At 41.4% G+C, this 71,395-nt stretch overlaps 4 protein-coding genes and 1 long non-coding RNA gene across 7 annotated transcripts; 2 read left to right on the top strand and 3 right to left on the bottom strand.

Moving 5' to 3' along the window:
• Positions 1-13,168: 13,168 nt before the first annotated feature.
• On the bottom strand, positions 13,169-34,670 carry LOC143124194 (chitin synthase chs-2-like). Its single transcript, XM_076285554.1, has 19 exons — positions 34,545-34,670; positions 32,050-32,185; positions 24,531-24,713; positions 23,328-24,418; positions 23,125-23,214; positions 22,879-23,034; positions 22,581-22,755; positions 22,290-22,391; positions 21,945-22,086; positions 18,412-18,612; positions 17,706-17,990; positions 17,327-17,506; positions 16,747-17,170; positions 16,383-16,429; positions 14,833-14,897; positions 14,609-14,719; positions 14,255-14,472; positions 14,000-14,099; positions 13,169-13,850 (listed from the first exon to the last, which is right to left on the bottom strand). The coding sequence occupies exons 1-19, from the start codon at positions 34,631-34,633 to the stop codon at positions 13,830-13,832; spliced, it is 3,816 nt and encodes a 1,271-aa protein (XP_076141669.1). The 5' UTR covers positions 34,634-34,670; the 3' UTR covers positions 13,169-13,829.
• Positions 34,671-39,050: 4,380 nt separating this feature from the next.
• Positions 39,051-43,348, top strand: irf1a (interferon regulatory factor 1a). Of its 3 annotated transcripts, none has more exons than XM_076285552.1 (10): positions 39,056-39,103; positions 39,192-39,250; positions 39,491-39,627; positions 39,956-40,055; positions 41,287-41,466; positions 41,924-42,007; positions 42,260-42,412; positions 42,503-42,549; positions 42,640-42,733; positions 43,054-43,348. In XM_076285552.1, exons 3-10 carry the CDS (start codon positions 39,523-39,525, stop codon positions 43,131-43,133), a joined length of 843 nt encoding a protein of 280 aa, XP_076141667.1. In that variant the 5' UTR covers positions 39,056-39,103; positions 39,192-39,250; positions 39,491-39,522; the 3' UTR covers positions 43,134-43,348. The 3 variants fall into 3 exon arrangements, with proteins under 3 accessions (XP_076141666.1, XP_076141667.1, XP_076141668.1); XM_076285553.1 differs by having other exon boundaries at positions 39,076-39,093; XM_076285551.1 differs by having other exon boundaries at positions 39,051-39,250.
• Positions 43,349-43,429: 81 nt separating this feature from the next.
• On the bottom strand, positions 43,430-60,053 carry ddx21 (DEAD (Asp-Glu-Ala-Asp) box helicase 21). The gene is made up of 15 exons (XM_076285549.1): positions 59,901-60,053; positions 58,832-59,050; positions 58,563-58,715; positions 56,804-56,876; positions 55,069-55,247; positions 54,801-54,918; positions 54,447-54,632; positions 53,803-53,948; positions 52,132-52,281; positions 50,224-50,385; positions 49,385-49,578; positions 48,683-48,842; positions 45,254-45,388; positions 45,080-45,124; positions 43,430-43,920 (listed from the first exon to the last, which is right to left on the bottom strand). The coding sequence occupies exons 1-15, from the start codon at positions 59,979-59,981 to the stop codon at positions 43,657-43,659; spliced, it is 2,265 nt and encodes a 754-aa protein (XP_076141664.1). The 5' UTR covers positions 59,982-60,053; the 3' UTR covers positions 43,430-43,656.
• Positions 60,054-62,471: 2,418 nt separating this feature from the next.
• On the top strand, positions 62,472-65,563 carry LOC143123743 (uncharacterized). Its single transcript, XM_076285034.1, has 3 exons — positions 62,472-62,554; positions 63,112-63,499; positions 63,681-65,563. Exons 1-3 carry the CDS (start codon positions 62,495-62,497, stop codon positions 65,201-65,203), a joined length of 1,971 nt encoding a protein of 656 aa, XP_076141149.1. The 5' UTR covers positions 62,472-62,494; the 3' UTR covers positions 65,204-65,563.
• A 3,894-nt stretch (positions 65,564-69,457) lies between these two features.
• Positions 69,458-71,110, bottom strand: LOC143123741 (uncharacterized). Its single transcript, XR_012986879.1, has 4 exons — positions 70,782-71,110; positions 70,027-70,134; positions 69,833-69,887; positions 69,458-69,537 (listed from the first exon to the last, which is right to left on the bottom strand). It is a non-coding gene; the product is annotated as an uncharacterized LOC143123741 (long non-coding RNA).
• Between the last annotated feature and the right edge of the window lie 285 nt (positions 71,111-71,395).

Below are 71,395 nucleotides of genomic sequence, written 5' to 3'. Positions count from 1 at the left end.
TGGAATGCAATAAATATGCTGCCTGTATATCTTTTATTTTATTATTGGTTTACAAAAGTTAGGCTACATGAAGCAAGGACTTCTGGGAATTTCAAAACCGAATGCGTCTATACCTTCAGCACGGGGAATTGCCGATCTAGCATGCCTTGATCCTCGGAATTTTCCCCTTATAAAAGCTAATAAACTGCCCCCAAATGCACTTCGAAACATAAGAGAATGTCTGCTTAAATTTAGTGAAGGTGCTACCGTTGAAAATCTACAGTCGGAATTGACACATCCCGCCATGCACTGGGACAGCCTGAAAAAGTCTCCTCTAAACGAGTAGGCCTATACAGTCAAAGCGTCGGACTTTGATGATGCCGCGGAGATATAGGAAGATACAGAAATAAACCTGGTGAGCAAGAAATGTGCTACCTGCAAGAATTGTGCAATCTGTTGCTATTTCCTTCTCCAGCAGTTAAACCTCTTTACCTGTGCCTACAACTATATATGGTTAGCAAATGAATTCTAACACTGTCATGTAGCCTACTCAAGTGCCATGCAAACAGAGTTTTTCCACTCTTAAATTCATCAAGAATCGCCTAAGGACACGATTGTCACAGGATAATTTGGAGGCCTTTATGCTGATGGCGACAGAGAAAGAGGTCCTATAATGCATGACGTTAATTAAGACACGTTTGTGGAGCGGCTGCTCTGATGGGATCTGTTTCGACCTCACTCTGACCGTCACTACGGTCTAAAAAAGGAATGATCACCTTCGTTCTGCCTATCACCGAGACCATATGTCAACAAAGTCATGCCCATGACCTCCGGAAGCAGAACGACTCGAGCTTGTAAATAGCGGAGATTGCTCCCGGTTCAGTCTCTCACCTTGATCGCCTCATCTGAGACCTGTGATACGTGAGTACGTACTTTCACTGCTTTCTTGCTTGACTGTGTTTGTTAGTCTGCATGTGCAGTAACCTGTGTTTTTTTCAGGAAACTTCGTTTAACTTTGTTTAACTTTGTTTAACTTGTTGACGCCTTTCCTGAGTTCACCCCATACCGCACGGCGGAGGGGCTAGTGTGAACCTGCTGCCTGCGTTCGCGCACTGCTGCGGGCCGCCGTTTCAGTGTTAATTTCCTTGTGTGTGCCAGGTTTCCGGGTTGTTGTTTGTTAACTACTGTGTACCTTATCTGGCTGTTCGCGGCTAGTTGGGCTTGGTGTGAGCCTGCTGGGTGCGTTCGCGCACCGGCGTGGGCCACTGTTATTATTTCTGTTTACTGCTCTGGCAGCCGGAACCTGTGTGGGCCTGATCAGCGCGTATGTGCTCGGCCGTTTAGGCGCTAATGTTACTGTGTGCTTCTTGTTAGCTTTGTTGTTGTGTGCTAGGCTACTTGCAAAAGGTAAGTTTAGCTGTTTGTGTCTGCTAGGTGCAGTCTTGCACGAGGTGCGGGCTGCTGTGTGTCTTTTTTCCAGTTGTCCACTGGTGTACGTCGGCGCATGCGTTCGCGCACTGGTGGCCGCCTTCTTTGTATATCTGTTGTGTACCCCGTCGCTGCTGTCCGCAGCTAGCTGGGCCAGTGTGAGCCTGCTAAGCGTGTCCGCACGCTGCTTCAGGCCACCCGTGTACTGTATTACACCACTGCTGTATCTCTTTACGGGCTGCTGCTTGCAGACCCAGTGTGTTGTACAGCCGAGGTAAGTGCCTTATTGTATTGTATTGTATTGTGTTGTATTGAATTGTGTTTTTCTGTGGTAGGCTATGGCGGCACACTACTGCAGAGTCTGTAGGGCCACGATGGCCCCCAATGACGGGCACAGAGAGTGTCCCGCTTGCCTTGGGGCCGCCCACCTCCTGGAGGATGTCGACAGCCCCTGCAGCGCAGCCTGTGACCTTCCTAGGGAGGAACGGCTCCGCCGGGCTGACCAGGCATGTGGCCACGTGCGTGGACGGGACAGGCGGCGCTCACCCGACCGACCATCCCACTCTCATAGGCATGGCCGTAAGCATACGCACAAGCGTAAACGGCAACATGAGTCCCCTTCCGGGCATGATCAGGTGGAGGTCCCTGGACCTGCTAAGCGCCCGGCTCCTGCTGCCGTGACCGAGGGTGATGGCACGGAGTCGCTTCAGATCCTCTCAGCTCTCCAGGCTCTGGCTAGGAGGATGGACAGGCTGGAGGGTCTCCAGGGCACGTCATCCTCTTCTCTGCCCCCTGGCCAGGGAGGTCTCTCCCCATCCAGGCCTGAGAGCCATGGTGCGGATGTTGATCTGGGCGATGTGGATGTGCTGTCACTCCATGCCCCTCGTTCTACGATTGATGACGTAAGCGGGGACGGCTTCCTGGATGAGCTACATTCAGACATGGTGGAGCCAACCGATGAATCCACGGTGCCAGGGGAGGTCCCTGTCGGCTCCCTGATGTCACGGGTGTTGAGTGCCTCCAAGATCCTGGGTCTTCAGGCCCCTATGCCAGACATGGCTTCCCTTGGGGGCGTCTGGGAAGGCGTCTCGCATAGCAGCCCACCACCCTGTATACCCGTGGCAGAGGATTACACGAAGGTGCTGCGGACGGCATGGGGTAAGTCGCTACAGCGCCCCCAATTCAATCCAGGTTGCCGTCAGCTGGCGAAGGCTGCCTATCCGGCCGACTCAGGGCTGGGGGATATGCCACCGGTCGAGCAGTCCGTCGCCGCCTGGACTTCCCTGGGGCCTGCCAATGCATCTCCTAATCCACGCTGCCCGCGTAAGGAGTGTGCCAAGACGGACCGTCTCATCACTCACTGCTTTGACGCATCAGCACGGGCAGCCCGTATGGGCAACGCCCTGGCTATCACTCTGGTGGCTCTGCGAAAAACTATGAGCCCGGAGGACCATGATGCAAGGGCCCTGGTGGATGCCGCACTGTCAGCCCACTCCCAGCTGACGCGTGATGTGGGGAGTGCTATGGCCTCTGCCGTGCTGTGCCGTAGACAGGTGTGGCTTGCCCAAACCTCTCTCCCTGATGCCATCAGGACAGACCTGTTAGGTCTCCCCGTGGTGCCTGGGCATGTGTTCCATCCAGACTCCCAGGGGGTGCTGGACAGAGTGGAACAGGCTGGTGCTTCTAGAGAAACTGGTCAGCGTGTGTGCCACAGGCGGGCTCCGGTTCCCCAAAGGGCAGCATCAGGTAAGTATGGGCGGTGGCAGCCCGCCCGAACACCACAGGTAAGTATCAACTATGCTGCCCCACGGGACCGTTGCTTTCGTGCACCAGACCAGAGCTCAGCCCCAACTCCCTGGCCCAGAGGCCAGCGAAGACCTCGACGGGGCGCAGGCAGAGGTGCAGGCCGCGGTGGCGGTCCTGCCTAGGGATCCAAGGCTGCCCGTCGATTGCCCTTCCCAGCTGTCCAGGACCTCCTGGGAAGGGATTGTGCCAGACTCTTGGGTTGTGGCTACGGTGACTCACGGTTACCGCCTACAGTTTTGACGGCGGCCCCTACGTTTTCAGGGGTCAAGATGACGTCTGTGAAAGACCCCCTTTTAAATTCCGTGCTTGTCAAGGAGGTCCAGGAGTTGCTTCTGAAAAGGGCCATCTCAGAAGTACCGCCGCACGCACAGCACACTGGGTTTTATTCCAAATATTTTATTGTGCCCAAAAAAGACGGAGGTTACCGGCCGGTCCTCGACCTCAGGCCCTTGAACCAGTACCTCAAAGTGCTGCCATTCAAAATGGTTCACGTTGGAATGGTGATTCGTTCCATCCGGGAAGGGGAGTGGTTTACGTCTCTGGATCTAAAAGACGCGTACTTCCACGTCCCTATCTGCCCAGCACACAGGTCCTTCCTCCGCTTCGCCTTCCAAGGCAGGGTGTTCCAGTTTCAGGTCCTCCCATTTGGCCTTTCACTGGCCCCCAGAATTTTTACTCGCGTGGTGGCAGCCGCGCTAGCCCCCCTCCAGGTCCGGGGCCTAAAGATCCTACCGTACCTGGACGACTGGCTAATTTGTGCCCCATCTCAGGTGCAGGTGGTGCACGAAACCAACACAGTTCTGACCCATATCCAGGCCCTGGGTTTCACGGTCAACTGGAAAAAAAGCAACTTGCAGCCCCGCCAGCAGGCGGACTTCCTTGGTGTCCTCCTCGACTCAGTCATCATGACGGCGTCTCTCACTCCACGGAGGGCAGACAGCTTGACCGAGGCTCTGACAGGCTTTCGGCTGGGCAGACTGGTCACCGCCCACAAAGTCCAGAGGCTGTTGGGCTTAATGGCCGCGGCAGCTGCGGTACTGCCATTGGGCCTGCTGAAGGCACGCCCCCTGCAGTGTTGGTTCAATGCCTTTCAGCTCCACCCGAGGGACGACAGGCATGTGAAGTTGCGGGTGTCTCCTGCTTGCATCCGAGCCCTGCGGCCTTGGAGGGACAGGAGGTTCTTACTCCAGGGGGTTCCACTGGGGGGCCTTCCTCACAAGAGGCAAGTCGTCTCGACAGACGCTTCTCTGACAGGCTGGGGGGCTGTCTGGGAAGGGCTGTCAGCGAGGGGCGTGTGGCCGCCCTCCTGGACATCAGAGCACATCAACGTCCTCGAGCTGAAGGCTATCCATCTCGCCCTGCAGAGGTTCCTGCCAGGGTTGCGAAGCCAACATGTTCTGGTAAGGTCAGACAGCACCTCGGCGGTGTATCATGTCAATCACCAAAGCGGCACGAGGTCCCGGCGGTGCCTCCAGGTGGCGGAGGAGTTGCTGTCATGGGCATGGCCGCGTCTGGCTTCAGTGAGGGCAGTACACATTCCGAGCGTGGAGAACAGGGCGGCCAACATTCTCTCCAGGACCGGGCCACTCCCGGGGGAATGGAGATTGAACCCAGAGGTGGTCAGCCAGGTCTGGGCTCAGTATGGGACTGCACGAGTGGACCTGTTTGCGTCAGCGGAAACAACTCACTGCCCAGAGTGGTACTCTCTCGTGGGACAGGGAGGCAGTTTGGGCCTGGATGCTCTGTCACAAGACTGGCCGACAGGCTTGTTGTACGCTTTTCCTCCATCCCCTCTTGTACCTCAGGTCCTGCGGAGGATCAGGGAGGGCCGACACACAGTTCTGCTGGTTGCTCCACGGTGGCCGGCGAGGCCTTGGTTCCCCGACCTTCTCCGGCTCCTGCAGGGTCAGCCATGGCAGTTACCCTGCCGGGCAGATCTTCTGTCCCAAGCAGACGGGCAGATCTGGCATCCGAACCCAGGTGCCCTGCGCCTGTGGGTTTGGCCCCTGCAGAGTCCGTCATTGAACAGCTAGCTGAGTCTGTGCAGGAGACTCTGGACAACGCCAGGGCTCCTTCTACTAGAGCTTGCTATGCACTCAGGTGGAGGATCTTTTTGGATTGGTGTGCCAGCTTGGGTCTTGGGCCAGCGGTTTGCCCTGTGCCTCAAGTTTTGCACTTCTTGCAGTCCTATTTGGATCATGGCAAGGCGGTCAGTACTGTGAAGGTTTATGCCTCGGCCATTTCAGCCTTTCACCAGGTTGCAGATAACAGGCCCTTGGGTAGGCATCCACTGATTGGTCAGTTTTTAAAAGGGGCCCGCCGGTTGCGTCCAGTTCGCACTTTGCGGGCACCAAACTGGGATTTGCCCACTGTTTTAATGTCTCTTACTGAAGGCCCATATGAGCCCATTTTAGACGCAGATCTGCGATCGTTGTCTCTGAAAACTTGCTTTCTCCTGGCTCTTTGTTCGGCCAGGCGCGCCGGGGAGCTGTGCGCCCTCTCCATCAGCGAAGACTGCCTGAGGTGGCAGGCAGGGGGCACTGGCGTGTCACTTTGGCCTAATCCAGCCTTCCTGCCTAAGGTTCTAAATCAGCAGTCTATCAACCAGGTTCTGGAGCTGACCCAATTCCAGCCGTCTGCTGCCTCACAGGCAGAGCGCGACAAGTTGCTCACTCTGTGCCCAGTCAGGGCTTTGAGAGCTTATCTGGCCCGTACACAGTCGTTGAGGAGGGAACACACTACTACGTCTTGGGCTGTCCTTAAGGGGGTACCAGCAAGCGATATCTGTGCAGCGGCTTCATGGGCAACGCCTTTCACTTTTACCAGGTTTTATAGGGTGGACGTCACTCGCCCAGCTCCGGTTGGCGACGCTGCCCTCATGTCCGTGACCGAGCGAGGTTTTAATGGTTAGCTTAGAGCTCCTCACGACTTTTTTGGTATGTGTCATCCCTTTTTTAGACCGTAGTGACGGTCAGAGTGAGGTCGAAACAGATCGTAAGTTACGCATGTAACTATGGATCTGTGAGACCGAGGGATGACCGTCACTATCCTTGTCGCTCGGACCATCCTGAGGCGCTCAAGGTAGGAGACTGAACCGGGAGCAATCTCCGCTATTTACAAGCTCGAGTCGTTTTGCTTCCGGAGGTCATGGGCATGACTTTGTTGACATATGGTCTCGGTGATAGGCAGAACGAAGGTGATTTTCCTTTTTTAGACCGTAGTGACGGTCATCCCTCGGTCTCTCAGATCCATAGTTACATGCGTAACTTACGTTTCCCGTTTATCAACAAAACTACATTCGCGCGCAGCCATGGGGCAGAAGACGCTTGGTGCCACAACGTTATAAACTTGACTTAAATAGTCGGCTGCTGTAAGCTACAATCGTAATTATGACCGCCGCTAGCGAAGCGGTCATATAGGGATTGTCAAAGTTTTTTTTTTTTTTTTTTTTTTTTTCGTCATCTACTTCCCGAATTTTTGGTCAACGATACCCAGGACACCGAACCACCGGGGCACATGAAATTTGGTGGGTATGTAGCCCCACTAGACTTTTACGGAAAAATTTCGTTTCGTCCCCGGGGTCCACTCCCCCCCCCCCCCGTGCTGGGCCCCCCGAACCGCAAAAAAAGCAGTTTTTCCTAAATAACTACCTGAACCGTGGCACCGAGGATGAAGAATCTTTTATGGTATGTTGGTCTCAAGGGCCCACATCAATCTGGTCCATAATCACTCATTTGTGATTTGCACCCCCCGGTAAAAAATGAAAATGCAATATTATTCTGCTTTAATCGCCCCTATCTTCAGTTAAGATGTTCAGAACTGCACCAAATTTTATGTGTATGATTGACCTGGCATTCTCTGGGGGTTTCGTAGAATTTCATCCATGGGGGGGTCTTAAAAAAATTTGATTATGTGTACATTTAGTGACTGTACACTCATTGGCCTGTAGATGGCGGTGCACACATATACACATGCACACACACACAGGCACCCACATACTATCGGTATTAGAACGGCCGATACATAATTACAAATTCAGTAGGATTAAAAGAAAGCCAAAATAAATATTCATCATCATCATCATGGCTGCATTTCCAGTATTGGCGATAAGTAGTCGTTTGTCCACTAGATGGCGCATCGTTGCAGTGAGACGTAATTTTGTTGGAAGTTAAACGTGGGTTGGAATAACAATGGACGCTTCCTACAAGGACTATAGTTTACCGCAGAGAACGTCTAATAAGGATAGGATGATGTTCACATGAAATGTAATTCCCATTTCTTCTTGAAGCCGAAATAAATCTGAGGATGTTTATCGGACATGCTTGGTTATTACTGCAGGTACGTTAATCTTATAATATCAATAAGGACCTAGGTAATGTTTCCGTTAGCGTTGGTTGAGTGATGGACACAAATTTTATGTGTATGATTGACCTGGCATTCTCTGGGGGTTTCGTAGAATTTCATCCATGGGGGGGTCTTAAAAAAATTTGATTATGTGTACATTTAGTGACTGTACACTCATTGGCCTGTAGATGGCGGTGCACACATATACACATGCACACACACACAGGCACCCACATACTATCGGTATTAGAACGGCCGATACATAATTACAAATTCAGTAGGATTAAAAGAAAGCCAAAATAAATATTCATCATCATCATCATGGCTGCATTTCCAGTATTGGCGATAAGTAGTCGTTTGTCCACTAGATGGCGCATCGTTGCAGTGAGACGTAATTTTGTTGGAAGTTAAACGTGGGTTGGAATAACAATGGACGCTTCCTACAAGGACTATAGTTTACCGCAGAGAACGTCTAATAAGGATAGGATGATGTTCACATGAAATGTAATTCCCATTTCTTCTTGAAGCCGAAATAAATCTGAGGATGTTTATCGGACATGCTTGGTTATTACTGCAGGTACGTTAATCTTATAATATCAATAAGGACCTAGGTAATGTTTCCGTTAGCGTTGGTTGAGTGATGGACACACATTTTATGTGTATGATTGACCTGGCATTCTCTGGGGGTTTCGTAGAATTTCATCCATGGGGGGGTCTTAAAAAAATTTGATTATGTGTACATTTAGTGACTGTACACTCATTGGCCTGTAGATGGCGGTGCACACATATACACATGCACACACACACAGGCACCCACATACTATCGGTATTAGAACGGCCGATACATAATTACAAATTCAGTAGGATTAAAAGAAAGCCAAAATAAATATTCATCATCATCATCATCGTGGCTGCATTTCCAGTATTGGCGATAAGTAGTCGTTTGTCCACTAGATGGCGCATCGTTGCAGTGAGACGTAATTTTGTTGGAAGTTAAACGTGGGTTGGAATAACAATGGACGCTTCCTACAAGGACTATAGTTTACCGCAGAGAACGTCTAATAAGGATAGGATGATGTTCACATGAAATGTAATTCCCATTTCTTCTTGAAGCCGAAATAAATCTGAGGATGTTTATCGGACATGCTTGGTTATTACTGCAGGTACGTTAATCTTATAATATCAATAAGGACCTAGGTAATGTTTCCGTTAGCGTTGGTTGAGTGATGGAGCCCAATTTGATTGATTGCATTTGTAGAAAACTATAAATGCGGTTATACCAAGCAAATTGATAGCAGCACTGTAATTGTATCTTTCGACTGTCATTTGTTGCACGTGCTACAAAAATCATTCTGTGCAATGGAAGATTTACCAACGTTACACCGGTCTGATACAGTTTTGCCTATACATTCATGAGACTGAGACGCCTGTTTATTTTGTTTTAAGTGCGTGCAGGGTGTGAGAGGGGAATCGATGTGCTTTGATTCCAGCTTGGTAGTTGTAGTCTGAAATTAAAAAGCACGTGTATGTGAAGTATCCAAACAATGACACCTTCATTTCATTATGGCTGCTTTAGCAACACACCTTAAGCTACGGTGTAGTGGTTCCCATTTAGAAGTGGCTACTTCATTCGCGCTTTCCTTGACTCATGGAGCTGCGTGAATTTTATTACAACTTTTCGCCACGATATGGTAGTTTAAGTCCGCTTGATACTGTAAGGCGTAAGCCATTGGTTTCCAAAGGAGATTTTATTTGTGTCGCCAGCATAGCCTATATTGACAATTTATGTTGTAAATAGGCCTACCTTATAAGCCTACCTGTAGCTTAGGGAAGCTAACAGCTTTCTATTAGGATCTAGTTGGTTAGTTACAGTTTTGTCATAACTCCCTGATGCATTTTTGCATTTAGAATAGCCAGAGCGTGAACAATATCGGGTGCCTATGGACTAGGCTTGGTGAACCCAGCCTGATCTGCCCGCTATTTATTTTTTGATTTCTTAAAAGATTGAGCTTGGTCTGGTGAAAGCCAGACTAGCCATGGACCTCAGTTACACAATGCAAGGGAACATGAATCAGCCTATATTTGCACAAACAATAACGGACAACAGCTCTTCAACTTTGGCCCGTTAAAATGTGTATGAACAGTCTAGCGACGCATTTCATCAAGGCCCATTTGGACATGTCAGTTATTTGCACCACTAGATGTAAAACAGCATTTCGTTTCAGACTACTGTTACTTAATTTGTGCATTAACAATAACGTTTCAGACTACTGTTACTTAATTTGTGCATTGACAATAAAGTATTACATGAACTAAAGATGACTCAAATCTTATGTAGAAGAAGAAACATTCACAAAAAAATCCATCCATCCAAAAATGACCTTTGTTTTTGATAGCTGTTGAAAACGGCATGGAACTGACAGAGATGTTTTTGTTCATAAATAAATAAATAAATAAATAAATAAATAAATAACATTATGCTGATACATTTTGCTTTTCCCAAATACAATGTAGCCTACAGGTGTAAGTGACCTTTCATCAATCCAGTTGCAATGGATGAACTGTGATGCCCTACTTGTGATTGTTTAGAGATTTTAAAGGTTTTATAACAATGCTACATCTTCTTTGGCTATTCTACAATCTATTCACCTTTTCAGCACCAGTAGGCTACTTTCTGTGCAGCCGCACACACACACTCAGGCATGCCAAACAAGCATACACAAAAGTTTCAAGAGTGGGGGATGGAGTAAAATATGGAGACAAATTGAAGTGTGATTTATTTTCGCGGAACGGATGTACAGGACTGAGCGGCGGTCATATTTTGTACCGCTATGCGGTAAATCTAGTTTTTTATATACCCCTGGTCCTCTGTTGTCTCAATGAAAATAGCATCTCATTTCAGGCTATATTTCAGAGTTTGCCATTCATTTGCATTAACATCGTATTTTGTCATTTTTGGCGAAGACATGCATTCCTTTAGGGATATTGAACATATTGAACATTCTCTAACCATCGTGATTTCGAATTGGTGCAATTTTCAGCACAAAAACGTATTTTGTTCTTTTCATAGAGAGCACTGTTCTATGCTGCTTTCTGCCTCTTGCGCACGCATGTTTTCGTGACGTTACATAGAAATCCATGTATTCTAGGCTATTCTTTTTTCATTTTCATATTTCATATTGCATTCATTTTTTTTCGAGGTTTGCATTGATATATCCATGTTCTTGGTTCAGTCTTTTGCATATTAAAGTTAGAGTTCATCACCAATGGGGCTACAAACGTGTTATGTCCGTGCATGTGAAGTTATATCTGTGTGTTTCGAGCACATGCATGCGCATGCATGCGCGTCCTCGTGTGGGCCGCTGATTGGTGAAAATGCCAGGGCCGTGTTTTAATCCCAGTCCGTCACTGCATGACATTCAAACTATTGATAAGATGTGCACTATGGAAACTGGTCTGTAGGCTAACATTGGGCAAATACATGACATTAACTCGCCATATCCTGACTCAGAAAAAAAAAAAAATCTTGTTTATGCCGCAAACTCAGCAGTGAAATCATAGGCCAGCTTGCAGGTAACATCTTTTTCAATTCATAGAAGGGCGAGCCCACTAGTCTGTAAGCATGACATGGAGGTGCGCAAATAGTTTTGAATAGCTTATTCAACTTCGAAAAGCTTCACCCGATGCCAGTCACTGATTTCAAAGTTCAGGAAGGTTCGTTCAAAATGTTTAAGTGCAGTAGCCTATCTGTCCCCTTTGGAATTATATCTCGAGCCTATTCAGCTCTTGAGGTCCAGTGCGTTATGTCCTGGGATTCGGACGTGCTCAAAAAAAAAAAAGGCCTACACAACATATTAAATAAATAAATAAAACATAAAATAGAGTGGTGTTATAATGTGTCGCATATCTGAACATTATATTTTCTATGATAATCTTTCTGATTGGCTATTCAAACACCTTGATCATCACGTATTGTAAACTGTCAGTGTAGAGTCAAAATGAGAGATATTTTTCAAGTTTTGGATGTTTACATTGAGGCAAATGGACCTGACTGGTCTTATCGTGTGGGGTTGTGTTCAGACGGGACCGAGGCTATGACTGGGAATAACAGTGGAGTGACAGGTCTCATCAAGCAGAAAGCACTGAATAGAAAGCCATATGCATATATCATTTCAATATCAGATAAAAGGACCCTGAGCAAACTGATCAACATCTTGGACAATGAATGTCATCCACTCTACAGCACTATTAAAAAGCTTGATCAGCTGGAGACTTCGCTCACTGCCATGCACAACTGAAAGGCTGAGGAAGTCATTTGTCCCTAGGGCCATTGAACTGTTCAATGCTTCACTAAAGGGAAGAGGAGAGATAGACTTCTCTGCATAGTCTGTCTGCCTCTCCACCCTCCCCATGTTTGAGTACTGACTGCCCACTACTGTTTTACTACTGTCAACAGCCTAATGTTTTTACTACTGTTTTACTGCTACACTGTTTTTCATGCTATATTAGCACACATGACCAATGGCTTCCTTCTGCTACAATACTGAATGGCTGTAACCCTATTACCTCAACCTATTCTTGCACTGACATAGTTTTTTATATTACCCTGTCTACATTATACTTTACTCTCTTATTTGTCCATATTATTTATGCTGGTCTTTATTTACGTTGGTCTCTAGACCTTATTTTTGCACTGTTGCACTGTTGCACTACTGTTGGACTACTTTTTGCACCTTCACCATGACACTCACTCTCTTGAGCACCTTACCATGCACACAGAACTACAGTACTACTGTTGGACTACTTTTTGCACCTTCACCATGACACTCACTCTCTTGAGCACCTTACCCTAACACAGAACTACAGGCCAGTCCCGGCCCTGTCACTGCAAGCGTCTCATGCTTGATCACCCTCAAGCACACTGTGGATTTTTTTATTTAATTTATATAGTATATTTAGTATTTAGTTTTGTTAGTTTTTCTTATCTTCTACTGTCTCTATTGTACAGTGGAGTTTTGTTATATGTTTATACTTATATTTATAATTTCTGCTGTAAGTGCATGTTGTGTGTGATGTCTGTATGCTACTGAGACCTTGAATTTCCCCTTGGGGATCAATAAAGTATCTATCTATCTATCTATGCTCCATCGTGAAGTGGCTAGACAGTACATTTCAGTACATTTTCAGTAGTATCGTCAATAGGTTTAATAAGACACTTTGCAAAAGGAGGGCCTTGGCCAGAACCTAGTGGTATTTGGGAGGCCTTGTCATGGAAAAGTTTGGGAACCCCTGGCCTAGGATTCAGACAGAATAAACTTTTGTCAAAAGGTGCCCAACATGAATCATCCCTTTTGTTTTTTGTGCACACAAAGAGTGCGCTCTCTTTAGTGGTCTGTAAAAACAACAATGACACATTTGTATTTTTCGTGGACAAAAGACATCATGGTATTACTGGTAAATAGTTTTGTGATAACATAATGGCCATAGCATGCACAAAGAACAATTGGGCTACCTAATTAAGGTGTGTTACATTTGGCTCCCCATACCTTTCAGGAATGTTGAATGTAGTGGTCAAGTACCAGATGACACAAGTAATTGCAATGAGACATCATTCATGAGATCATTATTTATTTGTGGTTAGTGGTTGTCATATATTTTCCAGAATTGTTCTCTTATCTCAGTTGCTTTCATCTTAATGTTTGTACCACACCCAAACACTGGGTAACTAACTTATTCAGTAGGTAACGGCATGTACAATGAATTATTCAGTTTTGTGCCACACAGGAGTGGTCATACAACTCTATGAGAAAGTTCATTTTGCAGTGCATTAAATTGAATTACCAGTGCATCGGTTATCACCCACTATTCAAGGACGAGGCTTATAGAAATGGATAATATTGACTACATTACCATAATAATAAAGTGCTTCATCAGTCTCTTCTCTGTAGTTCCAATGGTAAATAATAATAATAATAATTCAAATAAAACATTCAAAGTCAAACAGTTTAACACTGTAACATTAAAACATCAAATTACAACACATATTTTGAACTTAGATTAATGAACTTTAATTAAATAATTCTTTAAATGCCCATTTCCAAATTATAAGTAAAAATAAAGCCACAACACTCCCATGTTAACATAATAGGTGCAGCTCATAAGTGTTATTACATAAAATTAAAAAAAAAACTGCACATAATTTGTGACCAAAAGTTATCTTGCTACTGTCTTTGTGAGCTTGTCAGATGGAGATTATCCGCTCCATGGAACTGTCAGAGAAAGTGCTGGAGGTTCTGGAATGTAGTAGTGTTAAGACATTAAAACGTTGGATTCACATTTATGTATTGAATTAATCTGTATACACTTAGGCAGCGACATCGATTACATTACCAAATGCAAAGCCAATAACTGAGTTTAGAAGATTGAAATATGTTTTACATACCTTTTCATTGTTTAGATTCTCGTAAGACTTCCTCAAATTATTTTTGAAGACTGCAGACTCAGTTCCTTGGTAGGCTATGAAGTGGATCAACGTTTGTAGTCTGGGGGAATAATGAAGGAAAGGATACAGGTTTTGACTAGATCTTGACAGAACTGTTGCCTTGGATATGGGAAGGTTTACCATCACTTGTAATGGCCAGAGAGGACATTATTGGCAGACAATAAGAAATGAAACAGTACATTTCAGCAAAGTTACCTGTGCCACAGCATTGCGAAAAACTGAATCGACAGTAGCAATGCAAAGCCAATGACAAACATTAAGCCAATGGGATCAATGAAGATTTTTGCATTAGGATCTATCGTCCCATTGGCATAAAGCTTGGGAATCTGGATGCTGACAGACCCTCCTATCTCCTGCAGAAAAAACGTCGCCACAAGCCAGAGGGCATTGCAGATGAAGAACACAAATGTGGCCTGTAGATGGAGGTAAAGGGATGAAATGTCGTTTATTCATTTTGAGATATGGACATTACAAGTTCTTGTGCATCATGAAATTATTTTGATGGATGTGTGTATTGATAGATAGATGAATCAATAAAAAGAGGGAAACCTTGTTTCTTAGTTCTTTGAGCTCTTTCTCAATTCTCTTCTTCTGGTCCTTATCCTCGTCCAGAGGTTTGAGATAGCGTTCCTGTAGACCCTTCCAAAACTGCACTTCATCCTGGAATATCAATCACTCAGTTTCAGATTCAACCTCCTGGATCGCCGTTCAATTAATATGATTAAAAATGATAAATGCAAGTGCGAGAAATAAACAACAATCTTGAAACATACGTTATTTAAGACATTTCTTTCCAACTCCAGCTCCCCGGATCGTTTCACCAGCTGTTCAACCCAATCTGACAAAGAACACATAAAAGCATAGCAAAGCTGATGCATGAACCCTATATAGTGCGCAAAATGCATGAACCAATCTGACAAAGAACACATAAAAGCATCGCAAAGCTGATGCATGAACCAATCTGACAAAGAACACATAAAAGCATAGCAAAGCTGATGCATGAACCCTATATAGTGCGCAAAATGCATGAACCAATCTGACAAAGAACACATAAAAGCACAGCAAAGCTGATGCATGAACCCTATATAGTGCGCAAAATGCAGTGGCGTAACAAGCCACTGGTGGGCCCAGGTGCGAGACCGCTAAGCAGTTTAGTAGTTACAGATTACAATTTCAAATAAAAAACACACTACTACATATCCATTACATGTAAAAACATTAAAAAAATTATTTTATTAACAGCCTGCAGGCCAGGGTAATCTAATATTACTGCATTAACATCAACTCGCATGGAATTATGGGAACACTCAATGCGCTTCTTCAACCCTCTGCTGAAACTGCAAGCGTAGATTGCTTGCTTAATAAAATCATTCATATGCATACAATCCCCAATATGCGTGAATTAGGCCATTAGAAGAAGGCCATCTTACGAGCCTTTCGTTGTGCAAAATCGTCAACGGTGTTCCCAATATTTAATGCTCTGGCTCTCGTATTTTCAATGGACAGGATAGCTAACCCACGGAGCCTCTCCTGCCCCATGCTGCTTATTAGGTATAGGTCTTAATAAGTTTGAGTTTGGAAAAAGATCTCTTAGCTGTTGCCACAGTCACAGGCAATGTCAGAAACAACATGAGTACACACTTCCCCGAATGTGGATGTTACACTGTCATAATCTACCACCAGCATTTTGGCAAGTTGAAAAATAGATGACTTCTGTGAAATCTCTGATTTAAAGCAAGACCTGAATGAGAGGAGTTGTGTTGGGAATGTCGGTGCAATGTCCTTGCTATAATGGTCTGACAAACATCTTGCCTTTTCAAGCAGTTCATCATCCCCTGCGAGTTGAAGGGTCAAACACATGACAAGTTTCCCGCATACTTGCAAATCTTTGGGAGAGCTGACTGATTATGATGTCCAGAGTTGCATTAAATACCTGCACTTTGAAGTATCTCTCTGCATCGGTTAAGCGCTCATCTTCCGATAGACGCTTCACTCTCCGTGCTCTAACATTCTAAAGTTCTAAAAAAAAAAAAAAAAAAAAAAAAAAAGGAGGCAGGGCGGGGGTAGCGACGGGCCCCGGGAGGTCACGGGCCCTGGTGCGACTGCACTTGCTGCACCTACTATAGTTACGCCACTGGCAAAATGCATGAACCAATCTGACAAAGAACACATAAAAGCACAGCAAAGCTGATGCATGAACCCTATATAGTGCGCAAAATGCATGAACCAATCTGACAAAGAACACATAAAAGCATAGCAAATCTGATGCATGAACCCTATATAGTGCGCAAAATATCTTAAGACAAAAATACACAATACTTACAACGGTCTGGATCTGGATTGGGATCTGGATCTGGATCTGATGATACACTAGAAAAAACATAAAATGACATTGCATTACATTTAGCAGACATTTCTTGACCAAAGTGGCTTACATATGTCAGCTATATTACAAGGAATCACATTGTCCCCGGAGCAATTTGGGGTTAAGTGCCTTGCTCAAGGGCACAGCAGTGGAAGCCGGGAATTGAACCGACAACTTTCAGGCTACTGCACGCTAGCCTAGCTCCTTAACCACTACACTACCACCGCCCCCAATAAATAAAATTAATGTTAAATTGAATTTAGTATTGTAGACGTCACATTAGCAGTAGTGTTGGATCATAAATTATATTCTGTGTAAATACCTTTTCACCTCCAGTGGCTCTTTGGGACTGTCTGGAACAGGTTCGGCCTGCGGAGCGGTAACAGGCACAGCCTGTTTCACCTCCTCGTACTCGTTGACCTGGAACTCCAGGTTCCAGCTGCAGCACTTGCACTTCTTTTCATACTTGGTCTTCTTCTCGATCTTTGTCTGCGTGGCAGCAGCACCGGCAGCTTTTTTCGGGGCGGCGGTCTCTCTGGTTCCCCAGGACACGTTGTTCATGTTGACCATGGAGTAGATGGCCAGAAGGAGGTAGCCGCTGGGGATGCAGAGGACGTAGAGGAAGCCGTAGATGATGAGGTGGAACTCGCTGGGGTGGAGCAGGGCAGTGACAATGTACATGGTCACTATGCCGATGAAGAAGAGACCACTAGGGGTCATAAAGGTGCCCTCATCAACCATGTCACCTGCACAAAGAAGAAAAGACATGCACTGTGTGTGTGTGTGTGTGTGTGTGTGTGCATGCACATATGCAAGTACATTATGTGGTACCCCTTTACTGTAAAGAGAGAGGAAGTTACACTACCATGATTGTGTGTTTGTGTGTGTGTTATGACACTTACCAATGATTGAAAGAATGCTCGCTGTCATGAGGAAGGCATAGAAGATGCTCATAATGGCTGCAATGGTGATCTGGGTGTTGGATTTCAGGAGGTAGCACAGAATCAAGTAGATGGCCGGGGGCACAATAGCTAGTACAAGTGACATATTAGGTGAAACGCCAAAGACAAAGGAGAAGCTTCCTGGAAGAAAAGAATTAACAAGATATTTTAGATTTACATTTTTTATCATCTCTCATATTTTACATTTAATATTTACATGTATCCTTCAGTACCATACTTATCAAATAATTTAAGAATTTACAATTTGTGACTACATACACAAACCTAGAAGGCATAAACCTCCACCCCATGCATTTTTGAAAGCATGCAGTTTCCTCACCTGCAATCATCAGACAGACAGTGGCTGGGCCGAGGATGGAGGCTCCCATGGTGAGGGTCTGGTAGAGGATGAAGAGGGTGGAGATGGATTTGTTCTTCTTCACCGTCAGCTCACCGCTGCCCAGCAGGTCCAGGGTGTTGGCCATGGTGGAGGGCCCCCAGCGGCGTCTCTGGTTGTAGAACTCATTGAACTCCTGCGGGGCATTTGTGTAGGAGTCCGACGCGGCGTTGTACTCCACCCGCCAGCCCTGCTGCAGCAGTAGTGTGCACAGCCAGCGGTCCTCACCTTTCAAATTATAGGAGGGAAATACAAAGAAAATGCACTTTAAGAACAAGTCTGCATATTTGAGGATTTACTACAAATAAACTAGAATTCAAGCTGAACTTATTGTATTTATGCACATACTACACATTCATGCACACTAGGACTGCAACAATTAATCAATTAGTTGCCAGCTATTAAATTAATCACAAACTATTTTGTATACTGTATTACTGTATATCAGTAATTTCTTTCAGGAAAAAGACTCAACATTCTCTGTTTCCAGCTTCTTAAAGTTAAACATTTTCTAGTTAAATTTCTACTCTGTGATTTCTATTCTGTAAACTGAATATCTTTGGTGAATGGACAATTATCAAGTGGATTAATCAATTATGAAAACAATTGTTACACACAAACACACACACACACACACACACACACACACCTTGATCATACTGCACATAGTGGCCTGCCTCTGATGCTGTGGTGGTGTACTTCTTCATGATGTTGTCATCCATGAGAGCAGATGCCCGAAAGAGGCTGAAGCAGCCGGGGCTGCACAGCACGCAACCAAACACATGCTCTGCTGACTTCTGTAGCCAGTGACCCACAGCATACTCAAACTTCTGGTACCAAACCATCGGCCCTGTGGTGGACAACAGTAAATGGTGGGTGGGTGGATTAACTCATCGCATTGGACACTTAGGGCCCTATCTTGGCGATCTGAAACGTCTGGTCAGAGGCGCAAAGTTTAAAGACATTTAGGGCTCTATCTTCCGTGCGGGCGCAATTGAATTTGTATACTCGCGCGTTTGTCTTTCCTATTTTGCAGTCAGCGCATATTGGAATTTTCCCTCCACAGGTACATGCCTGTAAATTAGGGAATTCGATTGCGCCCACGGGGGCGGTTCAGCGAAAAGACGGGGCGTGTTCCGGCGCAATCGTTCACTGTTGATATTTTGCAGTTTCAGAAAACAATTCCGCCACAGACCAGGAACTCCCTGGTCTAAAGTCTGTGGCGAAAATGCAGATGATATTTTAAGGGCGCATGCATGACCACAGGCCTGCATGAATGAATGCGTTGCACACCAATCTACAGACACCTCCGTGCACAGACGGAAACATTCAAAGCCTTGATAATATTTGTCCATTTCCCGGTTTTGTTCGTGCATTGGTGACCTAAATATTTAGTAGCCTATATAGTACAACATCTACATGCAATATCTTTACAACAACGCCTAATTACGACCTATTAATCTGGACAACTTTATAGGCTACAGCCCTATAAAGGCTAAAGTTACTTTTAGTTTTGTTCCAATTTACCGTTGTGTAAGGTTTTAAGCACCAAGCTTTGCTATGTTCCCTCCATCCTTTCGTTATTTTCAAAAAACGTTTTATATCCATGATGGCCTTGAAGTCTTGAGTTAGTGAATTAGCTTAAATCAGCTTTTCATGTGCTGTTAACCAGCAACAGATAGTACAAGAAAGCAGTATGGTTACAATTACTGTACAATTTCTGTAGTTGCTGCATCCATTCATTGTTATTCTCTCTCCTGCTCAAATAAATGTTGTGCGTGAATTAAGTTGATGATAACGTGTTTACAAACTCTGCTTTACAGAAAATATTGTAAATAGTATACTGTCACGCAGTTAATGGGATACTGTGCAGAGTTGAAAGTTAGGTCAACTTAAACGAAGCCCTTGCTTGGCCGCCTGTGCTGCGCAACGTACACTTAGCTCCTCTCATCTATAAAATGTAGTTCCCATTTCTGTAAACCATACATAATTTCAAAGAAAAATATTACCACTCGAGGGAAATCAGTGTGGTGTCCATGTGAAAAAATAGGCATAAATCTAGCGTACACATTTTCACGAATCACTGATGTGTTGATGACATAAATTAGGAAATGTTAGAGGACTTAAGGAGACGTGATGTTGAACTGCATGCCGATGCCATTTAACCCAAATGCCCCAGCGGCAGCACGGGAGAGAAGAGATTAAGGGCTGTATTTTCGGTCACCAGCGCATGGCGTAAAGTTCGTTATTCACCGGCGCGAAGTTGAATTCGTTATTTTGCACCTTTATTTTTTAAGCATTGCGCCCAGGGGTGTGGCAATTAACAACCTAGGGAGGGACCTGCCTCATTGTCTAAAAATCGCTATCATACACCACCTAAACCTGGTCAGAAGTCAATGGCGAGTTGTTCATATGCTATTTTAAGAGCGCATGTCAACAGTCATATTGGCAGGTGCACGCACCATCCTTCTATCATTCATGAACGCACACCAGCGCACGTCCATGCAAAGCATTACAAATTGCACGATTACAATGGTAAACATAATTAGAATAAAGATATTACGAAATACTGTACATCTCATGATGAGTAGTTATTCACCATCATTTGCAAATTGGTAATGACGGTTAAAAGTGATTAGGGGAGAGGCGAGAGACAAGTATGCAGCACAGCTGAAGACGCACTGTCACGAGATATAAGCAACTCCTCTGCAGGATAAATGTTGTTTTATTTAGTCATTTGAGCAACATTAGGGTAAGTGTTGCTTTTTCCAGCCTATGTTTTCTATGGTAACCCATTGTCAGTCAATAGTGAAAGTAACTGCATATAACTGTCTTGTCGTTGACTGACTCCTTGGTGAAGTTAGTTTCACTTTGCCAATGAGTTCAAATAATAGACGAGTGCAAATGCGTGAAGGCTATGCTAGGTTTTAGTAAAGCATGGTTTAAGAATGACTATTCCATACGGTCTTGCAAGCAGCCTCCTTCAAATGCGCCGTTGAATGCCAAAATACCGATGCATTTATTTGACATATCGCGCGTTGCGCCGTTAAAGGGAATGACAGATGTCATTCTCATTGGTTTAAAATTATGTTACGCCCCAAACACACCCATATGACTGATTAAAAGACCTAGGAACACCTTGTTACGCCATGCGCTCCACTTTTGAGAACGAAACCCCTCCCAATGTGAACTGGACATCCTACTAAATTTGAATAGACTTTTGACGAGTGACGATGCACTTTAGAATGTCATGATAGGGCCCTATCTGACAGAAGATATGCATTGTCTATAGAGAGGTAATGTTAGATTACATTGTACATTGCAAATATATCACCATGCATTCATAACCTCGTGATTCAGTGAGAATGATCCCAAAACATCGGAAAGTATGTCTTTGTGACAATTCTGTATTACATTTTGTCAAGAGGAAAAATCAATAGCTAACTGTTCCCAACTGAACAGTGATTGTAGCGCTGTGAACGCTCCTGGCTGTGCCTGGCAAATACGCCACCATAATAGCAATCAGCTATGGAACAAGCGTGCCTGTTGTTAAAGGGAATGTGAGATGACGCTCTGATTGGTTTATTGCACGTTACGCCCAAACCACACCCATGATTAATGTAGCTACTTCAGACCACCCCATTTTAGATTTGCGTCGGGCGCAACAGTCAATATCCCGCCGGTAAAATAGCATCAGCGCCCAAGATCCGCCCACAAAGTCACTTGCGTTTTGCGCGAAGACACTTCCGTTTCAGACCATTAAAATAGGGCCCTTAATGCGTGTCCAGTCCAAATTCACTAATTTAATGGCCTGTTTTGTTTTTTGGGGCGCATTGTTCAAAAGGGTTTTTCTTATGTTTCTTAATCAGTCATGGGTGTGTTTTGGCCGTAACATCCTTTAAACGCCAGCAGCGCAACATCAAACACCCCGTTGGTATTTTGACAGTCAATGCATCTGAAGGAATTTGCTTGCACAATTCCACTAGTAGTGGAGATCCTGCAGAGGAGTTGTTTGGTACATGCTTTTAGAGTCTTAGATAATTTGCCATGAGTGATTATTGTCTTACATTTAGACCTTACCTGCACGGCAAGGTCCATACTCTATATGAAAAAAACTTTCATACAAGCAGCTAATGGACTGTTTTGGTGTTCAGAGTGTGATCTGTCAACATGAGATCTTACCGGTGCCAGTGGGATGAATCCTTCCGCATGCAGCCCCCACCTCAGGATACATTCTGAGACGGTCCACCAAGAGCATCACAGCCGAGGGCTGAAAGTCAGTGTCCCCATCCAGAGCCAGAATGTAGGTGTTCTTTTTCTGTTTCTGATAACAAAAATGTAACTATTATCATTACCTGCTTCACTGAATAAAGCTAGTTCAAATAATTTAGCCATGTCCTATCTAGACATTTTTAATGAAAACATTTAATTGTTAATATAGAAATAGCAATCTGCTACTGGCACAAGCTACTAGCAGCCCTTGTATTAGTTATTCTATTTTGTTATGAGAGCAGTTTTGTCCCCTACCTGCAAATTTTCTTCCACAGTCATCCTGCCAATACCACTCTCATAGTCCTGATAAAATTTCCTGTGGAGTTTCCATCCCAGAAGGTAGTACAGGTACATGATCTTTTAGAGAAAAGTATCAATAATTCAATCATTGTTGCACTTGGTGTCTCTTAAAGCTGATCAATCACACACACACATTATATATATATATATCATCCCCTTGGAATTATTGGGTTCTATTTATGCTCTGAAAAATTCTGAGATATTGAGCCAAAATGTCTGATATGATATATATAAAAAATAAATTACTTGAGACCATCTCTTCTTGTGCCTAATTCTGTGTTTGTCCTTAAAGTGAACTGTTAGTGTGTTGCCACGGGGTAGCGTGTACTGCAGTCGGCCACCATAGGTTGTTGGGATTATTTTTTGTTTCGTAAGTAGCTTTGTCTCTTTGAACGTGCTTGTGTCCTCTTCAATGAAAATCCTATATGTGCAAACAAAAACATAACAAATGATGTAATGATTCCTGTTTTTCGTCATAAATAGTAATGTTGGCATTTATAGCTTTGATGAAAGTAATCAAAGAAACAGATGGAGTTAGCCTTACGTGTATACTTCTTTGATCACCTCTACTAGAGTTTCTGCATATTCATTCACAACACGATTCCCATCATCATCTTGTTGGAAAGCATCATCAAAGTAAATGTGAGCATCGAAACTCACATCTCTGAAGTTGTTTCTCTTGGGCCTGAATTTGTCCAACCTTTAAAGAGCAAATGCAGTGTTAAGTTCACAAAAAATTTAGTTGTCAGTCTTCAGACCTTGATTTCCATTGGTGAAGAATAAGATGTACCTCATCATGGAGATGAGCATCTTCATCATCTCATCTTTGGTCTCATGCCACATGGTAGCACACAAGTAGATGGTCATCATCTCCTTCTCCCTGTCAGCAAAGACAAAATTTGTTTTTACATCATAGGGCACAGAGGGCATTTGCTACACTTTGAAGCCATAAATCCAAATGACCAAGACTGAAAATCATTAGTGTATACATACTTGATGCTTTCCTTTTTCAGCTTGGAAATGTTGAATTTTGTGTTGAGAAGCATAGATTGCTCAATGAAGGCTGCTTCATAGAGGCTTAACCCAAACAGTTCCCGTGTCCTCTGGATGCGACTAATCCTCAAGAAGCTGGCGTAGATTGTGCAAAGCACCAGCCCTAACCACCAGCTAATAATACAGCTGGCCAGGAGCCCTTGGCCCAAAAGATCCCCTTCATAGAACATGGGGCGTGAGCACAGGCTATGGGTGACGTCTGAATGTATTAGATCAAAGGTGTCAATGCTTTGGAGAAAGACGGTGTAGAAGTCAGATACATTATAACCAGCCACGATATTCTGGCAGTAGAGTGGAAAGGAACTATTCGGTAATGTGGCAAAATTTGCATCCTTGTAGTAGGGGACCCAGATGAACAAAACAAATGATGCCAACACAGTTGGAGAGACAAACCACATTGGGTAGACAAAGCTGCGTTTTACGGCATGCATTTTACACGAAGCAACTGCAAACCAGCGACATAATGCAGAGGAGATGGCCTGGATAGTGAACAGGCTCAAGACAGTCACTTTGTCTTTTTGTGAGACCGACAAAACAGACTCCCATTCCTGATCAGAGAGTTTCACGTAGACCCCTAGCACTACCGCCGTAACAGCTATTCTGATCATGCTCGAGAGAATTGCCACCACGTTTCTGGCTCTTTTCACATCTTCAGTAGCGTCTTTGAAGAATTGAACGTTAAACAGGCTAGCGTAGTTTTCCCACCAGTTGGAGGACACACAAAATGTGCATGCAATTGCTAATCCAATCCATATTGCAGTGTTTTTTTCAGTCAGTTGATTTCCAGCTTCTCTGATGTAGCCTGATGCAAACAGGGCAGATCCAGCAAGAAGTAAAACCACTGCAATCAATGAAATGATAGTAAATCTTTTTCTTCCTCTGGATTTTACATTGGCAATCACTTGGAAGACAGCAGACAGTATTCCTATGCTGTTCAGGATCATCACATTTGTTAGGATGTCAAAATGGGGCATTGTGACAAGGGCGAGCACAGCAGAACCGAGTGACACAACTATGTCGATAGAGCACACCTGTTGAAGAGAAACAATATGGCCATTAACATAATGTTCATTATTAGAATTATAGTTTAATCAGAACATGTTAAAATATGTAAATGTAATGTGAAGCTTGAGTATCAATTACCCATAACAATGTTTTTCTTGAGGGAGTCTTGGAGTCTTTGAAAGAAATTTTCCACATGTTCTTTAGGAGGCTTAACACACTGGGTGCAGTGAGAAGTACTCCTATGAAGAGCGAGGCGTACGGCTTTGTAGAAATGGTGATTCCGTCCGGATTTGTTATCGTTATCAAGATCAAAAATGATGACTGTCGAATAGGAAAAGGAAACAGACAACACTCAGTTTTACAACAAGAAAACATGAGCATTTCTTGAAGGCTAGTCATTTAGCAGACTCTTATCTACTTGAAACATCTCATAGAAATCTCATCACTATGTGCAGTTCCTTGGTAGGAAACAGATGCCAGGCATTGGTAAAATACACATGGGGCAGTTCCAGCGTTATGGATGTGACAATTGGACTCATATTGGTAAACAAAATGCCTTAGAGTGGGGGTAAAATTAGTATCAGTGAATTAATTTGCATAACTTTTAATGTAACCTCTGTCCTCTGAATACTGAGAAATCCTCAAATTTCATATAGCCTAATCAATTTCATCCTAAGAATACAAGGCATTTTATCAGCGTTATGGATGTGACATGAAATGGACACACTTTTGTGAGAGATTACAGGTTTTCTACAAACTGTGAATTTTGAAGGAAACTGCCGAAACTATGATATATGTAGCATGAAGGAGACTTGAATGAACACAAAAAGTGTGTTTTTGAAACTATGCATCATTTTCGTAATGCATTATGTAGGAAAAACTGACGTTATGGATGTGACGTGTCTGAACCAGTCCTCGACAAACTACATAAAACACATAATTAGGCTAAGTATAGTGAATTTTGATATGAAACAATTGAAACAGTAATCATGAAAAACTAGCGATGAAACGATTGCTTCCTCAGTGCCCACTAAGAGACACAGGAAGAATCAGGACAACAAGTAATTTAAAATATAAAAAATAAATTATTTTTTTTCTTTTACCGTCATCAATTTTGGTCAGTGATTCCCGGGTTACTGAAACACCAGGGAACATGAAACTTGGTGGCCACTCCCCTAAATAACTAGCCCTACCTGAACCGTTGCACCCAAGATGACAAAATGTTTATGGTATGTTAGTCTCAAGAGCCCGCATCAACCTAACCCATACCCACTCATTTGTGATTTGCACACATAAAGTACATGTGCACACACGCACATGCACACACACACACACACATGCACGCACGCACACATACAGACAGGCAAGCACACACACACATAAACACATACAGACAGACAAGCACACACACACACACACACACACACATGCACAAACACCCACATGAATGCAGACACATAAACACAAACACAGGCATGCATATGCATGTGCGCGTGCAAACACACACACGCACACACACACACACACATAAACACACAAACACAGGCACGCATACGCACATGCACACACACAGACACACACAGACACACACACACACACACACACTTATAAACAAAAGCAAACTCACATATGCACACACTCATTTACATGCACATGAGTTGCAGGAGTAGAAAATGGAGACAAATTGACAAGCGTGATTTATTTTTGCGAAGAGAATATGCAGGACTGAGAGGCGGTCATATTTTGTACCGCTATGCGGTACATCTAGTTTATTGCTGCCGTTACTTATGTTACTCTGTGGGTATTAGCTACAGAGGACCTGACACTTCAAATGCTGGCATATCGCGTCACATTTAAAATTAAACTGTGTTAACCCTCTATGGGGCAAATAACCATATGTAGTCACTTCCGCACACATTGAAAATGCCCTCCCCCTGCCTCCATTTGGAGTTGTAGAGTCATGTGGTTTTCTCTCAGCCAATCAGGGAAGATCAAGCTATCTTACAAATATTGACATCATAGGATCTGACCAATCAGCAGTGGACTGCAGCACCTCAAACACAGCAATCTGGCAGAAATCAGATATTTTGGGTTTTTGAACTTGGCTTCTCCCACAGCTATCATAATATCATCATAACTAAACATGGTAAGTTGATGTAATTCACATTTTATTTGGTTGAATAGTTGTGTTAAAGATTGAGATTGTTGTTATTTGCATAGCATTTTTAAAAATTAGCTTAATGTTTGGCTAAAACTTAAATGCACCATATTTGATCGTTCACCTAAGACTAGCATGAATGGCACAAGTGTCCATTTTTAGACATATGCCTTATGTATGTATCTTTTTAATATAATATAATTAAATGGCATACACAGGTGGTTATTGTTAGTGTGAGACCTAGTACTGTGTGAATTGATTTTAATGATTCAATACTGGTTAGTGATAAAACACAATTATGAACAAATATAAGTGGTACTAACAGTAATTATAATTGTATTTTATGTTTTTATTGTGTTTTTATATTTTCTATGCCAATACTCTTTTTCCAGTAGATCTACATTACACTGTTACTGTTTTTCTTAACAAATTAATCAGAGTTAGCTTAATATTGACTTTGATATTGGAAGAAGGTTGACCTGGACAACCCACCCCTGCCTGAATACCAGCACATTCCCCCTGACTTCATCGAAAGTCCATTTGATTATTTCAGCAGGTACTTCAGTCGTGAAGTAATCTCACACATTACATACCAAACAAACTTATATGCAACCCAGATAAACATCAACACCACCTTCGCCACCACTGAAGATGAAATGATGAACTTTGTGGCAATTCTCATCTATATGGGGATTGCTGAGCTACCGTCCGTTGATGATTACTGTGCAATGGAGACCAGGGTCCTACAAGTGGCAAACCTTATGTCCTCTAAGGGACCGTTCGTTATTTATAAACGGGGTCACCGGAGGAAAATAGGGGAGGGTCATGTCTTTTTATTCTTTGTTGAGGGGAGGGTCACCTAACTTTTTTTTGTCTAGAAGGGAGGGTCACCAATCTTTTGTATTAATGAAAACAGCAAAAAATCAAAGTGGCTCGTTCTCTTTCATTCCATAGCTCTCTCAACATTGAACAATGAAAATAAGGGAGATTTCCCGGGTTTCTCACGCAAAATACGGAAAATGTCAACATTCGTCCCCATTAACGTTGGAGGGTTGGAGCAACAAAGTAGCCTACTTTATTCACGCCTAACAGCCTATATCCATTTGGTCAACTTTATCCAGCCCTAAAAAAGCTAAATTTAACTTTGGTTTACTTGTAGTTTACCATGTAGCCTAACTTTAAACAGTGTGCATGCTTATAGCCTAAAGCATACTTGTGCTTCATTCATCCACACATCCAGCTCCTAACGTTTTGACAAGCATTTCTACCAATTGACCTTGTTCCTGCCCATCTCTAGCTTTGCTGTCTCCGTCCTTTCTGTTTTTGTTGTTTGCAAAAAAATATATAGTATTTATTGGTAACCAGCAACAGGTGCAATTTGTTATTCGCTGTCATTCTCTCTCCTGCCAACAAAAACGTTCCAAGTAGCAGTGCGTAATTCTGCTTCATAAAGTCGAACAAATACATTTGGTCATATAAATAGCCAGTTTATGGTCTACAGTGTAGTTGGTAAGTTATGGTAGGCCAACTTGGAGTGAATATACAGGGGGAATTCTTTGTCTAGCTGAGTAGCCTGGCAGGTGCGCACGTAGGCATAGCCTACGGCCGAACACTGCAAGCGCTAATAATTCGTGCTCTCACGACAACCACGTCGTTAACTTAAATAGGTTAACATCACTCTGAGTTCGCATTCAAGCAAGCAAAACGATGATTTGAATACATCTGTTTCTCTGGAAGGGCAAGGGGTAACAACAGGACAACACAGAGACAGGCCAGAATGCAGGACTAATGTTATGAGAGTATTACACTAATATGGGATATTCTACGGAAAAATATATTAAAACGGCAAGACAGCGGGGAAACGTTAAAATGATAAACCCGGAAAAAGTTGGCATGTTAGGTATTTTTCGGTCCCTGTGATTATTTGTGAAATTGTGCAAACGGCCTTTTCAAGTCATTTGAGAAGGAAGGAGTGTAGCAAGCTCCCAAATTGAAGCTCGTCTGAGAAATTGAGTTTTGGATATTGTTCAGCTTCGGCAGCTTTACAATGACTGAGGAAGCCTAGAGACGAGTCCATAGCAACAAGTTCATGTGTTGAATTTGTTATTACCCAGTGTGCTTTGTTGAATGGTCTCAATGCTTTATTGTTTTATTTCATGTGAATAATTACTAGAGGAGTAACTTTTCAAGTAGGCTAATGCAGTTGCAGGAAGTGTGCATTTAGTTTCCATTGTGTTTCCACAACAATGTTAGTGAGTAAATCTACTGAAATGGCCACCATCTTGGTGAAGTGTGATGTGTAAGATCAGAAAGCAGAGGTTGATTTTAGGGCGGTAGCATATATTGATGTGTTTTCATGACGCGTAAGAGCGTCGGCGGAAGACATCGACAATTGGCCGGGGAGGGTCATGTCATTTTTGAAAATGCTGCTGGAGGGTCGTTGAAAATTATATAGCAGGCAGGGGAGGGTCATGCAACTTTTGATCGAAGCACTTAAAATCCCTCCGGTGATCCCGTTTATAAATAACGAATGGTCCCTAAACGGTTCAAGTTATTGAAGAGGGTTGTCCACTTTAATAACAATGCTCAGATCCCTGATAACAATGACCGTTTCTTCAAAGTCCGCCCATTATTCAATTATCTTGTTACGGCCTTCAGAAGAGAGCCAGAGACCCCCAAGCAGTCTGTTGAAGAGGTGATGGTTGCCTACAAAGGCAAGACTGCTGGCAACCTAAGGCAATACATTAAATCCAAGCCAGACAAATGGGGCTTTAAGCTATTTGCCAGGGCTTCACAGGATGGCTTCATTCATGACTTAATTTTGTACCAAGGGCAGACAACGCTTGAGGCTCACGGTGTCCCAAGACACCCGAACCAGCACCATGTCCTCTGGCCCAAAAACCATCTTTGCAGACAATTACTTTAGTGGCCTAGATATTGTGCGATACCTCAAGACCCAGAACTGCCGGTACACAGGAACAGCCAGGGACAACAGGACTGGCAATGCTCCACTCAGGCCCATCAAAGAGATGATGAAGAAGGCTGTCCCTCGTGGTACCTGTGACTACATCACCAGTGATGATGGGATCCTGATTGTCAGGTGGAAAGACAACAAGATTGTCACTCTGATGTCAACAGACATGGGGGTAGAGCCTTGGTCCTCAGTCTACAGGTACTGCAGTGACACCAAGAGAAAAGAACAAGTGAGCTGTCCATATCTCATCAAGAGCTATAATGCAAACATGGGAGGGATTGACAAGAGTGACATGCTGGTCCACCTCTACCGCACTCCCTTGAGAGCCAAGAGATGGTACATGCGGCTCTTTGCATACGCCATTGATGTCAGCCTCACTAATGCCTGGATAATGTATAGGCGTGACAGCAAGGCTCTTGGTATATGAATGATGGCCTGTCACTGAAGAACTTCAGGATCCAGGTGTTCAAGACGGCCAGTAGCTCAAAGTCAATGACCTCTCGTCCCCGCAGGAGCTCAACACCACTGCCAGGCAGCTCCAGCACCTCTGCTGATATCCCCAAGCCTATCCGGGTACACCGCAGTCACGTGCCACACTACTCTGTGCGGTTTGATGTGTCACTATTCCATGCCCCTGTCTACAGCAACAGCCGCCAGACCTGCAAGCAATGCAGCAGGAAGGGGAACATCATGAGGTCAAACCTTGTCTGCAGGGTCTGCCAGCTCCACCTGTGCCTCAATGCTGAGCGCGACTGCTTTGTCAAGTACCATGAAGCAGTTGCCTAAGTGACTGAACTGGCCTGAACTGGACTGACACAAGAGAAGAAATGAGTTCATTTTGAAGTGTTCCTAAATGGTCAATGACAGTGGCCAGTATTTGTACCTCAGGAGAAAAAATGTTTTCTAGTTTTTACAAATTACACTTTAAAAAAAAAAAAAACTTGAAAGAATGTGTTGTATTTTTAACCATGATCTTCGTGGCTGCTGATATTTTATTTGTTGTTTATAATTATTTTGTATTTAGTATTTATGATTTACTATTTTTTTCTTTGATCAATTATAGTTTATTTCACACATTATTATTTATTTACAATTATCTATGACAATTTTATTATTTATTTATTAATTTTATTATATTTTTATTAATATTTTGACTGTTACTGTTGTAACAAGTGGGGTTGTTATCGGTTCCAGAAAAGGTTCTGAACTTAACGTTGTGTGTATGTGTATTTGTTGAATATGTCAGTCCAGTGTTTTTCTTGTATGACAGTCAAGCCAGTATCAGTACCTCAAGACAGAGATGTCTCTAAATAAATGTTCTTTGCAGTTTGTGTGTGTTTTTCTCATATTTTTTAAAATTCACTCTCGGTATTTATTTTACCCTAGACAGGCAAGGACACATATATGGTAACTTCATTGACCTTGATTTGCTACGCAAAGATGAAAAATATTGATAACATTTTTTTTTTTTAAATGTCCTGAAACATCCCCCATTAACTTTCTGAGGTTAAAATTTAGAATTTCCAAAGATTTCAATGAGTGCCCTATAAAGGGCAGACGTGAACGGCAGGCTGAACAGATCTGCAACAGAAGGGGGTTGCTATGTTAACTCCAGCTGGAAAGTCAGCCATCTTCACCAGCTAACACGATAATCCAGTTACTGTACAACAACAGTATGACAGTTACAGGAAGATAATCGCTCAGATTTTCGTTATTAGGCCACTTGAAAATAGGCTATGGCTAGGCTAATCACTGGAGGTATTTTAATATTATGTTTGTTTTGCTAATGGTTAGGCAAGGCCTCCCTGTGGTTTTGATCAACCTAATAATCTTTGAAATGTCAATTGTAAACACTAAGGTGAAATGCGTTGAAACTGGCATGCCACCAGAACAGACATTTTATCGGCTTTGAGGTATAATAAAGTCTCCAGTCTTGTAAATTCACATTATGTAACATCCATAACATCACATCCATAACGCACCATTAAAGGTTTTAAAAGCAAGAAAGTGGCACAATTTGGTCATCACACTTTACATTGATATAAATCAGCTTTGCACAGACACTATGGACATTGTCGCATCAACACTGTATGTGTAGCATAAACGTTTCCTATAAAACGTTATGGATGTGACATGGCCATGGAACAAATGTAAGGAGTTGTGCTCTTAAAGGCAAGCTGAGCCTAGACATTGCTCTACCATTCCCTTGTCAATCTGGAATTTGTCAAATGGCACAATTTGTTTGAACCTTGGGTCCATTTATCCACTTTTTAAATATGTATAATATTACCATGTGAAAAATGTTGTTTCTGTATGGTTGCACACCATATTTATGATGTAAAAAGAGTGTAATTCTCCATCAAATGCAATCAGATCAGTTACAAACAATAAAATATAGACCTAAATGAAGATTTTAACAACAGTTCTATTTGCGTATGCACAACTTTTTTTTTCCATGATCAAGGATGACCTTTGCATGGAATTGCCCCATGACAAACATTTGGTAAATACAGTAAATGCCTTACTTTGCTCAGAAATGCCAGTCCAAACATGATGAGGCCAGCTAGGCTGGTGACTAGAAAATGAGCGAAGCGCAGCATTTTTCTTGGTTTCTGTTCATCCTGGATTGTGGGCACCTCTCGTGCACAATCCCACGATTTCCTGCCATTAGAAAAGTCAATTTAATTTGATTATATAACTGTATATGTAATTTGCATTAAAACATGCCATTTTAAATTCTTCAGTGCATTTGGTTTCTTACAAAAGGACATTTTCATTCATTTTATTATTGTCATTTTGACATGTAATTTGTCACTGTTGTTGTTATCATATTCGTATGAAACATAATGTTATTTAACTGTTAGACATTCTCATATGTCATAGTTGTCTGATATGGTCTGGTAAGTCATGTTAAACAGTGGATAAACTAAGCATTCACTGGCTCAAGGTTGTGGGGAGGAATAGAAAGGCTAGTTATGAAGACAAGCTCTTCCCAATCATGAGAGGCCAGAGTGACTCTCTTCACAAAGTGAAATGAGGTAGGCTACTGTACATTTACACTACGAACCCAAATTGCTACTTTTCATGAAACATTGTTAATTTGGCTATGTGTCAACTGTAAGATCTGATTTTATATAATGATTAAATTAATACACCGCGGGGTCCTGCTTCCCCTGCTGGAGCGAATTAGATACAGGTGATATAATTGTGTGCTGTACACACATTTGTATGTGATTATCAATTCACTCTATTTTGTTTTGTTTATGTGATTATGAATATTTATTGTGTTCAAGATCTGTTTCATGAGGATATGATCTGTAAATTAAGTCATAATTAAGAGTAAATTACATACAGTGATGTAAAAGTCCGGCTTCAGAAAGTAAAAGTCCTGCCACATATTTACTTCAACCATTCACTAAACCAGCTGATTCTAATTGGCACAACTCAACTTTTACATCTCTGATAGGGTATATAACAAATTCCAAGAAACCCCACCCATCATTTCTGCTTATTGTTCTGATTCTGATGGCATTCTTGAGCAAATGCCAAACATGCCTTTGTGCGAGACCTGTATGGCATGTGAAAAATCCAGAGATGACACTCTCATGCATAATTGATGTGACCGTAAATCAAGTCAACAAGGAAGTTGAGGCATAAACATTTGCCCAGGGAATTTCAAAATGCAAATGAAATGGGGTGCAGTAAGTAAGCAAGTAAGTACAATTTATTTCTAAAGCACATTTATACACAGCTTGCACTGACCAAAGTGCTCTACAGAGTGCAATTAAGATAAAATAAAATACATATACACATACATATACATAATAAACAAGGAACAGCAGGTCACAGAAAGCAGGCATAGCAAGTTAGAGGGCAGAGAAGGCGAGAGAGTACAGGTGGGTTTTGAGCCTGCATTCAAAATGGAGGGGGCATTTCTTATATCAGGTGGCAGCTGATTCCATAAGCATGGGGCAGCGTCTGCAACGGCTCTGTCACCTTTTTGTCTTAGCCAAGAGAGGGGATGTGGAGAAGGTCAGAGATATAGGTTGGAGCCAGATCATTTTGTGCTTTAAAAAGCCATTAACAGAATCTTGAATTGGATCCTGAAATGGACTGGGAGCCAGTGAAGGGAGTCTAAGACTGAGGTAATATGCTCCTGTTTTTTGGTACCAGTCAGCAGCCTTGCCACTGTATTCTGGACCATCTTAAAGCATGACAACAGTGATTGAGGGAGGCCTAGGGTTGTATAATATTTATCTTAAGTGTCAACTTTTCTGATGAAGTTAGCATGTAATTAAATGTAAATTAAATTAAATGATTAAATTATAATCATACAAGAATATGATTGGTTGCTGTTATTTTGTGCATTTTAAATTCACAAAGTTTGGAGTACACTTTTATGTTCAGAGTCAGCTGGGCTTATGAGCACCATCCCCATAGCTACATTAAATTGAACCATAAAGCTAATTTTTCATTGGGGCAACCGTGGCCTACTGGTTAGCGCTTCGGACTTGGAACCAGAGGGTTGCCGGTTTGAACCCCGACCAGTAGGAACGGCTGAAGTGCCCTTGAGCAAGGCACCTAACCCCTCACTGCTCCCCAAGCGACGCTGTTGTAGCAGGCAGCTCACTGCGCTGGGATTAGTGTGTGCTTCACCTCACTTTGAGTTCACTGTGTGCTGAGTGTGTTTCACTAATTCATGGATTGGGATAAATGCAGAGACCAAATTTTCCTCACGGCATCAAAAGAGTATATATACTTATACCATCCCCATAGCTACATTAAATTGAACCATAAAGCTAATTTTTCACTTGTGTGATTCAGCATTTTTCTTGTCTTTAATGTTTACTGCTGTGAATTCTTTGCTGTTTACTGATTATAATTCATGTTGCATTTTGATCTTGATAACAAATTAATCATTCATAAATAGGAAAAGGGTCATATTATTATTGTTATTATTAATAATAATAATATTGATATTAATAATAATAATAATAATAATAATAATAATTACAGATACCTGAAAGTTGTGCTCCTCAGCTTCAAAACCTCCTCCATGTCCCACTCCTTGTCCCCGCTCTTCAAGTACTCCATATCCACCTCCTCCATGTCCTCCTTCACCAGCTCAAGCACAACTTCTTCCTCTTCCTACATCAAACACTTTATATACACCTGCTGTGGGTGGTTCCAGTTTCAAAGATAACTCTCAGAGAAAACAAGTTTTACAACCTTTATGCTAATGAGAGATGTAAAATGTGATACATCCAATGAGGTTTGACTAGCTTAAAATATATTCTTCTTCAAATACAGTATACATAAATGTGTTGTGTTAGTGTGATACAGATAAACAGTAATGATACAAAACATATATTTATTTTTAACAGTACAAGTATTAATTTTGTGCTGAATGCGTTGGGAAGGTTCTCGTGACTATACTGATATTAATCTCTGCTTAGACCATAAGGCTACAAAACTGGCATATGATAATACCAAAGATCCTTAATATTTATCAACCGTCTCTGATAATACTATAAAATGATGTGCTTACAAAGTTTCAGACAGTTCTTGACATCATAAGTGCCATGAGGCCGTAGGTTCCAGGGGTTTTAGAACACGCAGCGCATGGGCGGATTATGAACTTTCGGGCCCCTGGGCCCAGATGTATTAAGGGCCCCCCACTTATTGTTGTATATGTGGGAGGCGGGGGGGGGTTGGGGGTCCTCCCCCAGAAAACTTTTAATTTGTTTGCTGTGATTTCCTGTATTCTGGTGCATTTTGGGGATGGCCAATACTAAATTCAATCAGATTCATAGCCTACATCCTGATTTGTTGATATTGATGCAATGGTTCCATGCAAAGGCTTGGGCTTCAGGGCCCCCTGACCCCTTGGGCCCCTGGGCCTGGGCCCGGTAGGCCCGTGCAGTAATCCATCCCTGACGCAGCGGAAGGCTTTCATTAAACAATGAAAAAAACAAACCTAAAACAAACACGAAATTTGGACTATCATCAATCTAGAATGTGACAGCATAATACTGTAAGTCTACACAGAACAAACAGATAACTCACAGAGCAGTCACAGAGAGACAAGTATATTATGATTAGGGACTGTATTTAGCGGGGGGGGGGGGGGGGGGGGGGTGGGCCGGTCGCCAGACGATCGGGTTAAAGATGTTCTGCCTGGCCCTCCCCCCTGGTCAAACTTTTTTTCCCAGGGGCCTCCCCCCGGCTCAAAAAAATTCTCCTAGGCCCTCCCCCCTACGTGAATCAAATAAAACTGGTCGAAAAATGACGTTTACAAGGTTAAAACGGCCAGCAAATGTCATAAGCACACATACACACACACGGGGCTACAAACCAGTGTGGTCACAAGCGGCCCGCGGTCGCCCGATATTTTAATCAACCCGACCGCAACTCGGACCGCGAATATTAATTAGGACAAAATTATACCCGACCCGCGATCCGACCGGCTTATTTACAAAGTGTGTGCTTTTGGTTATAGCCTGAATGCAGTAGTCCATTTCTGTAAAACAAACAAATTTATTTGCGAAACTTTATGCAGTAGAACTACACGGCATGCAGGACATAATGTTTGCGCAGGAGAGAGAATAAGAATAAGAGCGCAAGCACGCACGCAACCACCAAGGATTAGAACACTAGGATATGATTTGGCCATGGACATACTTCTTTCGAAAATAGAAATGGGGAGGCAAGGTAGGAGATACATTGCTGGTCAAAACGTTAGCGTAAGAACTGGTTTAAAATGCTGAATGAAGCACAAAGCTTTACTAAAGCACATCCACCGTTTAAAGTCACAAACACAACGAACTAAGGTAACTTTTATGCATGCGCGAACCTATACATAGCGGTAGATATGGCTGTGTAGTCTGTGCCATAAGATTTATTCCTGCAGGCTGCCATACTTTTAAATGGCTTCGCAAAAAGTAGGCCTAGACCATAACTTGTACTACTGTCATCTTCTTTAAGAACTTTTCCCAATATTTCCTATATCGCTTTTCCTGAAGGGGTGTCTTTATTATTTTAACTCGCGTCTTCAGCTTCTTTATTGTTGACTTACTGTATCGATGCTTTACTGTATTGATGCTAGCCTTCTCGTGATATTTTAAGTAGGCCTATTTATAGAAAATATATATTTAATTAATTTTAACTGACCCGCCCGCAAATGACCCGAATATCATTAAAATATTTTGTTTATGACTCATAACCGCGGGTGACCTGCAAGCTTACGAGGGGAGTTGTGGGAGATTCAGGTAGGGTTGCGACTTTTTGGACTCGTCCACTCTGTCAAAGAGACATGAATCATGTTTTGGCCTACAAACCTTTTAAAATATCGAAAACGGATCATTGATCAGTGGGGAAAAAATATCATGGATCAGGAAAAAAATATTTTCCTCGGCCCTCCCCCCAGGCCAAAAAAATTCTCCTGGGCCTTCCCCTAAGGCTTAAAAAATTATCTTAGGCCCTCCCCCCCCTGGTAAATATCGTACAGTCCCTTAAGGCCTTGGATTTAATTGGAATTAAATTAAGGCCTTTGCACATAGTGCATCGACACTTTCTGTCACTTGCCCACTAACACCAGCGTTACATTTTTCAGCTGAGAAGCATACATAGAACCCAGGAGGTATCATTGCAAGATGTTTTTGTATATTGAGAGAATGTGCGTTTGTTTTACTAAATTGTGTGCTCATTTGACTGATAATGCACACAATTTAGTACCGGTATATTGTGTGCTCGTTTTACTAATTTAGTGCACTTTAGTGAGCTCGTTTTACTAGATTGTGCGTTCATTTTAAATAAGTGCACTATTTACTAAATTGAGCGCACAATCTAGTATAATGAGAGCATAATTTAGTAAAACGAGTGCACATTCTCTTGATATATGTGGGGTTGTGTAGATTAACAATGGATTTTATGAGTAGTGGCAACAAATATTGAGCTGAATCATAATCTACAAGGTGGCAGTGAAAGAATTTGGTGGTGTCGTGGAGGGTTGTATTGGAAACAATGGAATCTAATGGAATCGAAAGTCGAAAGTGGAGTGCGCCACACTCATGCGTCATTCTGTGTGCCATCACTACAGTGTTTTGTAAGTTTTACTTCGATTTTCTTTGCTTCACACTTAATCATTGAGTTTCTATACCAAAACACTACATAACAAACACTTGACCACTTTCTGAAATGGTGTGATGGTTGGTGCTATAGGATACGTCAGAATCAACTGGTTCCCTTATCATGGTTAATTTGTACTCACTGTACAACTCTGAGGGTTTAGCATGAATAGTTGTCTCTAGGCCAGGGGTTCTCAAAGTTTTGATTGATGAGGGCCAATTCAGGAACCCAACAATGAACTGAGGGCCGCCAAAGGGGTGGGGTGGGGGGGAGAAAAAAAAAAACCTGGAAAATAAATCCCATTTGTAATCATTTTAATGACCAGGTTGCATCTCTACAGTTTATATTTATTGCATTAAACACATTTTAATTCATAACTGAGGCTAAACCTGGCAATACCTGAAAATCTTAAATAAATTACAATGCACACACAATCTCTACCCTCAACAGTCTCAGTGGGCCTTGCTTATTATCAGCATAGGCCTTATTCAGGGCCAATTCCAGCTACCAAAGCACCACAGGAAAACCTGACGGCCACTAAACACCACTAAACGGAGATTCATTCTTTTCAAAGCACACAGTACAGTTGTACAGTTTTAACAGTTTTACAGATGTTATCAGATGTTATCGCGGGCCGCCAGAAATGTTTCCGCGGGCCGCCATTGGCCCCCGGGCCGCACTTTGAGAACCTATGCTCTAGGCTTTCTCCCCACAAAGGGTCTTCAGTGTGTTTTGCTGTAACATGTGTAATATGTGTATTGGATTAAAAAAATATTGGTTTCAAATGGGTGGAATCAGAAGCTGGTTAATTGGTCTCCCTCAAAATGCTGTAACTGTAATGTTTGTTTGTTTGCAAATTCTCTGGAATCAGTCTGAGTCTCAATTATTTCAATAATTCCCTTTGTGTTCAGGAACTTGTTCAGTTTACATTTTCTGACTGTAAAGTTTATCATGGATATGCAACAGAGACATGCATTATAGAAGAAATCCCTTTGCACAGCCAACTTAAACAAGGTGTTGGTGGATTGCAGGTTTTAAAGTTCATAAAAAGAGGTGGCCACCGCAGACTGTTATATTTTTTTTGTGATTTTTATTGAGCAACGGTGGTTGCTCAATAGGTGGCCACGATAACAGTGTGCGGTGGCCACCTCTTTTTATATAGAGACATGCATTATGTTAAGCTCATCTATTAATTCCAGAAGTCAGTCAATGATACAAAACTATTTCATGAGATAAATTAATTCCCCCCCTTCCCAAAAAAAGTGGTGAAAAAGAAAAAGAAGCAATGAGCCAAGCCCTAGTATGATCAGATGCAAGCATATGACAGTGGGAGGTAGTGGGAGGAGAGATCTGCAGGAGGGGGAAAAGATTAGGTTAAGTTTTTGTCTGAGACCGAGTTCATCAGAAATTCTCAGGTAGAGAGCTGGAAGCAAGGGAAACCTGTAAGTGCAGGTGAGCCATGCACTGATTATCACTTTTCAGCCTTGCCCACACCAGGAAGAGAATAATTTAACCACTAGATGTTTTCCAATCTGTCAAGTTTCGAGATGCACCAAGTACTTCTGGGAAACACTGCTGACTCTTCAAACTAAGGAGAAGGTAAGACATGGCTCATTTAAGCTCCTTGGACTGCTTCCACTGTTCCACCTGGTCTTTTATTCTTTTATTGATAATAATGTTTCATTATTCTCTTAAGGTGACTTACTGCCTAGCTTTAAACTTCAGATTTACCATCAAAAGAACTGCTTGAAGAAAACTGACTTATGACAACTATTTATGGAGTGAGAGTTTATTAGTCCCTGGAGAGATATATCTGAACCTGCACTGTGTCTTGGTCAGCACTGAACGTTGGGAGAACTCCTGGTGATCCAATGAGGCATCAATCAAGGATGCACCAAGGTCGTCTACGACTTCGCCCATGGCTAGAGGAGCAGATTCATTCCGGAAAGTACCCTGGAGTTGTTTGGCTTGATGAGGTAAGCTGTGGGCATTTAAAATGTGATTCATGGGTCGCAACTTAAGTAGCCTTCAGACATGCTAATTAATAGCATTTTTTTGCACACAAAAAAAGCTGCCATACCTAGGAAACATTATGAACTAGACAATATTTATTAGCAATTTATCATCTCTTAGATAGAATATTTTTCATGAAGATCAAGACTACACTATTGAGTTATTCATCTTGATTAAGCACCTTAATACTTATCAGGTAGTCTCTTTAAATATGTTTGAATAACTTCATAGCATTACACTTTGTTTTGTCAATCAACTCTACAGATTTTTCAATTGTTTAATGTACTACAGACTGCCAGGGTTTTCCAGATTCCATGGAAACATGCTGCTCGACATGGTTGGAATATAGACAAGGACGCCACTCTGTTTCGAAACTGGGCAATTCACACTGGTAAGGGGCAAGTTCAGACAAACAGCGACAAGAGCAAGGATCTCTAATTACACTTTCTCAAGCATGCTGTCTAAGGATGCAGATACAGTTGCATGTGTAAATATCAGATTGCCAAGCCAAAACAAGCACTCCTATCCATCATTAGAGTTGTGTGCTTGTGACAGTGTGCAGTCTAATGATGTTCCTGTATGGCTTCATTATTCCATGGTTGGACTTCCTTGACAGTTGAAAGAATGCTGTAAAACAACAATGTAGAAAGCAAGTCCCTGGCTGAGTTACATGTGAAAATACTATAGTACTGGTTCAAGTTCAAGTAGTTTATTGTCATGTACTCATAAAAGGAATTATAAGTAATTAAATTCTTGTGCTCCAGAGCCAGCTCAACTTTAAAGAATAAATTAAAAGTAGTAATTAAAAAGGTATAAAAGCAACAACAAGCATGTTAACTAGTGAAGCACTGATGGTTTCTGATAAACAACAAATTAAGGATGTCATTCTTAGCAAATTAGACCAGATGAAAAGACCAGCCTGTATAGAACTTTGCTTGACCATCAGGGTTTGTTAGTCCTATTTCAACAAGATTTCCATTGTGATGGCTTAGACAGAGCTACACTGTAACCAACTTGGTAGCTACATAATGCCCTTTGTACTATTTGACAATTCACTTTGTATGATAAAATGTAAGGGGTCACATTTTTTATATTATATTTTCCAACTAATCAATGCTCCTATTTCCTATTCCTATTTCTGGAAATTACCCAAGGCATCATCAAAGGGTTACACACAAAAACAGCAAACATGCCTGACTGCAGATGTGTTAACACTTTGACAAAAGGGAAATATATAAAGGCATCTTGAATTTCAACTTGTACGCTGTGGTTTACCAAAATCCCACCCCAAGGTAAACAACATTCTAGCAGTCCTGAAACAGTTCAGATCAGCGTAGATAAAAAACAAGTTGCGCTGAGCTTCCCAATCAGTCAATCTTCTATATTGTTTTGGTGTATTCTGAAACTGAATACAACCAAAGGCTGACAACAGTGGTAGCAAGTAATGAACAAAGTAAATATCAAGGGTGTTTATTGATGAGATTAGGTGGACCATGGTCACTTCATATCCATATGCCAAAAAACAAAAACAGAATGTCAGAGCAGGCATGCTCAAACAGAAGTGACTGCCCTATCACTACAGATCTGTTTTCATAGTAAACGTTTCTTCCCATGCACCCAAGGCAGGCACAAACCTGGCATAGACAAGCCAGACCCCAAGACATGGAAAGCGAATTTCCGCTGCGCTCTCAATTCTCTGCCAGATGTGAGGGAGCTGCATGACAAGAGCATGAAGAAGGGGACCAACGCCTACAGGGTCTATGTGATGCTACCAAGTGCCAGGAGCCAGAGGAGAAGGAAAGGCAAGCACCAAATGTCACTCCGTAATCTTAAATGTGCTTGTCACAGGCTCCTAATCATGGAGCAAAATTAGTCCAAGACCACCAGAAAACTTCAATGAAAAACTTTTATTCTAGGGGTCCTGATTTAAATGTTGGGCAGAGTCTAAAGTCTAATTAAAGCTGGCCTAATGACTATGCAAAACCTATGTGCAAATTTAATACCATGAGAAAAGATCAGAACAGAACAGAGGTGGGTCAGCTGTCTTACACACCACATGATGCCATTAGTTCATGCACAAGAACTTTTCTCACAGACTGACTTTGCACTTTGCCCAGCATTTGGGACCCAGGACTCTATGTACGGGAAAATTTATAAAATAGGCCATTGTTTTTCATTACGTGTAACTTCTGAGTAAATCTGACCACACAAGATTTACTACATGCTGAATTAATGTGTTGGCAATGTTCTTTTTCAAAGGTCTGCAGCAGCCTGATGTTGACATCAAGAGCCGACTTCCCTGTCTGTCACCAGTCACAAATGCTCCACTGGAGAGATTCACAGGTAGCGCAGAATTTATGACTGTAACAGGTCTTGTGCAACACCGACATTTACTGTCTTAACCCTGTTCCAGTGGAACACCTGTCTTTCTTTTGCAAACTCATATTGTTACAGTATAGGATTGTTTAGCACCAAAAGTAGCTGTAATGGACCCTAAATTACCTTATTTTTTAACAATATGTCCTTGGAAATAAATTGTGAGTTTAGGCAACACTAGTTGCACTGTCCTCTGAAACAGTTTTTGCGTCTTCTCAGAGGCTTTCTGTAAGTACAGAGAAGATGAGCCTGACCCCATATCCAACATCTTCTGCAGAAGAGATCATTTTCCCACATTCAATCCCATAAAGGAAGAGGATGGGTCCAAAGATGACTTCCATTCCCTGACACATTTCAACACTGAAGCACATGGTAGGAGGGCACATAACTAACTGTTCTATAAGAACCTCTAAGTAAAGTCTTGTGGACACATCACTCACAGCATTTCTGAAACCCCCACAGATGGCCAGTTTGTTTCCAGTGATGAGCAGGCAGAGGCTGTCCTGAAGGCAAGTCTTAAGCCTTATTTATGCTCCCTTTGCCTATGAACATATTGATTCATTATTGAAATGTATTTGAATGGGCTTTCAATTCAACAGATAGTTGATCATCTCAAAAGTGTGGACCACTGGAACCCCGCCAGTGAGTTTGACAGAAGCTGGAGGCCAGCAAGCTCAACGTGGATGGACTTCTGTGAGTATCACCAATTAATACTAGTGATGCAGCAACCAAAATACACTTCCAATTCAGATTTACTGAGATGACCAATTTTGGGTAGAACTATCCTCAGCCTGGACTAATTTTGTACATAACAGTACACATTCATGAATGCAATTGGGCAGTGTATGCAAACTTAGATGTAGATCTGACGATAAACCATTTACTTATGAATTAAAATAGTGTTTGGTTGTAACAAATTCATAGAAGTAATGGTGTGTGAAGCACTGCCTGTTACAAATTTCAAACTGTATGAATACCTTGTTAAAGTTCATAATGTTGATGTATATTTGCAGGTGACACCATGGACAGTCCAGGATGCCCCTTACAAAGGGACAGCCAATTCAACACCATCATTCAAGGACAACTTTTATAGGTGCAAGAGTGAAGACAAATTATGGATAGAATATTTACTTTTTTAAATACATTATATATATATATATATATATATATATATATATATTACTGATAATTTGTTATAATGTGAATGAAGCCAACAAGTTTAACTTTCAATGGCTGCCTGTAGAAAGTACCTATTTAGCTTGTACCAACACTGTTTGCTTTCCTAAATAAACTCAGTTTTGCCTGTTAGTTTAGTCATGGATGCTCTTTCTAGTGACTTCCTACACTCTAATACAGTTATGAGGTAAAATTATGTACACAAAAGCAGGATTTCTTATAAGACCATGTTTAATGATTCATCGCATTCAAGTGAATGGGCTCATTAAATTGTGACATTTAAATACCAAATTGCAAAGCAATCAGCTCATAGCATGAACATTTCGGGGAGAAACTTTCCGGTATGGAGTAGCCTTCCCCCCAAAAAAACATCCCAAAAAAGCCAGCCTGAGGGGCTGACAACAGTCACCTCAAGTCCAAATGTGTGTGTAGGCCCTTGGTTATTCAAAGGCCTTGCTGAAGCTGCGTTTCTGTCCGAAACCCCCTCTTCCTCGACTTCCTCCTCCTCCTCCTCCTCCTCCCCATCTGTTGTTGCCGTTCCTGTTGCCAAATCCACGGCTGCTGCCTCCTCCTCCCCTACCACCAAAGGAGCGGCCACCAAAGCCGTTGGAGTTTCTGTCACCACGGTTACGCATGTTTTCCTCCATATCGGGCAGCTCTGTGGCAATGGTCAACTGACACCGACGACCGTCTGTCCAGGCGTCCTGAAAGTGCACAAAAAGGATTTTATTTCAGTCAGCGGCATATTCTAGAGATGGGGAATATTTGTGATCTGTTTTCTAGCTCAAAAGATCTGTTCATTCTCAAAAAACATGTGAACTTACTTCTACAAGTCAGCAGTACTGACCCAAAAAGCCTTGGCCAGAATTATCCATAATCTACTAATAGCCAAAACTGTCTCTTCTCCACGTAACCAGCAGTGGACCAAGGATCATCCATATTTTACTATGTTTAGGTCTTACTTAAAAATAAGTCTGTTTGCCGTAACATACGTATCCATATTAACAAAAATCTGTTAGTAATAGTAAGTAAGTATAAATTTATATGACCCCCAAAATATATATGCATATATGTAGTCTGTTAGACTTGCTCTTGGCTTGATGGCGTGCATGCAGATAGGCCCACTTCTGTCATCACGAACAATCAGTATTACCACTAAGCTTGCAAGTTAAGGCAGCAACATTAACTGAAGCATTTCATTGCCCTAACCTCTTTCTCACAGAATTGAGAGCTGACCATATTTAAAACACTGACTGATGCAGTCACTTACCCTATGATTTGATTTGGAGTTTTGTAAAAGATCTTCCTGCTGTTCTGACCCTAACTTTCACACTGAAGTCCAATAGCTGAAACAAGCACTTGTTAATTCTCATCCTTACTTGCATGAAAATGGAAGGCCATTCGAAGCAGGATTAACTGCCGTCATAGAAAGTACCTAACAGGGCAGCGTGGCATTGAGTGCAGTTTGAAACGGATCAAACACAGCTAGCATACTGTACATCTATCACAGAAAAAATGGCTAGCATACATCTGCTTGACTCGGACATGGACTCATTATACACGACTGCATTATACACGTTAAGGCAAGAAAACAGTCATTGGACTGTTGTGTAATTTGAAGCCTGCGAAGCCTCACATCCCCAAGCTTGAAATAATAATTTGCTGTGTACTGGTACTCTGCAGCTGCTTGGAAAACGAGCTTGTGTGTACACACATGGCATTTACAGGCTTGCATTCCAAACATTTGTCACTGTCCAGCTGATTAAGGTAACCAATAAAAATCACCCCCACACCTTACCTCCCTCTTCTGCTGGTTCTCACTCCCTAACACACACACATACTCACACACAGAGGTTTTCATACCTGATAGCTTTTCACCTTGTCGGACGGAACATCAAAACAGACACCCTACAGAAACAAATCAAAACACAAAGTTGTTACACCAAAATGTAACCAAAATTGTTACACCAAACCAAAATCACCTTGAAAGAATAGATTTGTTTTGATGTTTAAATGTAGGCAAAATCAGTGTCTTACCTTCCTTCCTTTAAGGAAAGTCATGCGCTGGATCTTATCGTCGATATCCTCCCCCAGTTGTTCCTTCAGGCAGCGCCAGCCGTAGCTGATGCTGTGCATCTCAATAGAGCAGGTCATAAGCATCGTTGTGTATCCCTGAAATAAGGGCAGACACCAAGCGGTCATTCAACAAAATACTGTACTTAGAACGAACTACAAGTGCCTACTCATACTTAAAAATAAAATACTGACAACCTGTTGGAAGGCTATTTAATAATTTAACGACACTTAATAGAACGACGTTGGTTTTTGGAACTTCCATAGAGTCCTTTTCTTTGCAAACACCGCGCTCTCCTGTTTGTTCTCTTGTTTGTTTTCTTGTGGGTGCGTGATCCAGGGAACTCACAGAAAATCACAGAATGGTTGCACTCCAAAAATCTTTCTTTCTTGCTTTTATTCCATTTAGCAACAGGGGTCAACGAACAATGTTCGTTTGTTAGTTGACCCCTGTTGCTAAATGGAATAAAAGCAAGAAAGAAAGATTTTTTGAAGTGCAACCATTCTGTGATTTTCTGGAACTTCCATAGAAACAGAGACTGTATAATACACTGTATAGCTTTGAGTATTGTCAAATTTGAATAACTTGGCCAAAAGCTATTGTAGCCTTCTTTCTGTTAAAGATCAACTGATCAGTGATTTATGCCTATCTGATCCGCCTTTTACCTTAAACAAAAGCTGGTACTGTGTTTCCTGAATACTTACATTCAAGCAAAAAATCTCCATTTGCCTACCAGTGTATGATGCTTGCATGAGGGAAACACCCCAAAACAATAGCACCCATGTAATTGCTGCTGTGTTGAGAAGTATTGCTCATGCAAGCATCATGCAACCATGCAAAAGAAATGAAACTAATTATATCTTACATTAGTAAAGCAGTCCTCTGACGTGCATGTCACAAGACATTTAAGTGAAAGTGCATGTATGCAATAAAGGCATAATAATAATTGACCTGTCGCTAAGCCCCGCCCCGCATTGTTACCGTGTGAAAAGACAGACAAACAAACCAGACTTGATTAGAAATACATTGTGGACAATGGCAGCTGACAGTATATGAAAGCAGGCTTTGAGGACGTTTTGGTCGAAAAAGGATTTACTTTCCTCCAGAAGCTATCAAAAGGGACTTAATTATGCTATGGAGGGGTGTATTCAAAACTTTAGAATACATACAAGGTGACAAGCAGTTGTGGCGAGTAGCCGTGCAAATCACTGTGCAAAAACCACTGGTTAATGCTAGCTAGCTAGCGGAAGATTGATACTAAGATATGTTAGGTTACGTTAATATTAGTGTTGTCACGATACCAAAATTATGACTTAAATTTATACCTGCCATAAATATCATGATGCTCGATACTGAAACGATACTACGGCGAAATCCTAAGATATCTGGAAAAGAAAGGACTCATACCTCCTCCAAGTGCACTTTTGTAATGTGCAGGTCAATTCTGGGTTCTAAACTTCCTACATAATTATTATTTTTATAGTCAGTAAAATAGTAGGCCTACTTTGTCTGATTAAGTCCTTTATTTTTTGTTATAGTTCATTTACATTGTGTTGTGTTTTGCCAATAAAGTAGCTTTAAATAGCCAAACTAGACTAGATCAAGGTCAGTGTTTAAATTACTGCATGCAAATCACTGAATGCTATGCAGAGGGGCCTAATCTTTAGGCCATCTGATGTACAGTATAGGCTTCCCTAGGCCTTCCCGTGTTCATGGGATTTCTTTGACAGTTGCAAAGGGAAAAATGTGAGGATAGTCTTCTTTGCGCCCAGTGTACAAGTACGACGTTCCAACCACTCAGGTCTTCGTGAGATAGGCCTAAACCATTACCTGTTGCAATATGTCTGTGTGCATTCCTACATTAGCCTACGTCTATTTCTTTGATAACATGATTTGCTACCACGTAACAATAAGCCGCTATTATTATTAGGACTCAACACGCTTTGGTGGTGGTATTATATGCTGTGGGCTTTAATTAGCGCATTTCGGGTAGCCTATCCTACATCTGGGCAATACTTATTGAACAAACTGCAGTCTACATGCCATGACAAATATTACCAGTAGTACTGACCGAACATGAAATAGATTGTTTACAAGTTATGGTAATGTTATTCTGGCGTGAACATTGAGCTTTCATCACGTTAGCACCCTATGATTACAGCTAGTTATGTCTCGTCAAAATGATTAGCTGCTACAGCTCATTATGTCTCGTCAAAATTCATTGATGAAGGAAGGTTCGCTTTATCCCAGAGAACCATACTCGTTTCACTTAGGCTAGACTAAAACAGAAGAGAAGAACTTGGCACTAACCATGTAGTCGTGTTTTCTATAGCATATTCGTCAACCTGTCGTTCTTTGAACAAAAATGTTGGGATATGTCTGCGAGGTGTTTAGCCAAGTTCCATGCGTAGCCTACTGCTTTTAAATGACTTTGAAACATATTTCACAAACGGGCCTCTGTGTACCTGATGGCTTGCCTTCACTATTATTAATTTTATTATATTTACACTATTATTTAATTTATTATTATAAAAACGTTGGAAATCGTATCGTTTTTTGCGTGAAGGCATCGTAATACCTTTTTAGTATCGATACACCGTGCAACACTAGTTAATATTTGATGTAGTAAGAATATAGTAGTTGGTTAATGAGCATTTTCATCTTGGGATTTAACAGGGAACCTGTGCCCACGTTGTTGGCTTAGTAGCCTAGCCTACATTACGTCGAGCTGTTGCAAACGCTAGAGACGTCCTGTAGGCTATTGTTGATGAAAATATACCCCGTTTTCTAGCCTCTCGGGGTACCGGCTATCAGTATTACACGTCCCCCTGCAAAACGTTTGACCATGGTTATCCGTTGGGGTTTTTTGAGTTAATAAACTCCATAAATAACCATTCATTTGTCATTTTATGCCTCCTCTCTGTTGTTTCCTATGGAGTTGTCCGAGCTGATGTCCGAGTCCCGTTGAGTCATTGGCTCATCAGTGTTCTAAGGGTGGCGCTTAGCTACAGGTCAACTGTGATAGTGAAAATGATCATTTGAATTGGGGGGGGGGGGGGTGGTACGTGTAGATGAGCCCTATGACCCCAAAGTCTGCCATGACCGGGCCTCAGGTCAAAGAAGTTTGAGAAAGGCTGGTCTATATAACCTGCATCAAAATAAGGTTTGCAAAGACCCAGTCAGTTACGTCACAATATGCACATTTGTTTAAATTCATACCTACGTAATCACCTTGACCAAAATTTTACTTTTTTATTTTACTTTGAATCTTGAAAAAAAAAAATATTGACCTACCTACCAACCCATTTTTTTTTTTTTTTGGCTGTTACGGCAAACAAAAATGTCTACTGTCTATTCCACGCGTACATACGGACACACACACACAAACTCACCGAATCAGAGTTGAGGAGGGACCTCTGCTCAAGGCTGGTAGCCCCAGAGATGTGAGCAAGGGCAGCCGCCAAGGCCTCCACCGCCCCCCTGTCCTCAATCAGCCTCTCCGCTGCCTCCCGGAAATATCCCACAGCAGCTGGAGGAACAGAGTCCAGAAATCTGCGAGACACACAAGGTAAACACCCCCAAATTAGCACTGGAACTAATGGAGACGCAGTCAAGCACATGGGCAGCCGTGGCCTACTGGTTAGCGCTTCGGACTTGTAACCGGAGGGTTGCTGGTTCGTACTGGTTCGAACCCCGACCAGTAGGCTGAAGTGCCCTTGAGCAAGGCACCTAACCCCTCACTGCTCCCTGAGCGCCGCTGTAGCTTGTAGTGTGTTTCACTAATTCACGGATTGGGATAAATGCAGAGACCAAATTTCCCTCACGGGATCAAAAGAGTATATATACTTACTTACTTATACATTAAAAGTCCAATTATTTGAATGAGGATGGAAACCCCTTTGGTTTGTTCCAATTAGCAAAGTACTGCAGCAGAACCATTAAGCTTCTGTACATTATACACAACAGTACACCAAGAAAATATAGCAAAAAACACTGTACGGTGTCCTGTCTACAATGCAGGCACTCTGATTATTAAACCTCTTCCTGAAAGAGCCATGCCATCCAGGTCCCTCCACAGATAGCCCTGCACTCACTTCACAGCATCTTTACTGGACGATTTGATGATGTCATTGGCTGTGGGCACACCGACACGCTTGAAGGTGATGCCTGCTTTCTGTTCGACGTTGCGGAGCTGGTCTTCCTCTTTGCGCTGGTAGAAACAGATACACACACCAGTCCTGCCCGCTCTGCCGGTACGGCCAGAGCGATGGATGTAGGAGTCCACGTCCTAAAGTCCAGGAGAGAACAATACGACATTTACTTCAAAATGCTGCCTCCTGTGCCCACCGGTCACCTTAACGTGTAAATATGCACAACTTAACTAGTTTGTTTCATTTCTTTGCGTTTCTAATATCTGTCTTAGTCTCTCTTAGTCAGTGTCTTTTTTCCCCTTCCTTCATTTTGGTTTGCTTTCAGCTTTACAACGTCATTTTAATGAACACAAAAGAGATCAGAAACCCATTCCACCCTGCTTCACTGGACTGGCATAATGGTCTAAAACTGATGAGGCACAAGAAACATTGAAGCAATGCTGCAGGGCAACGCTTCTGAGTATTGTGTCATGATTATCCAATCAAACACATAGAACCGGTTATGTTGTTGCCCGGCAGCAGCATTGCTCAAAAGGTTGACCCATGTATCATCACCTTAAGTGAGTCTTCCATCCACCATCAGTATTCAGGGTGAGGCTTAATTAACGGATCAAACGAAAGGTCACCTATTCTCTTAAATCAGTCAGAGCACAAAGAATGCACGTAAAGAAAGACACATTGGCATACTGGCAGCGTGCTTGACCTTATGTAATGTATGCATCACCAAATCCTATTTCCAAGAAGGAGACAAAAAAATGATGGGGGAGATAAGAAACACACACCTTGGGAGGAGAGCACTGCACCACCAGGTCAATCTCTGGGATGTCCAGTCCTCGCGCAGCGACATTGGTGGCTACCAAGACCTCAAAGGTGCCGTTTCTGAAGCCCTTTAATGTGATTTCCCTCTGCTTCTGAGGAATGTCCCCGTGAAGGGACTGACAACTCTGTTGAACAGTCAAAGATGGAGAGAAAACATCACACACACTGGAAAGATATGGCCTGACTGGAGAGGCCACCTCCTTACCATGGTTTTGCGGAAATTAAAGAGAAAAAATGCAGTAATGAGCTCAACTGCAGTAGGCATCACATGATCGCGGTATTGCAGTGATGCGGTTATCGTCACAGTCCTACTCTCCACAAATTATGTAAATTCTCTGACTGAGTTATATGGAATTTTAAAGATGTGGCATTGCTATTTAATTATTCAGAATGCGTCAGTCAGTTTAAGAGATAATTAATTCCATTTCCTCATCTTCTTCCAATGAAGGAAGAGGAGTGACAAATATGTCACGCAAAGGGGCAATCTATATATAAATTAAAAGAAAAATATGAAAACAAATCATAAAAATAAAAAGGCCTAAGGCTCGCTCGCATAGTAAGACTACATTAAGGACAATATCAATAATAAACAACAATGTCAAACTAGAAAATGTAATTTTGAGGAAATTACCAGTGCATGAAAATATAAACATACTGTATATTAACATAAAATGCAAAACAAACTTTTACTTGGAAACAGTTGGCAGGAGTCATAGTTGATAACTGACAGTTGAAATGTCTGAACAGTTAAATAGTTGAGTAGTTTAAATAGTTAAATTATTTAATAGTAAATTATTGTAGTGAGGACATTTATTTTGAAACAGTTGTGGGCAGAGGAAATAGTTGAACAGAATCTGTAGTCTTAAGAGAGACAGATTGTATGCTTAAAGCCTGAGACAGAGTATATAGTTTAAAAATTGAATTTAGATAGTGTAATGGATGTTGATAGACAGAAAGTTGAATGGATGTTGATAGGCAGATTGTTTAATGGATGTTGGTGAATAGTTTAATGGGTGGATGAGTGAATGGTTTGAAGAGGATGAATGGATAGAAAGTTGGATAGAATGTGCCTTATATCCTTGTAGAATGGAGAGACACAGAGAGTTGGCCTAGTGAAGCAGAAAGCAGTTGATACAGGTGCAATCAGTTTAACTGACTCTTTGATGGGTCCTAGTAGTGAGCAGCTGGAAGTTGATACAGGTGCAAATCAAGTTAATTAGTCCATTGTGATGTCATAGTGCTAATGCAAAGTCTATGGGGAAAAATAAGCTTGTTTTTTATTAATATCTCAAAAAGTATAAAGTTTACAAAAGTGAAAAATACATTCCCCATGTGTTTTCAAGACTTACGTTACAAAGTTTGAACGAAGTTTCTATGTTAAACAGTTAAAGCTGAATTAGACGCAGAAATTTGGTGAGAAGAAGAAGAAGAAGAAGAAGAAGAAGAAGAAGAAGAAGAAGAAGAAGAAGAAGAAGAAGAAGAAGAAGAAGAAGAAGAAGAAGAAGAAGAAGAAGAAGAAGAAGAAGAAGAAGAAGAAGAAGAAGAAGAAGAAGAAGAAGAAGAAGAAGAAGAAGAAGAAGAAGAAGAAGAAGAAGAAGAAGAAGAAGAAGAAGAAGAAGAAGAAGAAGAAGAAGAAGAAGAAGAAGACTTCGGATAACAGAACAGTGCATTTTCATGCACTGTAATTAATCAACAGCCTAATGGAAATAAAACAATATTTTACAAACCATACCACATAAGAAGTGCTTAATGAACTAAGTTTATATATAGTTTTACATTTTTATATTTTTTTATCAATGTGTAAATCTGTTCATTTGACCAGCAATAAGAACCCTAGCAAATGCTGAAGAGATATGGGGCTTGTGGGGTACCTGTTTGACGGCGCTGTGCATGGCGAGCTCGTTGGCCTCTTTCTTGGTTTCACAGAAGATGATTGAGCGGCCATGGCTTCCGCTGTATACCCGCACCACATCTCCGATGACTGCAGCCCTCTGAGACCAGTGGCAGGCTATGGCCAGGTGCTGAGGACGCGAGGAGAGGGGGGGGGGGGGGGGGGTAATGAGACAGGGCAGAAACAGCAAGCGATCACAACACCTGAGACACTAATCCACCACCAGGAAATGAATTCCTTCTGCTTTGAAGCAATCCTGCCAACTGTCTAAAGGCTAACGCTTGTAGTCACCCATCTGAAGAAGTTCCTTCAAACCAGGGGGTCAGGATTTGAAGGGTTAGCTTCAGCCACTTAGCATGCCATTTGGCCGCCGACATTTTTGAAAACATGGCGTTACATGGTTGCAACTTCCGGCACCAGTTTTTACATGCTGATTGGTAGATGACAGCTCATGCACGAGTTTAGTGTTGGGCACGAGCGTCCTCGCGCGGCCATGTTGGTTTGCATTTCTGGAAGACGACAAATAAAACTAGCCTACTTGGATTAAGCTACTGATACTTGACTTAATGCCTACATGGTTTAGGCTGTATTACCGGACTTTGTGGTAAATAAAAGAAAACATTTTAATGTTCGTCTGTACGGCGTTCGTCTGCCTGCAAATGTAGCCTAGGCTTAACAAGCTGCAAATTCACACTGGGTGCAGCAAAAATCCCAGCTATCCACACGTTTCTTACATACCATGTCTACTTAATTAATAGTAATTTTCGTTGGATAGCCTATTGCGTAATAGGCCTACAACCTGTCCAAATATAGTATTTAGGGATTATTATTTGTGAAGCCTAAAGTGACACAATATTGATTCGCATCGTTTATTATCACATATGAACATCACATTAAATAAGCTAGGACTTCAGAGATAGGGCAAACTTTACCACCATTCCCAAAATGTTATCCCAACCAATTAAATGAATTTGCGCTTATAACGAGGTGAAGCGCGTTCCCGAACAACTTCTTTTCCTCTGAGGGAATGTCCAATCTTCATCAACGACATACCGTTGTACCTTACGTTGTCTCCGTCTGTAACGTGGAATCTAATAGGCTAATTCTAGCTGGTGCCGGAAACGAACACCCATGAAACGCCATTTTCGTAAAGATGGCTGCGGTCAATTTCATGCTTTTTTGGCTGAAGTAGCTAGCCTAGCATGGGCCATTGAAATGAATGGGGGCGGGACTAAGTCACTCTCTCCAGTTATATATAATACCTCCATGCTTCAAACTCAAACAAAAGGTTTCCTTAGTTCTTAATCTAGATCACAAACAAAGCATACTTCTTAATATATCGGCTTTTCAGACTTGTTTATTTTGATGATCACATCTTCCAAGAACCAGACTTCAAGGCCAGTCGTGACGTTTCAAAAGGTTGAGATTGACTTGATGGATGCTAAGGATATGCAAGACCTGCATAGTTCACCCTCATTACTGATTCAAGCCTCAGGGGAAGTTCCACTGAGGGCATTTTTTAGAAGCAAGAACGAGGAAAGAAAACTACTGTGGAACCATCAAGTTGCCAAAGTTGTCATCATCAAATTAAGTCAATGAACACCTAAAGCATAACACCATGCACCTGTTCACACGGTCATATGGAACTTACTTCAACAGTGGTGGCAGCTTTCTGGGTTTTCTTGCCAATCAGATCAACATGCATGCACTGAGGTCGCATGTACTTTTTGGCGACGGCGTACACCCATGATGGGCAGGTGGCAGAGAAGAGAAGAGTCTGAGGGTTGCTTGGCGAGTCTGTGAATAAATCAGTTTAGGTTCAAGTACACCATGCTGATGTTTGCCAACAATAAACTAAACAAAGACCAAGGAATCTAATGGGTCAGGTTTCAGGGCAACATTTTATGAGCCTTTAAATGGTAAGACTGTAAATCAGTTTCACAGAGAATTTGTGATCATGAATTGAAGTAAGATGTAATATTTATTTTATACACACAAATGGCTTATTTCACTGAAATGTTTTTGTTCAAATCTGTGTTGATTAGCACTTCACCTTCACATAGATAAATCATTCACCGGACAGGTAACATGAAAAGATGCTGATTAAAGGACAATTCCGGTGCAAAATTAACCTAGGGGTTAAGAACACATGCGTACCGAGTTTGACTGTTCTCTAGGATATATGTTTTCATGCTAATCGAATGTGACCCATGTAAAATGTAAGCAAAATGTGTTGTTTATATTTTTGTTCAGTATCACAAATATGCAGAGTTGAAAAAACTGTCCTAAACAGACCTTTTTGATATGAGGTGGACAGGATCTCCTCTACCGAATCTGCGAAACCCATGTCAAGCATTTGGTCCACTTCATCCAGTACCACATGCTTCAGCAGGGACAAGTCCAGTTTGTTGTTCTCGAGATGGTCTTTGATTCTTCCAGGTGTTCCCACCAGCACATCAATACCATTTCTAATAGCGTCAACTGAGAATGAGAACAAAGACGACAATATAACTTCACCAGATAACCATGCACATGATGTCAAGTAACAAGGGAAAAACAAATTACCAACAGGGTCTCTTTAGTTCACTTCATCCGTGAAGAAAAATTCATATTCAAATATGTGATTATCGACACCAACGTCATACTTACTCTGGGGATTGTAAGAACTTCCTCCATAAAAACATGTAACAGACAGTTTCTTGGTGACATCTTTGAAGTCTTTAGCCACTTGAATGGCCAACTCTCTTGTTGGAGTCAGAACCAAAACCTGGAGGAATACAAGCAGTAAAAAAAAAAAAAAACTAAATTCAAAAACTCAAATATTTAGAAACTTAAATTCAAATAGACCCAAGGGACTACTGCGCTCTGGATACCGATATAGGCACACAAGGGTGCTTTTGAGTCTGCCAAGTCATACCTTTGGGGCTCTACCCCTTTTTTTGTCCTCTGCATCGGCCTGGATTTTCTCCACAAGGGGGATGGCAAAGGAGAATGTTTTTCCCGTCCCTGTTCTAGCCTGGGCGATCACATCTTTTCCATCGTAGACATGGTTAAAGGTCTTCGCTTGGATGTCAAACAGATATGTAACTCCTCGAGCTGCAGGCAGATGGCACCATAATCAAGCACATCATTATTTCAGTCAAGAAGCAACAGTATACAAACACAGCCCTTTACACAAAAAAGCAGAACTTAGAAGAAAAAGCAGGGGTCGTACACATTTCCAGAGAATTTCCATGACTTTTCCATGATTTTTTGACACATTTCCATGACCTTATATTCCTCAAAACATCACATCAACTAGCCTACTAGAATAGAAACCCATTCTTTTGAAACAGTCTGGGAAATCTGAATTAAAATTAGGCTTATCTATTTATTTATAATACCAAAAAAATATAGGCCAACACTGACACACCAGCAGGCACATTAGGCTATATTTCGGCCCTACATTAAATTAAGCAAAGTTGTGCGTTTCACTTTATTTGATCACCTACTGTAGACAAATACCCTCACATACCCACACCTTGAAATCCTGATTAATGTAATAGCCTGACCAATTACTAATCATCTCTTCTTCAACTCTGTCGGTTCATCATGACCAGTATCTTAATTGCCTGTTCAATTCCTGCAGCTTTGTAGCGCCACATACACTGGCTAGTGAGATGCAATGCTGAAGTTACGGGGCTGTAGCCTAAAGAACCCCAGTAGGCAACCACAAATGCAAAATGCCATCCAGCTGCAAAACTTCGCCTACATAATTTGTTGGCACACTCGCTACTGATATGCTGACGACAACCCATCCACGTTTCTGAATCTTCACAAAACTGACACGTAACAGTGAAAGAGATAATCTCAATGCAAACAACGTGGAATAGGCCTTACATGGCTAAACAACTGATTAAAAGGTTAATGTGCCAAACGTAAGATGACTATTATAAAAAACCTGTTTTATTTATCCAAGTAAAGCTAGACGTGATTAAATTGGTAGCCTATTTTCCTGGCATAGCACATAGCCTAGTACAACATTGAATTTAAAAGTTCAAACAAAGATAATTGGGCTTTCCGAAACATATCACTCCGCCCTCCGACTCCTATCCACCGTTTGTGTTCTACGGCAATGGGTAAAGTGAGTCGAATGAGTAGAGGGAGGGCAGAGTAGTTCCTTTCAGAAAAGGCCAATCTCTGGTCTCCGCGCGAAAGACACAAGAAAGTGTGCAACATGATCTGCCCAAACGCGATACATTTCAGTTGAATTGCAATGGGTGAAGCAAATTTCCATGACTTTTCCAAAACTTTGGGGTGTTTTTTTGTTTTCCAAAACTTTTCCAGGCCTGGAAATTGCCATTTTCAAATTCCATAACTTTACCAGTTTTTTTCAAAACATACAAACACTAAAAAAAGGAATTAATGTCATATAAACATAAATCTATAAACACAATTTTTTTTTTTCAGATTTTGTGTTTTCTCTAAATTACTTGTCTGAGGACAGATTCTCCCACATTCTCAATATCCAGGGTGATAATTGAAATCACTGACAAAGTCATATTTTCATATCAAAAGGAAATAAACACACTTAGGTTACACTGGCAATTTCTTTATATGACCTTGGGCCATTCTGACCAACAATGTAACCCTTTGATTACACAAGACTGTACCTTTGAGGAGATTGATTGTGTTTTGGGATATCCTGAAGTTTTTGAATGCTCCTTCTTTCTGTTCTGGTGTTTCCTTTTAGTTTATAGGGAAAGAGAAGGCAAGAGGAACACACAATGTAAACAATGACTTGTAATTTCACAACCACTTTTTTATAGGTTGTACAACATTCTTTTTAATGCAGATTTAGCCTAAATGTAATCATTACAGTGGTTTCCAAACTTTTATGGCTCACGGCACCCCTAAACATATCTCTCTCTCCATCCACGGCACCCCTATTTGTTTTACTTTTTACTCTCAACCTCCTATTGTGCATTATTTGTATACCATTTTATTTAACCATATGTTGGATAGGCCATGACTGCTTTTATTATAAATGCATTACTATGAGAAGATGAGGTTTCTCATTTTTGTTTTATTTAAATGAACCATTCTCTTTAATTCAACTCATTTAATAGAACTTTTGAAAAAATAGTGAACAGAATATGAACAGAAATATCAGGAATAGGCCTTCAACTAAAGGCGAGACACTACAGGTGAATAGGGTAAACTTTTTAACTAGCAGATATCACTATGAAACTTCCCCAGTTGATTACTTACATTAATATGACAAAAAAATGTATTACAAGTTTTCTGTAATTTATAAATATGCAAATTAGATGTTATCATATTATGTGCTAATTTGCATACATTTTAAAACACGAAATCTGAGCTTTAGATAAAGCCAGGTTCAAAATGATTATTTCATTGTGTTCAATTATTAGATGGGAAAAATAGAGGGATGTACGGATATCTACTTTTGTAATCCTGTAAATCAGAATATACTGTAAAAAAAAAACCTCAGTAAAAGTCTTGTAGATATAGTTACGTACTGAAAAGTTTGGTGTATGTACTGTAAGTGCTTCTGAAATGGAGATTTTGTGCTCAGAGTGCGAGGAAACTCAATTTGAGAAAACAGTCTTGAAACACAGCCAATGAGATTCCATTGTAAGCCTAGACTCGCCCTTGAACTTCTGCGATTGGCTGCTGATACTAAGGAAGTGTCCATATTTGGATTGCACATCGTCATGCAGGAAACAGCTTTCCAATGGTACTACACATGATGTTTTGAATCACGGTCGTGGTAGTGCATGAAACGTTAGAATACTAACTTTTGGTGAATTTAGGAGAAATAATGGCGCAAGTGGACAAAATATAATGAAATAAACACCTAAATGTGTAAATTAGACTTTGTTGTAGTAGTAGTGTGAAAGAATACATGCTAAGTTAGCAAACTAGCCCATAATCCCATAATTGGCCAGTGCATTAAAAAAACAGTGTTTGTACCTGCCGTGTCTAACCATAAAACGGTCTGTCCTCTCTCACAACTGTATTTTAAAAATTGATATTATGGCTAATTTCTTTTCTTTTTTTAAATAAAATAAAAATAGATCATTAAATGATCAAGCTTTGGACCATTCCGTGGCACCCCTGAGTATACGTCACGGCAAAATTTCCAAAGAATGTTTGTTTGTATACACTTCTGTTAAGCAGATGTTTGACAGGGTTTGTTTCTGGGTCGGTATGGGGGATTATGTATGTGCTTTTGAACTTGACTTAGAAAATAAAAATAATTGTTCAAAAATCCAAAGAAACATGGATCCTTGCGTGACAATTAGTTTGCATAGTGCAAGGAAAGTAGGGGGCATATACTTCTGATGGCAGAGCCTTGAGGATATGGCAATATCACACACAAGAGACTACATCAAATAGGGAACGTACCATTTCCTTCTCACTGTCACTGCAGGAATCCTCACTAGACTGTGCTGGTGTGGTAGATGTGGAATGTCCATTGGTTTTTGCTATGAGCTTAGGCGTCACTGCCAGGTTTCCATTGGCTGTTGATGTTGCATCTTTTTTGATCTTTTTCTTTTTCTGAGAAAGAATTTCAAAAACGAATTTATAAATGCACAGTACAGGCTTGTGATCTCACAAAGTGGGTATTGGCAAAAACAATACATGGAAGTGAACAAATAATGGAATAGCTTTACCACAATAATTTGGTCTTCTATAGAGTCACCATCAAGCCCTTCAGTGGAAGGCTTCACTTTCGTGTTGCCGTTTACATCAGTCAAATCTCCCAAGGCTGTGTCCCGTTTCTCCTTTTTCTTCTTTTTGGGAGTTGGTGGCTCACATTCATCAGGTTGTTCTTCAGCCACCTGTTTCTTTTTCTTGATCTTTCCATCCTTGGTCTTATCCTTCTTGGCTTTCTACAAATTGTGACATAAGACATTAATTATTTTGTATTTCAGAGAATAATACAATTCAAAACTAGAACTCCCAGAAGAGGTAGAAAAAGGAAACACTACAAATAAAAAAGTTCAGAGTAGATATCAGTACTGTACACTGACACATCAAGTTCTTCAACTACAACAAATGTTTATTAGTATACTAGTAGGCTAATCTAATGTTTGTTTTTTTTAATGCCCGTACGTTCAATGATACAACTTCAATGTCTGTTTGGAAGTGCCAGGTCGCAAAACATACTAAAAAACAATTGACCTCACAACATCCTGGCATTTACCAACACCACTTGGCATCATCCACGACCGCATCCAAGCCTACTGTAACCTATGTAAGCTGCTACGTGTTGAACACAAATTAAACTATTGCTAGCCGGCTAAAATACACCTGCCGTTATCTGTAACGCCTCTACAACTTCCGTAGTGGAGTCGGCTTCACCTAGAAATATAAAATATCCATCTAAACTTGAACTTCAATACGACAAAGTTGGCATATTTAAATGGCTAGTCAGACACGTGGCTCGCCTAAAAGCCTACATGTGTTTTCAGGGCCCCGGTCCACGTGCATCACACACGTACATGTCTCAGACTACAAACAAAACATTCGGAATGTCTGGAAGAAAAATACACACACATCTGACCCTTGATTGATCTACGATTAAGATCGAACAATGTTACTGACACGTCGAATGCTATTTTGCTTTCGAGAAAAAATTGAAGCCGCAAACTCTAACCCGATCGTAGCTAGGCTAACGTTAGCCAACTCGTTTGCGGCTACAAAGCGAACGTGTTGATATGATCATGACATTTTTCTTACTTTTACTTTTGCAGGCGTATCCATATCGTCAATGCCGATTAGAGTGGCGTTTTCAGGATCTTCAAAAAGTTTTGACGGCATTCTTGTTGTTGACCCGCTTAGGTGGACACAGCCTGATTCCACGGGCGAGGTCCGGAAAAGGAAGTTGTCTTCCGTACTGCAAAACACATGCAGCGATACACTATGGCAAGTGCTAGTGGCCAAACCGAGCAGCTCTGCAAATGGCCTACCTGCAGAATTTGAAGATAAGCTTTTAAAAAAAAAAAAACTCAACAAATAATCGGAATGAATATTGATCTTTATCTACATCTGCTGCAACAGTTGAGGGTCATTCCACGAAAACGTGTCATTTTATGTCCCTCAAACAAAAGTGTCTTGCAAAGCTGAATTAACAATATTTTTTTCATAATTATTTTATATTTTAGGAAATATAATAATGGTAAAAATAAATTATTTACTTTTTAAAGGATTTTAAGCACTTTTCGTATTAGGAATATTGCAAAAGCTGTAAAAATGGCTTGTCCCTCGGTATGACTTGTCTAGTATCACTGGCTATTTAGGATTAAAAAAGTCAAATTATCATAAAAATAAATACTTGTACAAAAAGACTCAAGTGTTTGTTCATGGATCATTAAACAATTTTATTTGGAATGTTTTTAAAATTATGAAAAAATCAACATTTTACATTTGTCCCCATGTTGTCGTCAACCCTGTTACTTTTGGATAAAAACCCCTTTGGAGAAAATGAACTGTGCCAAAAGTTACATCATTTTCAGGAAGTGATATCCCCTGCCTTCCAGGAAGTTAATGGTGAAAAGACCAGAAAAGTGTTGTTCTCTTTTAATGACTTTTATTACGGTTTTGCTCCGTCTGACAGAAGGGGACAAGCTAGTTTTGTCAACCCTGTTACCACAAAATCATGCATTAAAAAATAATTTGATTGAAAATTTAAATGTAAATATTTAACAGCATTTTAACCTCTCTTGAAATGCACACCATGTGGTGTCCTGGTGTCCACCACATGGCTAGTAATGGCTGCCAATAACAATATTTCATCAACCCTGTTACTGTCAATCCTAAAATCTAATAATTAATGTGTTCAACTCCAGAATTATTTATGTAACACATAATTATTTGTATAATATTCATGAATAGTTACAAGAGCACTCATTATTTTATAATAATATATGTGTTTTTTTTGGTAACAGGGTTGACATAGCACACATACCTCCATTGACTATTTGTTAAAGTAAATAAATAAATAAATAAGATAGCCTGAGATGGCACCGCATGTTTTTCTGAGAGGTAAGAATCTACTTCATCCAAATAGGTGCTTCAAGATTTTAAAAACAGTACTTTGAAAATTAGATATTTTGAATGCAAAATGGCACGTTTTCGTGGAATAACCCTTGAACTGTACCCCGAGGCAATACAAATGTTTTGTATGATCTTTGAATAGGCTACTCGTCTAAAAATAGGTGTTGGCCCTAGTCCCCATCACAAGAGCCCGAGTTGAATTTAGAATAGGGTGGCACGAGGTGGGCATTTGAACAGTGGAAGGGGGACTCCTCATCTGATCTGTACGTGAGCTTTGACAGCGAGTGCCCCCTCAGTGGAAACGCACGTAGCATGTCAGACAAAAAAAAGTAGGACAGCTTTCATGGGCACACTGTGTTGGGTATAACTTGTGACAGGGCGGACGCCCCTGTCTGAAAATAGTCTACTAACATGCTTCTGGCTGCAATCCGCCTGGCTGAGATTTTTCTTATTAGGCCTATATTTTTCTTTTCTTTTCACAGTTTTTATTTTCATTATTTATCTCATGATTTTCTTTGTTTAGTGACAATTCATTGAAAGTCAGAATAAAAGCACAGTGCTGTGCACATGTTTTTGGACAGAGCAATGACCTACGATGAAGGTTTACATTTGTCCAAGGCAAGGGTTTCATTATGCACCTTTTGCCTGCTCAATAGGCCTAAACTTACACTCTGTTGCGTGATAGTCAGACTGCTATCATTTAGTCATTTTGATTTGATTATTTAACTTCACCTCACTTTACCCTAAACATTTCCAATTTGCAGGAATTATTCCTACTTTTCCAAGAAAAACACACCGTGCACATTTCACGTTTATTTTCATTGCTTATTTCATTACTTCCACCACTGCATTGCGACTCCTAATATATCTAATCCTGTCACAACTCTCACTAGTGGTATTTCCATTGCGATTCAACTGGAAAGCAGATCCATGGAATTACGAGGATTAGCGTAACTTTACACCATGTACAGTGCCCGTGATGTGAACAACACGTGGTTGGTCCACTTCTTTTATGGAGATATCAACAAATCGTCATCGAGGGCTTGCGTAAAACCATGGTACTTGAGAGGACAGTCTCAGTCACTGCCCTGGAAATGAGGGCGTGGCTTTACCTTAGTGGGACTCGGAGACATTGACGTCATGGCTGGGACTCCCTAAAAGCAGCTGTCAAAGGGTGTCACGTCGGGCTCGTAGGCTACTATGAAAACCTTGTGATTGTTTTCCGAATGAAAGCGCACGTAGCCTTCAGAGAGACTGTATATACTTCGGCTACATTCATGACAACTCATGCAAACTTCTACAAGAAAACTTCACTCGCCTTGTGTGGCAGAATGAATGTAAGTAACACTGAACGGTAGCATTAGAGAACTTGTTGATTTGACTATTGTTAGGACGGATGCAGAGATTAATGATAACGACTAGGGCTATTGCATGGAAGACCCATCGGATATTGATACAGTTAGGCTACAGTGAGCCTACCCTACCATCAACAAAATTAGTTTATTTATGTTTGTACAAGCCTGTAGGCCTAAACAAACTTTGCATACAACACCGTAAAATGTATTTGTGTGGTATGTTATTTGTCACAGGTTGTATTTAGGCTATGTATGAAACCTTCTTATCTCATTTGCTGCCGATCTTGAACAGGACTCCCTAGCAGGAGAGATGTAGACTATTTCAATTGAACCTTCATGGCTAAATAGCCTATCCATTTAAAAAACACTATAGAACTGACCAAATATCTGTGTATTTTCTGAGACATATGTCCATGAATCTCTGCACAGTGAGGACATAACATTCTTTATCTATTCGGCTCCTTGTGAGTTATGGTCTAACCATCTTAAGGTTTCTTGTAATTGTGAGCTACTTAAATATTTACTTATTTTTGTTTTAGGTGGCAAATGAGCCCTTAACTGACTGCAAACATGCAGTGGCCCTCTTGAGGGGGCTAAACATGCAGCGAGAGTTCGGGCAGTTTTGCGACTGTGTCATACAGTTGCAAATCAACCCTGGAAGGCTCTTTTTAGCCCATAAAAGTGTCCTGGCTGCATCAAGCCCTGTGCTAGCTTCTCTCATCACCAGTCAAGGAGCACTTTTGGATTTGCAGTCCCCCTGTCTCTCTCCAGAGACCATGGAATACTTGTTAGACTTTATCTACACGGGCAAACTACCTCCAAAAAGCCAAGAGGACTCTGTACTGTCGGTTGCTGTTGACCTACAGATGCAAGAACTCCAGTATGCATTGATCTTCAGGAGAAGTACACTGTCTGAGTTTTTGAACAGTGAGTAGTTTAAAGTTTGTAATGCAGTGCATGACAAAAAAAGTGTTTTGAGTAAAGCATCATAAATGCATTTTCAGACATTTGTCATCTGGCCAGGCTCCACAGCAAGCCATGTTTCAACAAGAGTGTTTTGTCTGTGGCAAGCATTTTGTATCTTATTTGGTGTTCCTTTGTATTCCAGTCCAAGATAAATTGAACAGAAAGCGGCCATTTCCCGAGGAGCAACATGAAGAAGGAAACCGTATGTCTCCATCGTTCCCACACGGATCAAAGAGGCCTTTGCCATCCTGCTTAAGTTGTGAAGCGGTACCTGTTATTTGTCATGCAAGTGCCTGCAGGAAGTTGTCACCGATGCAAGAATCAAGCACACCAAATTATGACCTGGACATTGCCTCTGACCTGCATGGCAGGGAATCTGACAGTAGCCAAAGTGTGCACCTTCCTTCTTATAGACATAAACTACGTGATCACAACTTTCAAAACATGGACAAGAATGATGACAATTCATTTGAGCCAGTATCCAAAAAAGCTAAGGTTGTTTCCCATGTGCTTCCTTCAGATGTACTCTGTCACCAAACTGAAACTCCCAAAGACTTTGAGGATGAACTTTTGGAATCAGGGAGTGAGGCATTTGTTAAAACAAGCATTACTGTGTCTCCAAAGACGGCTTGTGTGTCTACACAAATCAGGCATGCTAGACACCAAGAGGAGGACTTGAGTCCACATGCAAAGGCCAGTAGGGGTCTCGTCCTTAGCGATGCCTCAAGGAACGATGGCTGTCATGGCCATCTTCATTTGAACAATTCACATTATGAGCACAATGACGATGCTTCACACCAGTTCAGACTTGCTGAAAATGACCACGGCGAGTCTCATGCCTCCCTAGAGTTTTTAGATGTTTCAGACAATATTCCTGTGGACAACTCCCACTGTATCAGTGAAGCACACGCTGAAGCAGGTCAGCGCAATGTTTTGTGTCATTTGCAGTCAGAGGATGACCAACCGTACACGGTGCATGTTGCGATAAGCAGGGAGAAATACCACCAGGCTGTTGACTTGCAGACCTGTAGGTCGTCTTCTGATTCTAAATCATTGTTTGATTTAGATAGGTGTAATGCACAAGGCGCAGTTGTTTTGAATCACAGTATTACAGCAGACACTCCTGTAGTCCATGAATCAACCAGAGATGATCGTAGCAGCACATCTGAAACTTCCAGCATTGATCAGGAGGATGACTATGACCTGTTTGGCCCTCAGATCTCTAGTATGCACACCTACCTAGGACAAGTGAGGTACCACTGTATCAGCAGAGAGCCTCAACAAGTCACAGGGTCAAGCGATTCAGACGAGGAAGGACTTTACACAACGCCAGCGGATACAGGCAGCGGAAAACACGGATCCGTGCCTGGCATTCCCCTCTCCGATGCCTCTGCCAGTGAGCCATCCATGGGAACATTTGACCTTGGCAAGGCCCAAGTGAACCCCGGGCTGAACCTGGTGGCGCAGCCGTACCAGTGCACCATGTGCGACCGGGCCTTCAGCCAGCGCGGTTCCCTGAACAGGCACATGCGCTCCCACCTTGGTGTCCGGCCGTACTCCTGCCCGCAGTGCCCGATGACTTTTTCGCGCCAGTACCGGGTCACTGAGCACATGCGGGTCCACCAGCGTGGCTGTGAAGACCTACAGAGGGCAGGGCCCACCTGAGTCCAACCCAAACTAGACCACGTGTGACCACTCAAAATGTACAATCTAGCTCAGCCAGCTCAACCATGAGGTGGTGTTCGTCTAGGATAAGTACAGGGTTGCCAGCCTTTAAGTATTGTCTTGATGTGGTAGATAAAGTACCTAGCATTTCTGTTTATGAAATTACAAAACACACATGGACCTGGATGTATGAAATTCAGGAGTCTCACATCAAAATTGGGGGAGTTGGCAACCCTGTAGATAAGCATTGTAATGTGGATAAGCTGGCAATCTTGCCTGTTTAAGTACAGTGACCTGTCACAAAAAACGAACCCTATTCGGGTACTCATTCAGGCCAAAGAGCCAGATAGATAGCAGACAGAGATTGACCTTACTCATCACGTCTAGTTTTTCACAATTTCTTACATGTGAATGGCATGATGTCTATTCTGTTGAGATGTGAGATTTTTAACTAGAACCAGATATGAGTAAAATGGCTGCTGGACTTCCTTTGGAGAGGTTTTATATTATAGCTGCAAATCTGTCTGTAAAAATTTAATGAGCACTGTTTTTATCATGCAGTCACATTGCTCTGGTTACCTTTACCTTTATTTTAAACATTGTGACCAAACGGTTTTGCTGTTGCCTATTGCTATAGGATTTCTGCAGTAGAAATGAATTGAACAGGCTTGCCTTTGGGGAATACATGTTTAACCTAACTTTGCCAAGCATATATTTAAAATAATGCTTTGTTTCAAACATAAGAACACATTTTAGATTAAGCTTGTACTTGCTGCATGCTGGAATTGTTGTATTGTGTTATGTTTGACTGTTTGATTGTAATGTGTTAATGTGTGAAGCTAGACCCAACCATTTATAATGTAGCCTGCCACTTATGCCACACTGAAGTTTCTATATTCAGGTGCCTTCAAAAGTGTTCATGGAGCCAAATAAAAGACATCTGTTTAGGTCATCACACATGTCTTTGACGAGAGACAAGTATTTTAATCTGTTTTATTATGTAAAGGGAAATATTATATAAAACATATTGATACATTATTAATAAAACACGTAAACATTTACTGAAGTTGTGAATATTCTTCATTACAAGTGTATGAATATATGAACACATTGTTGCTTAGAGATTGTTGTGACCTGTAAAAGTTTATCATTCAGCTGGTGGACAGCTCTGCATCACAACAATCGCCTAAAGTGGACAGAAAGACCATTTCAATTAGCCAAACTCTGTTTATGGATCCATTGTACTCTGATGTAGGCCTATGTGATCTGTCAACAATAATAAATTTACCTTAGTGTTACTGGATCGTAATGCAGCTCTTGCAAACCATGCCATGGCTATGGGAATAGCTCCACCCAAAAGACTTTGAAACATGGCCAAACATTGCACCGTCGTGTACTGGTCCTGTGAAACAAGTGTTACATTTTAACATATGCAGTGGCTGCATCAGAGCCAAATATGTGAAGATGTGCGAGGAAAGATGCATACAAATGGCAGAAAATCAAAATGCATTTAAAGTGCATAATAATAAAAATTTAAAGTGAATTATAATAACAATAATTGCTAAGATACAAGGATAACATATGATCAAACAGGAACTTGACTTACCTTAAATTGTCTTATATATATATGATCTGTCATATTATTTTCTGTATCAAAGGAATCTTCCAAAAAAAAATTAAGTTCATCGATCCATATGCAGAAACCTACTCCAACTCCACATAGAGAGACAATACTTAAAGCAAATCCGGCAGTAACCTGCAACATTTGTAAAAACAAAAGAGAATGAATTGAAAAGTTATTTACAAAAACCCTTTACTAACTGACCAGTTCTAATGATTTGAAGATACAACCATATGAACTCATCAAAATATCTGAAGAGACTTGCACAACCGTCCCAAGAAGATGAATTATGCATTCAGAAGTAATAGGTTGAAGAGATACCACTTACAAGTTGTTTTGTGATATTCAGTTCTGTTAGTATGAATAGGATGCCAGAGGCAATGAACTGCAGATAAGAGACAGATTGCAAAAATAACAATTTTGTGTATATTTCATAAATATGACATATACACACATTGTACAGTACAATATTTGACCTAATAAATAACACTTTAAAAAGTTTTATGCATATTACAGATCTACTGTATGCCACAGAAAATTTGGGTACAATCCTACACATAGACTGTTCTATACAGTCTATCATCCTACACGCTGATGAACTATCATGCACAGACAGCATGTCCACCCACAGACAAGGAAGTTCTCTGTAAATTAATTCCTTAGCCACACCATTTCTGTGAACCTTATAAAAACATAGATGACTTTAAAGCTACCTTGTGTAAGAACGTCTCCCATCTAGCGGTGAAATTCTATATGACAACCAACTGAATATTACTTTCTAGCCCCTCCCATTCCGAGCGCATTTTAACTCCTACGGTGGCCGTTTCATGCCACGGTTAACATGGCTTCCAGTACTACGACTTCGTCCAGTGTTCCTTCCAGTGATGAGGTTACTTTAGAAAACAATTACACATTGCATTTAGTTATATAGCCAGTAAACATGTTGGGTATGACCTCTATGTAAAGTGAATAGCCTAATAGTTTTACGTTTTCGTTATTTTGGTAGGCTACTATTTCATTGCTAGCATCAGCTATCAGGTTCCCAAACCAATGCATGCTAATGTTAGTACAGTATCAGTGCTATCGTTATTCTGTATGTGCGAGATTAATAGTGTAAAGGCAATGTTTACAGCGTAGCCTACTATTTTTCTCAGTGAGCCAGAGATCAGTCGATGCAACGTGGGTGCAAGGGAAAAGTAAAGGAAGAGGGAAAGGTAAAGAAAAGCCAAGAGCCGGTGGCAGAGGATCGGTGAGACCTCCTAGGCAAAGAAAAAGTAAGACTCCAAAGATGACGAGGAGAGAGTGGAAGAACTTCAAAGACAAAGGAGAGAAGCAACGGAGGTTTGTGTTTTTAATATATTTCTCTGAACAGTATCAATGTCAGTGACACCGAAATTAGCTCGGAAGCTGCACCAGGCACGTTCGTTTGCGTTGCGTCTGCTGCCACTACACCAGAAAAAAAATAGACCATTCTTCTAAAATTGATTTTACGCGTTGTGAACGGAACGCTTCAGTTACGCGCTTGGTGTAGCTTCCCTGCCTGTTTGTATCTCCATTGTTTATATGTAGCAATTTCTGGCTGTTGCTAGTCAACTGTATGACGCGAGTTGTCTGCCAGTGAAATCACGACACATAATTACATTATGCCGGTTATGGTCTATAGAAAATGTTACACAACATTTTCACCTTTTCATTGTCCATACACATAGTATTCATCATTTTGTGTGAACACTTGAAAAATGACACAGAGTACTATTACTACTACTCTGGTAACAATCTAACTTTGCTACCTAAACAAGCCTATCTGATCTTATTTCTTGTGTCTTATTTCTTCAGAGACTTGTGGATGGAATGAGCCTGCAAGAGCACAGGAACCTCACCACACAGTTGCTACTGAGGCAGCCAGGTCTGGTGTTTGATGCATCAGTGCAGACATGTCGTCCCCCCACCTGTGCCAGGGATGCCTTGGTGTACTTGTACACACTGCAGAGACATGCCAACCGATCAGGAGAGAAAATGCTGTGGACAAAACCCTGCCACCTGTGTGAGCCTTCTGCCTCACTACACACAGCACTGCCTAGATGAAGGTTTTCTCCAGATTCACAGGCAGTACATCACAGACATCACAGCATTAGACCATGTAAGAGAGCCAGGTGATGACAATAGAGTTCAGATATGCTACCTACAGACATTTCATTTTCTGACAGCATGGGTCTCTAGGACAGGGTAATAGAAGAGTGATCCCAAGCTGTGAGTGTAGGATAAGGGATAAATTCCCTGACCCTCAGGGACATCTCTGGAATTTATATCACCTTCCTATAATGTTGTAATGTTGTGTTATTGTAAATAGTTTTGTATTAGTGTTCTTGTACTGCCTGTTCCTTTTAAAACTGTATTTAATTTATTTTACACCGGTACATCGCTATATTTTGCCTTCATGAAAATAAAAACTTTTAGAATTGATAAGAGACTGTTCATGCTGTACCTCTTATACATTACATCCACAAACTTATAATTAAAAAAGGAGTTGTGGTAATTTGCCATTTTGAAACACCAAATGACAGTAACATGGTCAACAATGTTATTTGCAATATATTTATTTATAGAAATTAACAAACTATGGTATTTACACATGAACCCTTCCTTTTTGTATGGTGCCTTTGAAACAACATGGGCCATCATTCTAAATTTGCAGTCTCCTGGAAAGCTGATCCTGTGGAAGACATGCAGTGTCGTCAGACATACACGCCATTTTATATAGTTCAACATATTGTTACTAATCTGTATAGTGCTATTTTGCCTAGACTGAGTTACAGGCAAGGTTACAATGAAGGCATGCATGTGCATCACATAACAAGACCATTGAATTTCGTCCACATCCTCCTCCACGATGCTCATGTCATGTAGGCTTTGTAAAAAATATATATAAATGCTTATATCATGAAAATATACAATAGAGAATGTCATGTAGGGTTAGGGTATAGACATTATGAGCATTGATGGGTTACCTCTGTTCAAGGTTCTCTATTTCAGGGGCTTCTGCAATTGCACCAAGATGCTCATCTTAAATGAATAAGTAGAGCGTTTCACAACATATAACAGTACATAAAATGGTAAACACCAAGATATTACAAATATACTTTCAGTTATTATCAAACAACAATCACATAGAATCAACAATTGTTTTCATGCAGTGACTGACCTGTGTGTCCCACTAGAAATGCTGGACACTTCTGGAGTAGTTACTGTAATACTAGAGGGCTTTCCCTTCATTGGTGTTGATGTGACTGCTCTCAGTTCTCTCTCATAGCTGGACAAAAAAGAGCAGTACATGTTAGAATGTCTCACTTTAACCACAAAGTACATTCATTTTATGACTGTGAGGAAAGATGTATTTTGGTAGATGCATTGACTAAAGTTCAATCAAAGCAGTTCTGTCCGTATTTTATTGTTCTGCATGATAATGACTTAGACCCTCAATGATCAGTCTCAATGGGCTGGCTGGTCTACCTTGCTCCATTCACAAGTGTAATGGACTAGGCTAGTCTACCCTTCCCCCATTCTGAGGTGTAGGCTACACTCATATGGTGAAAAACTTTCAGACAATTTAGTAATTAGTAGGCTACGTCTACAATTAATAAGACTACAGGACAGGCCTCAGGATGTGAACGTCACCCTTGGAATTGGCTACCCTAGCATTATCAGATTAGGATACATTTAGGCTACAAAGCAAAAGCAATGAAAAATAACTACGATTTACAGTGCCCTTTGCCTGTGATCCGTCATAGCAGATTTATGTTACAACGTAGAATAGACAATCCTTTTTCATCGACGCGAGGAAAAGTATCCCAGACGTCATTCTAGCGTTATGGACAAACATGCTTTAGTAAGCCAAGCAACTATAAAACTTCGAATTTACACCATAGACTATATGTTTACACGAATAGGCCGAATTACCTGTCGAGGAGAAAGCAGGCAACTTCGGCGTCCCTTTTAAAATCCTTGTTCCTCAAGAGCTCTTTCCATCTTAGAAAAGCCACTTCAATATTGACTTAGTCTGTTGTTTTTCCGGTCGCGTTGGCGTTTTAATTCTCTTTTTCGCTTCCTTAGCGACTCCTTTTCATGTCCTCGAGAATAGATGTAATCCTCCGTCTTCAACAGACTTTCAAATCTGCCGGCAGTTGCGAGTAGACTAATCATGCAATGAGTGTTGCCTACAAGCGCGAAAGGCGGAGCTGAATTTCCAGGAATGTCCCTCGTTGGCGAATGTATTTCAAAGATGGAGGCGCAACATGGATTCAGCCATACGCGCGACTCGCGCGTATGTATTTGGAATAGCAGATTCTACACTTACGAGAATACTTTGATTAGTAGGTGGAAATAATTACACATGAATGAGCACATATTTTTGAAAGAACAAATGGGTTTTTGCTAAGAATTAACTCAAAAAAGTACACAATGTAGCTTTAACTTTAATTTCAACTTTAATTTCAAGTCAGTCTCTGTCATTTTCTTCTATGAAAAAGCACTACTTTAAGCCATTTGTTCTAGACATTTGTATTAGCAATTAT

This window comes from Alosa pseudoharengus, unplaced genomic scaffold, assembly GCF_046254945.1.
Source record: "Alosa pseudoharengus isolate Yale_2024_CS ecotype anadromous, Long Island Sound unplaced genomic scaffold, YU_APseudo_1.1 YU_APseudo_1.1_scf_15, whole genome shotgun sequence".
NCBI lineage: Eukaryota > Metazoa > Chordata > Actinopteri > Clupeiformes > Clupeidae > Alosa > Alosa pseudoharengus.
This window is presented reverse-complemented; position numbering and strand designations above follow the sequence as displayed.

Coding starts and splice junctions, on each gene's coding strand:
- ddx21 (XM_076285549.1), bottom strand. CDS start 59,981: ATGCCGTCAAAACTTTTTGAAGATCCTGAAAACGCCACTCTAATCGGC. Junction 55,248..56,803: donor CACAATCAATCTCCTCAAAG/GTACAGTCTTGT, acceptor ATCTGCCTGCAG/CTCGAGGAGTTACATATCTG. Junction 43,921..45,079: donor ACAAGGTGAAAAGCTATCAG/GTATGAAAACCT, acceptor GTGCACTTTCAG/GACGCCTGGACAGACGGTCG.
- irf1a (XM_076285551.1), top strand. CDS start 39,523: ATGAGGCATCAATCAAGGATGCACCAAGGTCGTCTACGACTTCGCCCA. Junction 42,413..42,502: donor TTTCAACACTGAAGCACATG/GTAGGAGGGCAC, acceptor AAACCCCCACAG/ATGGCCAGTTTGTTTCCAGT. Junction 42,550..42,639: donor AGGCAGAGGCTGTCCTGAAG/GCAAGTCTTAAG, acceptor TCAATTCAACAG/ATAGTTGATCATCTCAAAAG.
- LOC143123743 (XM_076285034.1), top strand. CDS start 62,495: ATGACAACTCATGCAAACTTCTACAAGAAAACTTCACTCGCCTTGTGT. Junction 62,555..63,111: donor CCTTGTGTGGCAGAATGAAT/GTAAGTAACACT, acceptor TTTTTGTTTTAG/GTGGCAAATGAGCCCTTAAC. Junction 63,500..63,680: donor ACTGTCTGAGTTTTTGAACA/GTGAGTAGTTTA, acceptor TTTGTATTCCAG/TCCAAGATAAATTGAACAGA.
- LOC143124194 (XM_076285554.1), bottom strand. CDS start 34,633: ATGGAGGAGGTGGATATGGAGTACTTGAAGAGCGGGGACAAGGAGTGG. Junction 18,613..21,944: donor GATTCATCCCACTGGCACCG/GTAAGATCTCAT, acceptor TGTCCACCACAG/GGCCGATGGTTTGGTACCAG. Junction 13,851..13,999: donor AGAATCTAAACAATGAAAAG/GTATGTAAAACA, acceptor ACTACATTCCAG/AACCTCCAGCACTTTCTCTG.